Source organism: Canis lupus, chromosome 18, assembly GCF_011100685.1.
Source record: "Canis lupus familiaris isolate Mischka breed German Shepherd chromosome 18, alternate assembly UU_Cfam_GSD_1.0, whole genome shotgun sequence".
Classification (NCBI taxonomy): Eukaryota; Metazoa; Chordata; class Mammalia; order Carnivora; family Canidae; genus Canis; species Canis lupus.
The window spans coordinates 23,120,081-23,192,169 of record NC_049239.1 but is presented as its reverse complement, the minus strand read 5'-3'; the positions used below and the strand labels follow the sequence as shown (position 1 = coordinate 23,192,169).

The window sequence follows — 72,089 nt, the reverse complement described above, 5'->3', positions numbered from 1 at the left end:
GAAACAGAATCAATGGAAGAAGTAATTCTAGAAGAACTCCAGATATTCAAGGTATTTTTATAAGAAAAAAAAAGAAGTAGACAACATTTATGCATTACAGACAATTGCAAATGAATTATAAATGGGAAAGATGTAAGGTCAATTTTTTTTTCTAACAGGTATGTTGTGAATTCACAGTGAATTTGAAGTGAGGAATGTTTTAAAACCTATTTGATTATTGTAGACTATTCAAATGAGAAGGCCAGTATTTGCCCAGCTAGCAGGAAAAGAATTTCAGCATATTAACTGTGACTTTAAGAAATAACACATACCATATATGAATTCCAGAATCATTATTGCAAAGTCTCATTTTACAAATGTACTTTCAACACAGACAATTAAAACAAAGCAGGTTTCATGTTGTTGACTTTGTGATAAGTGTATTGCTTTTTATCATAACATATCAATTACCACAAAGAATTTACTAAAAAAGAAAACTGAAAAATGATAATGTAAAGATTAGACATGACAGTTATATATATGCATACACACAAACACATAGATTCGAGTATCGATATTTGTGGCAGTTATGGTCTTTAAATATCAGACCATATGTCTGATAAATATGTAGTTTAATGTGAACACTACATTAGTGAATACTGACTGACCAATGTTCCCAAGGGGCACACAGGGGTAGATTCCTGTGAGTCTCTAGTCACAGCATTTTTGTCAACTGATCAGTATATAATGTTGTTCTTTGTTTTTAGTTAAAGACATCTTATTTAGTGTATACTGTTGATTAACTAATATTGAACTCATGGCCTACAGCACTGTAATGCATGTATGAACAAAGCTTATTTGTATTTTCCCATGATACACATCACAGCCTTTTGAAGCTTTGAAACACTAGACAGCACTTTAGCACTTTGCTTAGAGGCCATTTTAAACATCAAAATTGCCAGGGAAAAGCACAAAAATGTGAAAACATGGCGTTAAATAGACCATGGAAAAGACACTTGTTTACAATGCGAGAGCTGAAACAAATGGCAGAGTGTCACATTGCTTGATCTCAGGTGGGGATATACTTGCTGGGCAACCAAAATGTACTGCCCCTGTGTGGCTGCATGTGTCCATGAATGGCCACTGAACATGGTAAGTATTAATACTGGAATTACAAATAAATTTTGACAAGTAAGAAAATTTGGGGGAAAAAGTCTGCAAATTATACAGATTGACTATGTGCGTAATGATTACAGATGAAAATATTTTTATTGATGAAAAACAGTTCATTTTACTTTGGCTGTCCTGAAGATTAGATTCCATATAGCCACATCCAAAGTTAACCATGTTCCCCTCTCAACCAGAGCAGCTATGTTTTTGTTTATCTTGCATCCTGGATTTCTGTGTTAGATTTCATTTCATATTAGGGACCATAGCTCCCTTATTAGGAGCATCTGCCACAGCATCTTGCTCATATCAACCCTAAGAAACATTGTCACCTAAATGAGTAAATGAGTGCACGCATGCCAGTGGTAAAGGGTTCTGTAGTTTAAAATATTGAAAAAAATACTGACACAGAGGATCACATTTTCTCTTTCAAAAAATAATTCTTTGAAGGATAATCATCCACAGAGGGGATCCCACCTGCCTGTTGCTTGTCTACTGGTAGGATTCATCTGAGTTTGTGATACTCCTTGGAGACACTCTAGTCTTAATCATCACCCCTACAGTAACACACAGGCTCTCAAAGCTATGTTATAGATCATCTTTCCTCTGGTGTAATTCTAAGACAATGACGTTATTCATCTTGCTCAAAGCACCTTGGGTTCATATTGATTGACCATGATAACTCCAACAAAAACGTATTTTGTTGTAGGCTTAGATTTAAACAATTAAAGGTCTCTTGGTTTGTTAACAGTAACACCTATTCAGAGACATAATTGTTTCACTTCTCATGGTTCAAGTACTTTATAAGAACACTGTGACTTTTTACTCTTTATTTAAAGATACTTGAATTTCCAAAGCATGAGTAATATTCAAATGCAAATACAAAAATTACTTTTCAGAAACAAATGGTAAACTGCTTAGATTATCCACTACTTTTTTTTACCTTGACATATCTGTCCTATTTTATTAAAGAGTTTTTAAAAGAAAGCTGTATTTTAATGTAATTATATGTTCCTATTGATTTGCTAAAATGAAAGCTAGTAGACTAGCATAGAGCCAATCGCATACCTGAGTTCAGATGATTAGTAACTATATTAAGGTATGTTCCTATATTTCTTAAGAAACTTTAAAAAAATTTTTTTCAGGACCCAGCTCCTATTATTTCTATGGAGATTTCTTCAAAGAGAGTAAGTTTGTGTGTATGTGTGTGTGTATGTCTGTATATATGTGAGTTAAAGTCAAGGGTAAAGAGCATAAGTACATGTGCTTATACATGAAAAAGTTACAGTTTTATTCTGATAAAAACATGGTGATTTACATGAGATAGATTGATTTTCTGTTATTAAAGAAAGGTATATAAGGGTAGACTTACTTCTATAATCATGATAGGTTGTTATTCTGTAATTTTTTTTGTTAAGTTTGTGCAAAAATAACAGTAAATGATGGTAACACAAAAGGGTGTGCAGTGAAACACAAACCTCCTCTGCATTTTTCTAGAACCAGTTTCTGGTGCAAATTTCTCCAGAAATGGTTGTTGCATATATTACCTCAAATTTATTTATAAATTACCATTTATGTTTAGGTAAACAGAAACAGAATGTTCACTGTTCTGCTACTTATTGTTTTTACTTAACATATCTTATAAGTTTATTGCACATCATTCCATGAATATATCTGTATCACCCTTTTAAATGTTATATGTTAGTGTGTGCTATTGTTAGGACTGTAAATTGGTGCAGCCAATATGGGAAACAGTAAAGAGTTTCCTCAGTGTATTAAAAATAGAACCTATAATTAAGCAATTTCATTTCTGGGTATCTATCCAAAGGAAACAAAACCCTAACCCTAAAAGAGATCTGCACCCATGTTTATTGCAACATTATTTACAATGGCCAAGACATGGAAACAACCTAAGTGCCCACCACAGGATGAATGGCTAGAGAAAACATGGTACATGTGTACAATGGAATAGTATTCAGCCACAAAAAGAAGGAGGTCCTTCCATTTGTGACAACATGGGTAGACCTTGAGAGCATTATACTAAGTGAAATAATTTTTAAAAAAAGACAAATACCATATAAACTCATCTGTGAAATTAAAACAAACAGAAAAACGAGTTTATAGATACAGAGAACAGTTTGGCAGTAGCCAGAGGCAAGGGGTGGGAGGTGCGCAGAATGGGTGGATGTGATCAGAAGATACAAACTTCCAGTTATAAAGGAAGACCTGGGAGTGTAACGTAGAGCATGGTGATTATAGTTAATGATACCGTGATGTGTATATGACAGTTGCTAAGAGAGCATTATGTACAAGTTCTCGTCTCATAAAAACAATTCTACCTATATGTGTCAAGGAATGCTCACCAGGCTTATTGTGATCATTTCACAGTACATACAAGTCTTGAATCCTTATGTTATAATAAGCCTGATACTGATATGGTGTTGTTTGTCATTACATCTCAGTTTAAAACATCCAAACAATAACAACAATGAGAAAAGACCACTTACTAATCCAGTCTGTTATTGGTCATCCCTACTGGTCTTTTTAAAAGACCTACAGTGTTAAATGATGAAAGAGGCTCTCTATTTAAATAACCAATAAAAGAACAGTCAACCTCTTGAGATTTTGTCGAGCTCACTTTGGCAGTTTTGATCCTCGGGCACCCAGGTCTATAAGAGTTTCAATTCTTAGAGAAATGAAAGGATCAGTGTTCCATTACCCATCCCGAGTAACTGCAGTAAGTTAAATGAATATTCACAGAAGGGATTGTGTATAAATGTGAAATTCAGTGAGAGTTCTGTCCATTTCTGCTAGTGGCCTCTCTGTTCTTTGATGTCTCTAGCAACAGCTGTATATTGGATCTCCTTCTGCCGTGGCCCAAGTCAGATTCCATCAGTGTGACATGTATGGAAGTGCTTGTGCTGATTGCTGCCTGGCTCGAGACCCTTACTGTGCCTGGGACGGCATATCCTGTTCCCGGTATTACCCAACGGGCACCCATGCAAAGAGGTGAGAGGAGTCCTCAATGGGATATTTCCCTTGTTTAGAAAAACTATAAGACTTTTTAAAATATTTTTCTTTCTGCACACATTCCATGAAAATAACCATGTTATTTTTGTTAAATAAGCCATCATAGTCATACTTTGTTCATAATACAAGCCTTCAAAGTTGAATTTTCCCTGAAAATAATTCCTATCAATTATTGCGTAAAGATTGGTGTGGAGCACTGCTGGGTTTGTTTTTTTGTTTTGTTTTGTTTTGTTTTTTGCCCATGTTTGAATCCACTCTTACCCATCTTGACACTTTTGCTGCAAGACATGAATCCAGTTTAGATAAACTTAAAATGTGGAAATGGCAAGCCCCACCACACATGAGGGATTCAAAGACTTAAAAGAAAAATAAATAAATAAATTCTTAAATACATCCTGCATTTGCCCCGTGTCCTCTCAACCAGCTGGTCTTCATTTATTTCATTTTGAAAGTGAATATTTTAACTCCTAGGCAAATACATGACCTGTATAATTAATGAAACGTGTGATTTAATTGAACACAAATGAAAGGTACTTAAAGACCTCCAAACTCTAATGTCTACAATTCAGCAAGGTCATTGCCACTTGTAAGAGAAGGTAAATCTTGGGATTCTTTGAACAGGAGATCTTGAGGTCCAGAAAGTATTTTGAAGGATGGAGATATTTCTTCACTGAAGCCATATGAAATTGTGTATTCTTTACAAGGAAACATAAAGGAAAATATTTTTATTTATTATAGAATTAGCAACTAAGTTTTTCTCCTAGTAAAGTGACCAAAGACAATATAAAGCAAAAACATAGAACTATACACAGTTTCCTTACTGAAAATTAATTTTTTATTAATTTCAGTTATTTTTACTCCTCCACTCTAGATTACTTCACACTTTTTAAAAAATCCAATTTAACCCACCTTAATATCATTACTATTTTGTAAGTTCACATATATTGTAGAATCTAATTTTTTTAAAGATTTTATTGATTTATTCATGAAAGACACACAGAGAGAAAGGCAGAGGAGACGTAGGCAGAGGGAGAAGCAGGCTCCAGGCAGGGAGCCCGATGTGGGACTTGATCCCAAGACCGCGGATCATGCCCTGAGCCAAGGGGCAGGTGCTCAGCCGCTGAGCCACCCAGGCATCCCTAGAATCTAATTTTTAAAAAACATAATCACTCATTCAAATCTTTTGTGAATTTGACATCAGCTAGGTCAACATTCATTCCAAGAGTACTTAGAGTACATAAGCAGATAGTGAAAAGATCTTTTGAGAGGACATTTGTTAACTAACTAACTTACCAACTGTTTTAGAGAATCAAGCAAATTAATTGATTTTGTTACAAATGCTTATTGATATTTAAAAACACATCTTGAATTCTTCAAGATAGCCGTTAGTATATAAAAGTATTGCTCAGGGGATCCCTGGGTGGCACAGCGGTTTGGCACCTGCCTTTGGCCCAGGGCACGATCCTGGAGACCCGGGATCGAATCCCATGTCGGGCTCCCGGTGCATGGAGCCTGCTTCTCCCTCTGCCTGTGTCTCTGCCTCTCTCTCTCTCTCTCTCTCTCTGTGCCTATCATAAATAAATAAAAACTTAAGAAAAAGAAAAGAAACTTTAAAAAAAATAAAATAAAATAAAAAAATAAAAGTATTGTTCAATGATTTACTCACCCATTCTGCCCCCCTACTGTACTGTGTACAAGGAGGATGAAGAAGCAGTCAATCAATACTCTTGGCTAAATGAAATCGGAACCTAAAGTGGAAAATGGAATTGTAAGTAAGAATGATAGTAGGTCACTCTTGAGCACTTCCTGCATATAAGGTACTGGACTAAGCGCAGTACACATACATTATTTAATTCTCACAATAACCCAACCTTTGAGCTCAGTCTTGTAGTGGGAATGTAAAAAGATTCCAGTTAAAGAGAATTGTACAGAAGGCATAGAATGTTCAGGGAAAACCATGTAGTTCTATAGGTTAGGAGTAAAGTAGCTGGTTCTAAGGGTGGAAAGATAATTTCACCGAAAGTAATAAAATTAATTATTTTATTGTTATTAGCAACAATAACAATGTTTGCACACTATGCATCCAATACTTATGAATAACATGGTTTTGAATTAGGTGTGCAATAGCGGTGATGCTTAACTGAATTAAGCAGTTTCTGTAACTAAATACTTTGTGATACGTGGTGCATCTTATTAGAGTATACATCTACAAGCTTGATAATATATTTACAGAGGGTGGACGAAAAGCCATTTATTTTATTTTTTTAAAGATTTTATTATTTATTCATGAGAATACACAGAGAGGAGACAGAGAGAGAGGCAGAGGCACAGGCAGAGGGAGAAGTAGGCTCCATGCAGGGAGCCCGACATGGGACTCGATCCAGGATCTCCAGGATCACCGCCTGGGATGAAGGCAGGCGCTAAACCGCTGAGCCACCCGGGCTGCCTTTTTTTTTTTTTTTTTTTTTTTTTTTCAAAAAGTCATTTAGCAAAAGCTAAACGAATGGGCAAAGTCTTAGGAAGGAGCACAGTGCTTAAGTCAGGAGCTGTGCTCATAAATGAATTAGTTTAGTTCAGTGACGCGTAATAGAGATCTTTCAGTCGTGTCAGATTCTTTTAAACCATCACCCACCCCTGGAGGAGAACTCTTTGGATAGGTTCCAGCACATGAAGGGAAATAGTTTGCTTTTATAGCAGATCGTTTTTTCTTCAGACCTGACTAGCAGCAGAAATTGAAAACTGGTCATTAAAATAAATACTTTTCTGTTCACAGAGTGAAAATGAGTCAACAGAGGAAAAACATTAATTCACAATCCAAACCACTTGTTTAAAATAGTCTTCCAAAATACACTATCATTTATAGAGCTAAGTCTTTTACTTCCCCCTGACTCTTGTATTTTGTCTATTTCCGGTGTTCTCTTAAAAAGTTTCTAAGTGGCAAGAGATATAAGAAAAATATGCAACTTTGAGAATGAAAGGCAACTTTGATGAACCTTTCTCAAACTCCTGAACAGTTTACAGACTTTTTAAAATGCTGAAGTAAAGGACATTTATATGAAGATAGTATTAAAGGAACTGAAACCTTGCTGGAGGATGTGATAGCATTCCTTTTAAATACATGTTTTCAATGATTTTAAACAAAAATTTTGCATGCTCAATTATTCACCTCATGTACCTAGAATTATCTGATTGACTTCCCCTTATTCTCACATCACTCATGTGATAAACCTGATAGAACATTTCAGCAAAGTAGAAAGTATTGAACTGTTAACTAAGATCTGAACTCACATGTGAGAAAGCACGCCATCTCTTAAAATGAGGTTCCATTATCATTACTCAGAGGCAATGAGAAGAGCCTAGAATGAAAAAAAAAAATTGAGACTGGAATAGATTTTAGATGTCAATTAGACCAACTCCATTTTACAAAGGAGGATAGAGAGAACCAGGCAAGAGAAAAGATATATATGTATGAGATCAGACGGCACATGAGTGATGGCATTGGGATTTGAATCTGGTTCCCTTTTCCAGACTTTATCATTGCATATGGTTAAAGCATTTCATTGTCACTTTGGAAGCCTCACCATCTCCCTTAGGGGTGAAACTTCTGCTTTGCCTTCTGTTTTTTCCTCAATCTTGAAGAAATGCCATCATTGAGAAAAGCAAATAGTATTTTCTGCTCTTATGTAATTCTTCTATTTTTATATCTAATCTGAATTAATATGCTGAAGATCTTGATCTTAGAATTTCAGTGCTAATAATGATGATTTCCATTTTCTAATCCCTCCCAGAAAGATGTTTACAAATTTAAACTATAGAATTTTTCCTCCATGGATAAAAATATTATTATTTTTAATTACATATTTAAACAATCTATCAAATATAGAAATACAATGGGGGCAGCCGAGTGGCTCAATGGTTTAGCACCGCCTTTGGCCCAGGGTGTGATCCTAGGGTCCTGGGATCGAGTCCCGCATCAGGCTCCCTTCACGGAGCCTATTTCTCCCTCTACCTGTGTCTCTGCCTCTCTCTCTCTCTCTCTCTCTCTCTCTGTATCTCTCATGAATAAATAAATAAAATCTTTTAAAAAATACAATGGAAGCGATCCCAAATGTAGTAGGCAGTCTTGCCAGACAGCCTGTTAAGTATGTATAACGCACAATCACATTGAATAGAGGCATATAATTTCTATGTATGATATCTGAAGAAAGGAGTAAGTTGAATATACATTATTAGTTTATCCCTTTTTATTGCCAGTGCTATTTGTGCTCCATGACTATGACAGCTCTAGAACAAAATATTTGGATTCGAATACCTTTCCTTTTTGCATGCATCTTATTATATATAGGAGTTTTAGAATTTTTATTCAAATAAATAGTCTGCCTCGAATCCCACTGTCTTTTCTGCACACGTCCCTTACCACCCAAAACATTCATTTGAAACGGATCTTCTTGCACAGATTTTTAAACAAAATATAGAGAGAGCTTTCTTAAATTATTATTCTGGGATCCAGAATTCAGACTTATGTGAACACTTAAAGAAAAATTTGATACAGATCTTATCCATTGAATAACATTCAGTGGAAATATGGGAAACTATGAAACTAGAATTTTATCCTTGTTTTGTATGACTGATCAGTTTTTTTCAGTAGGAGAATACTCCTTGAATTTTTAATGCAGTTGGCTGTATTTTAAAGTCTGGAAAATTAAAATCTTAACGTCTCCTAAACGCATCTACTTTCTTTCAGACGGTTCCGCAGACAAGACGTTCGGCATGGAAATGCAGCTCAGCAGTGTTTTGGACAGCAGTTCGTCGGTAATCCATAGAAAATCAATTGCTGTGGGTTACTCAGGGTGTATGGTGAAGATATGCTGCAGACTTCTTAAAAGGGTCCCTGTTTTCTTTGTGATTGATATATACTAGACCAGTGTTACTGAAAGTATTTTTTTTCTTCCACAAAGCTAAAATTTTAATTATATGTGGACAAATAATTTTTAATTAATTAGGGAAATAAGTTCTGTGTACCACCACGAAGACCTTGTATTAGACCTCAAAGTGGGGACCCTAGAACAAGATGCCACAGTGATTTGTAGGACTTCTCTCTCCATCTCAGCCCTGGGAGTATCTTCATCATGTTACATATGGTAATCTTACCAAGAGGGTGTCAAACTGGTGTCAAGTCACCTACTAAGCTTTGGGATAGGATAAAGTGAAAAACTTGAAGTCTTCCACTAGCATGGGGAAGGCTAGAGCTCAGGTACAGAAGTGAATTTCTGAGGAAAGGTAGTAAGCAGTCTGTTGGGTAAAGGATGGGAGGAAATTTCAGCTTCAGGAAATGTAAGGAAGTCAAACACAGAAACCAATGGTCCTGACTCTGCACCACGTTGGTGGTTGGAACTGGCTGCAATTGGTGTCACCCATCTCGTGAGGAGGTCACAGGGAGATGAAGCACCGTGCCTGGGAGACCAGCAGTGTTTATATACAATCCAGAGTTGCACAATGTCAGTTCACTAGACCCAAAGCTGACTGAGCATTTGGTGTAGGACAGAAGTCTCCGAGAACATTGGCTAAAGGAAGGCAGGATCTTAATCTCAGAAAACTTACGTGTCAGCTTTGAAAGTGAGGAGGATTCAGGCACAAGGAAAAAAATCCTGGGTTCCAGTTACTGAATTTGATATTCTTGTTGTTTTAACCAACAATGGATACATCCACTTGCTTTTATTCCCCACTGCATTCGAGTGTCCTAGCCTGCATGCAAATTTGAGTTCAAGTCCAGTGAGAGCCTCTCTGGGCCAAGATAAAGATTATAATCAAGCAGCTCTGGATCCGAAGTGTTTTTTCTTACTGTAGGAGCCCAATATTTGGCTAAGTGCAATCCCTTGACAAGATCTCACTCACACTTGTGTTTATGTAGCACCATATCACCTCAATTTCTGCTTTCTGCTTTTGTTTGTAACCCTGAATTTTTGTCTTATGTCTTACTTGAATGGTTGGTGCTCTCACCTTCCCTTGCCTGCTTTATCAGTGGATATCATCACCAATGCATGGAAAATGTATTTAACACCAATCCACCTTCTTACTGTCCTGAGTGTCCTGGCCTTCGGACCCACACTCCCATTTACTTCCTTCTGGTCCTCTCCATAGGCTGTAGTACTTTTTAAAGCCTAGACTTTGGTATGCCTCTGTCTCTAAATAGCTCCTTTAAATGACCTTGCGTAGAAGTTAGCAGTAAGTAATGAAAGATACTCACTTTGCTGCAGGAATCTAAATAAAGAATCGTTTAAAAATATTATTGACTGATAAAATCAAAGTCCTAAAGTTAATTTTAATCTTTATATTGTAGGGGATGCTTTGGATAAGACTGAAGAGCGACTGGCCTACGGCATAGAGAATAACAGTACTTTGCTGGAATGTACCCCGCGATCTTTGCAAGCAAAAGTTATCTGGTTTGTACAGAAAGGACGTGACACAAGAAAAGAGGAGGTAATTCACACTTGCTGCATGCTCATGCCATGCTGTCTTGTGTATGGTGTTTTATTAGTAGACAGATGATTTATTTGGTGTTTAAAAATGAATCAGTCTATTGTGCTGTACATGCATTATGTAAAAAGTGAATTTATTATGTGTGATTTATATACATATACAAAATTTTAAGAACACACATAAATTTATATGTATATATAATTTATATATGCTTTTAAAACCTGTGTACATATATGAATCTTTATGCATATAAATATACATATAAAAACATAAATATATATATAATACATATATACATGTATTACATAGAAAAATATATACACATATAAGTAAGTTGTATATGCATGCATGTTTGTATGTATGTATATATATATAATTTAGATTCTGAAAATTGGACTTTTATTCTATAGATACTCATATCTTCATGATATTAGTATCATGTCAAAGTGATAGTCTTATACTGTATCACCCAAGGTAATGTTCTAGAAAAATAACAAATTTAAACACCATTAACATGTATGTCTTAGACATATGGATAATAGAATTAAAACAACAGCAGCAACATTAAACTAAGTGTTTGATAAAGCAATTGAATCATACATGAAACGTTGACAGAGGGATTCCATTACTGCCCACTGGGAACAAAAGAAAGGCATCAGTTTGTCCTTTTAAGTAGGTTTAGTGGTGGAGATTATATTTCTGTTATCATCTAAATGACATGTGCTGCTTTTATAGATGGAAGAATAGGAAGCCTTTAAAGCACACATAAGGGATAGCCTGGAGGCAGTTAGAGGATAATCTTTTTATGCACGTCTAGGGATCTGGGTGTATATTGGCCAAGGTCAAGGGCATGAAGCAGTTAGTAAAGGCAGGTAAAACATTATTGATGCTAATGTGGGCTTTGAACTCAATTTTCACAGAAGTGGAATTATAAAAACAGAAAGAATGAAAATTGGTTCATTAAAGGGAGATGGATCTTGGTAACTGCTAGCAAAATGTTTCTTGGCAAAAAGAAGGTTGCAAATTGAACAAGGGAAAGAAATGTCAGATACCTGCCTTCGGACCCACGAAGAGCAGATAGATACACAGTGGTGGGAGAGGGAAAAATGAAGTCCTCAACTATAGATTCCAAATGTAGACCACATTGACTTTATATGCCTTTTTTTCTAGCCCATTGTTGAACAAAAATGCAACATGTCTTTGGTCCAAAACTCATATAATACATCCTGGGAGATGATTAAATTTGTAAATTCCAGGTTCCTGGTATAGTTATTAAGAGAGGAAGGCACTCAGCAAAGGCTGTTAGAGATAATATAGAAAGGCAATCAAGGACAGGAAAATTCTCCTAAATTTGCATGACGTCATAAGAATAAACATGTGTCCAAAAATGTTACAGCATATTGCACTAAAATATTGTCGATTTAGTACTAAAGTATTCTCCATCCCACAAATCTGATGTGAAACTGATTTTTAAATTCTGTCATAACTCACTTGGCAGGAGAGGACCTGGGAATGTTCTCTAGCTCCTCTAGTTGAATGGCTTCAGAAGACAGAGAAGTAATTCTTTCATCAGTGGTTTTCTTCCCTTCGTATGTTCTGTTTCTAATTTGGAAGTCACCATAATCTGCCTCATTTGGAAATCTTTACCAAATCATTTTGACATGCTGCATCCATCAATGTTCAATTATAAGCTTCTTTCTCCTGTTGTTGATATAATCTGCTTCTCCTTTGCCCAGATTTTAGTCCCTGCTTTTCAAAATTCTATGGCTGATATATTTACTGATACTTGAAATTGTGAGTTTACTCTGTGCATTAGATGTCAGAATCATATAATACTTGATTTCTATACATAGCAATATATATTGATTTTTTCACAATCTAGAACAAAACACAAAATTGCTGACATCACAAAAAAGTGCATGTGTATGCTGAATGCACAGAGCAGAATTTTTGATTGTGTGTCCTTTTAGAGCTTTTTTTTTTTTTTAAAGTTCTTTTAGAGTCCCTTTTTGGAGCTTTTAGAGTTTGTTTGTTTTTTTTTTAACAACCATTTTATTATAGTTACTCTGGACAGAGAATTATATTATTATTATCAAATCTTGACGATTGCATAAGATCTTGAAATTTATCCACTCCATTTCTTTCCTCATATGGAAATGCTTTTAGAGTACAGCTGACAGTAGCCATCCAGGTTTATCACAGACACTTTAATCCATAAGTCATTAGTTTGTAGCCAGACCATAGCCTTTGTGAAAATCTTTGATTGTGACATATATATCTTCTTATGGAACTGAAATTTTTGAGTCTGGAACTTTTGCCTGCAAATCCAAACTCAGCCCTCTGGAGTTATCTGGAAACCACAATTCAATGGATAAAATTTTGCTCAGATAAAGCTTTTGAAATGCTACATAGAGGAATTGCTAGAAAACATCTAGATTTCTAAACTGGATTACTGCTGATCTCTTGAATATGCACTTTATGATCTCCTGCTTTCTTAAAAACCACATATGAAACACAATCTCTGTACATGTTATTAATTCCATAAATGTTTCTTGAAAGCCTGTTTTGTAGGTAATTCTTAAGGGAGTAATTTCCCTTGGTCCAGTGACCTTAGTTATGGCGTGCATCAGTTGTTGATACCCTGAGGGAAAAGATTTTAATAGAAGGGACTCTATAGGTGAGGCTGTGCTTCACTGTGCGTCTACCACACACAGAAACTGAGGTAGTAGGAAGGTGCCTTAGCTTATTGTTCTTACATCTCACAGATGCACACCGGAGGTAATGGGCCTCTTCCTACAAGCATGGAAACTAACGCTGAGAGAATAGAGTTCATAAAGCAAGTCTATAACAGGTTTAAACTCAGATATTCCTGACTCCAAAGCTGAGCTGCTTCACATTTATTCCTTGTCTAACCACCTAGGAATTTGCTGTGTGCATTTCATAGAATACACCATTTTAGTCTAAAACATGATTTACAGGTGACATCATTGAGACACAGACGGTTTAATAACATCCCTTGTTACTGACAGCTAGTAAAATTGACTCAAATCCAGGTGTCTATGTTCACTCTACTAAAGCACACAACCTTCTGAAATTGGAACCCTAAATACAGTTTCAGATGCTTTGGGACCTGTAGCAAAATGGAAAACCATTTACAGCCAAAGTTTTGGAATTTGATTTCAGGAAATTGGTCCTGATATCTGCTCGATCCTTATCTATATTTTTTCATCAAACCTTAGTGAAGCATGTTGCTAGAGCCTTGGGGGTAAAAACACTAGTCCTCATGTTTAGATGTTGAGAACCTGCCGGTAATTTGAACAGTTCCCACTCTAAGCACTGATACCATGAATCCTTATTAGACAATGTATGCATCAGTGTGTTTCCATTCTCAATTGTCCTTTCAGGCCTATGCCTCTTCGTTAAAGAAGGATTCTATATCAAATTAGATGTTCTCTCTCATTTTAGCTTATAAGGACAAAAAACCAAGAGCACTGTACTTCATTTTCTTGGGTTTTTAACCAAAATGGTGCTTTGTTAATTCTTTTGTAGCTTATCTATTGAGCACCCAATATGCCTTGTTTTCATAGAACCTGTATTCTAGAGAACAGAGGAAGATGATAGTGTTGATGAAAATAATCATACCACTAAGTAAGAACCATATTTAATGTAACAGATGATGACAAGAAGAAAAGTGTACAAGAGAAATTACCTACAGGGAGGAATTGCAGTTTTTAAAGGAGTGTTCATGGAAAGTCTTACTAAGAGGGTCACCAATTCAGTGACAGTTAAAAAGGACTTGAAAGAACTGATAGAGAAGGCTGTATGACGGTCTTGGAGAACTTTCTGGACAGTAGGAACAGCAGATGTAAAGGCCCTCGAGGTGAGAGTGCTCCTGATATGTTCAAGGAACACTAGAGTGAAGCTCTGTGTGGCTGGAAAGGAATGAGCAGTAAAGAGGCTAATAAACTATGAGTCAGAGAGTGAGGTAAAGGGCCAGCTTATGCAGGGCTTTGTAGGCCCTTATAAAGGGCTGGGGTATTTTCTCTGAATTAAATGGATAACTATTGGGTGGTTTTCAGCAGAGCCAAGATGGGATCAAAATTTGGTCTTAAAAGGATCACTTTGGTTATTGTATTAAAAATACACTATGTGGAGTTGGAGGAGGGGCAGAAGCAAGTGATCATTGAGGTGGGGACATAAATCTTCATGTTCCCTGAAACAACATCAACCCTGTATGTACCCTTTACCTTCAAGGTCAAATGATGTGCACATGACTGCCCCTTACACAAACAGCAATGTAATTTGCACATGCTCTCTGTTTATTACTGAGAATTGTGAAGGCTGTTTAACTTCTCAGGTGGAATAGTTTTTCAGCCTTCCAGTCTCATCTCTGTTTAAGTGTCAGCAATTAGTGTTTTAAACTCATTAAATACTCAGTACATTGATAGGTGATGACTAGCTCATAGCCTTAGCCCTTTAGAGGCCTACAGTCTTAAAAAATGTAAACATATAATTATAATATATTGTATTCACTAAAGTTATGTTGAAACTTCAAGAAAATAAAAGTGTCCACCAACAGGTTGGGTATGGAGGACAGGAAAAGGTTCAAGGGAGAGTGACATGTAAGCCAGGTCTTAATGGATGAGTGGAAGTTAACTTACAGAGAGACTGGCATAAGCATGTGTGATGGAGATGAGAAACAATACGGTGTGTGTAGATCTGTGACTGGAAATGAGGATGCAAAAATGAGTAGATAGATCAAAGGACCACTTCACTTTATTTATAAGCCAATGAGAACACCGTAGACACCTGTTTAGACATACTACTCTAAAAACTTGAATATAGGCTTTGAGGATAAGCAAGTGTCAAGAAGACAATTTTAGAAGGTCTTTCAATAGTCAAGTGGAAGATTTTTTACCAGAACTGACAGTTTTCATTTTTATGAAATAACATGGAGTGCATTTGGTTTTCGAGATAAAAGAGAAGCAATTAAAAATGAGTCACATGTTCTTGGTTTGAGTATTTGTGTAGTTGATGGGGCAGTAACATGATCTACAAGACACAGGGAGAAATACAAAGCTTAGGAGAAAAATGTTGAGTTCGTTTTGGGCAATGTTAAACTAGGGTCTCCTGTGGAATTTTCCTGTGGAAAATGTCAGTTCAGGAATATCAAATTCAAAAGAAAGATTTGGAATGGCAAGAGATATGTGAGAGACACCAGCAAAGAGGTAGTAATGAGGAATGCCTGGGTGGCTCAGCAGCGTCTGCCTTCGGCCCAGGGTGCGATCCTGGAGACATGGGATCGAGTCCCACGTCGGGCTCCCTGCATGGAGCCTGCTTCTCCCTCTGCCTCTCTCTCTCTCTCTCTCTCTGTCTCTCATGAATAAATAAATAAAATCTTAAAAAAAAAAAGAGGTAGTAATGAAATTCATGAAAGTAATACAAGTAAGAATAATATAGCAGCAATCAATACTTCCCTATCACTTACTGTGTGCCAGGCAGTGTCCTAAGAATTTTAAGTATATTAATACTTTTAATCCTCGCAACAGCCTCATGAAGTAGATACTGTTATTGCTTCTACTTGATAGGTAAAGAAATTGAAGCTCAAAGGGATCGAGTTACTTGCACAGTATCACACAGCCAATGAGAGCAAGCTGAATTTGAGACCAGATATTCTAGTTTCAATTCTAGGCTCTTAGTTACAGTGTTATGGTGCCTCCAATTGCCATAGCCTACCTTGGACGATGAGTGAGTAAGAAGCAGTGCGAACCAGGCCGAGAAGCAAAGGAAGGAAACACATCTAAGGAAAACTCAGAAGACAAATTCTAAAGTGAAAGCAGAAAAAGAATTAATTACAGCTAGCATTCATTTAGTGCCTACTGCTTGCCCTGTGCTGTTCTGAGTGCTTGGTGTGTAGTAACGTATTTGACAACAGTTCTCTGAGGGAGGTATTGGTACTCTGTGCGTGGTGGAGATGAGACTGAGTAATTGATGCAAAGAAGGAAACTGCTAAGTACCTCCAGAGTAGTTTAGCTGTGGTAGAGACAGTGGAGTCAGGGGATCATGAAATAATTTATCAAAGGGAAGAGGAACTGTATAAGGATAAAGTCATAAACCCTTTGAAATTTTCAGAAAAGAAGTACCTAGTGTCCGCTGAGAATGTGCTCAGTGGAATGGCTAAGCTCGGAGCCATCTAGCCATAGGTTAAGTGATGAAAGAGGCTGTAAGGAATTAGAAACAGCTAGTGCAGTGCATTTCACCTAAAGGTCTGAACGAGAGAGAGAGGCCAGCGGTAGGAGACAAAAGAAGAGAAAACTTTTGGGGTTTTTTTGACTTAAAAAAAAGATGACTTGGTCATGTTTAAAGGTCGAAGGGAAGAAGCCATCAGGAGGCAAATGTGCAGCTAAAGGATGAAACAAGCTAATTGATGAAACAAGCTGAAGAGCTTATGAGAGAGAACATAATTATAGACAAAAGCTAAGGGGTGAGTTTCAAGAAGGAAGAGAAAAAAACCTTCATTCTCTGAATTGGAAGAAAAGAAAATAAAGATTTTATGAATGTGGATAAAGAAAATAATTTCATCTGCAAAATCCAAGTTTAGCTCTTCCAAATTCCTTATCTATAATTATTTAAATATGTAATACCAGTTCAAATCTCCCTTATGTTATAAGGATATATAAATTATATTTTTGTGATTTCAGAAGACAAAACTGTTAAACATAACTAAATTACCTAAAGTGATACACCCTAGTTTATGAAGTCTCAGTTCCGTACACTTGAATTTATAAGCTTCCAAAATAACTGCAAAAGTTCAATCTTGAGTAACATTCCAAAGAAAAGGAATTCATACTTGTTAGAGCGCTTGGTTGGACAACTGAAGTACTTGTGCATTTCTTTTTCTCCAAAATGCACAAGGACTACATTTTAAAACTAAGTAAATGAGGGAAAATTTGCATAAGTATTTATTGCTTAGATTTAAATGTTTATTAGTTCTCAGTAGTTATCATGTGCTGGTGTCCCCAGAGAATGTACTCGGTGGAATGGTTAAGCTAGGAGTCATCTAGCAATAGGTTAAGTGATGAACGAGGTGTGGGGAATTCTCGGTTATCATGGTCAAGAAAACCATAATCTCTTCAAGCTATCATGATAAAGAAAACCGGGGATCCCTAGGTGGCTCAGCGGTTTAGCACCTGCCTTCAGCCCAGGGCGTGATCCTGGGGTCCCAGGATCGAGTCCCGCATTGGGTTCCCTGCATGGAGCCTGCTCCTCCCTCTGCCTGTGTCTCTGCCTCTCTGTCTCTCTGTGTCTCTCATGAATAAATAAATTTAAAAAAAAAAGATAAAGAAAACCGTAGTTTCTTTAAGCTACTCAGAAGATTATTAAATAACTTTTTACCTTAATACAATATTATTTTGAATGTTGTGAGCTTGGAGTATATGATTTTAACCTACAAATAGTATATTTCTCTGAACCCAACAATGATTTAAAGCAGAAGTTGGCAAACTACAGTGTGAAAGCCAAATCTGGCCCTCCACCTCTTTTGTAAATAAAATTATATTAGAAAAAGCACCACGCCCATTTGTTTACCTAGCCTCTATGGATGTTTCCATCCTATAACCACAAAGTTGAGTAGTTATAGCAGAGACCATATGACCTGCAAAGCCCAAAAACCTTTACTGCATGACTCCCTCCAGGAATTTTGTTGGCCTCTGATTTAAGGTAGAGTGAAATTTCATTAAATGAGTATTGTGAAAAATATCTCTATATTTTGGAGGAAAAAATTTTTTCATGAATAACTAAGCCCTGACTTTGTGCTGAGCACTATAATTTCATTTGAATGAATTTTCAATAAAACTAAGCAGTATGAATAGTTTCTTGGAGTATGTTCTTTTGGACTTTATTCTTTAGTCCTTTACTGACAAAACCAATGTATATCCCAAAGATACTGTAAACAACGTTGAGTTCCAGGAAGGAGCTGACTTAACATACACAAATCCCCAGTGTGGAAATTGGCAGGGGCAGCAGTGGGGACAATCCCAAAACACATAAAATATTCTCCTAAGTGATCTATGGCTGGCAAGTAAGTTGCTGGTCCATGAGACCAGCATCACACTTTATCCTTTGGTAAGCATGGAAGTTTCATTTTTCCCTTTGATCCTCATTGATCTTTCCATTGTGGATTCTTTATTTAAAGGAAAATATTTTTGTGTGTGCTCATGTGTCTTAAAAATAAAAGTATCTCACTTTAAAATAGCTAATTGTATGCATTGTACAGTCTGCTTAAATAATGCACAAATGTGCATGTTTATTATAGAAAATCCAAGAGAGAATGTAAGTTGACATCGAAACTCCACGACTTCAATTTCACCCCACTCTCTGAATTCTCTTTTTTAACTGGATGCCAAACGTTGTCACTTTCAACTCTGCTCGCAGACCACCTACTGAGTAGGATAAATTCATCAAAGTCGTTTAAATACTGTTGAGAAATCTAAGAAGCATGGTTAACTTATCAATCAGCAGTTCCTTTCAGATAACTCAGTTTATTGCATCCATGCGGAATTTGTACAGCTTTAGGTAATACATGATTTTATTGATGATACAATGCCTTGTGGAGAAGCTTCTCTGGTAAAAACAGAAGAAAAATGGAGTATATAAGTTACATCTTTTAATGTTGCAGACTTACTATATAATCAGAACTAGGAGAATTGCAAAGTTCAATCTCATTCTACCACCTTGTTTACCCTACGATGACCCGTTTTTTCTTGACCTTCCCAATGCTAACCCATGACAGGAAGCCTAAGGGACCAATGACAGCCTTAAGTTTACGATACTGTCTCTATACACATGTACTGAAAGCATGAGGTTTGTTCCACATGAATATTATTTGTTTTTCTTGTTGTCATAACATAAAGTACATGAACTCTGCCTCATTTGAAACATCTGCTTAGTAGTTTTGATATTTCTATTTCAATCTTTAAAAAAACTCCGCTCATCTTTTCTAAACGAATTCTTTATAAGTAGATATTCATAATTTACATTTTAAGCCTTAACAAGCATATTTTTATAATGTCATTCACTTCACATTTTAGTTCTGGAATAATCAGCAATATAGCCCATTAATTTCATTTTTTTCCTTTATAATTCCTGTAAGTGGAAAATATAGAGCAACGTTTTGGTCAAAAGGATAGAAATACATCTAGTGGTTTAGATAGAACTCTCTTTGGTTAATTTTCCAAAAAATACTGGAAAGCTTTTAAAATTAAATGTACATTCCCAGATCTATGGAATCAGATACAGACTTGTGTTGTGTCCCACGGAGATCACTGTGACTCTGGGCATCAGACTAAACAAAGTAACACAGTAACGCCACAAGCCCGGTGTCGGGCATAACAGGATAGATGTTCAACAATGTAAAAAATATGAAATCTCTTCACTCTTTAATTCCCCTTGTTCCAGTATAAATTATAGCTCTGACGGTCTTCTACATAATAAAAAATACACATCTACATGAAGATATATCCACATAGAACTGGATATCCGTACTACATTGTGTTAGTTCTATAGAGTTGCTTATATTGAACTGTACGTGGGCATCTTGTCTTGACCCTGAGATATTACCTTAAGAAAATGTATTTAGTGTAGTGCTGTTGTTTGGATGCCTGTATCTCATTTTGTGAAAACACAGAAGAGATTTTTTTCCCTCAGGCCTCAATGGCAGGGAAAGATGTACTTGTCATAAGGAGTAACTTTATTTTTTTTATAATGGTTTTTTTATTTGAGTATAGTCGACATACAATTTTACATTATTTTCAGGTGTACAGCATAGCGATTCAACTTCCGTGCTCACTATGCTGTGCCCACCACAAGTACAGCTACCATCTCTCATCATACAAGGCTAATACATTATCATTGACTGTATTTCCTATAATAAGGAAGAATGTTAAAAATATAGTTTGATGACATTGGGGGCTTAGAATTTATACTTTCTTCTTTCCTTTGGTCACTAGGTAATTCAGTGTTGACTTTGAACTCCAAATATAGTAGTGATTCAGTGCCTTATGGTATGCACTTTTGTGTTCAAACATTCTCTTTCTTTTACCCCTCCTCTTATTTTCCCTTCATCCTGATTATTCTGGTATTCTTACCTATGGAAATGTTTAATAAAACATTACCCTTACACTGCTGTTAGTGTATTTTTCAACATTATTTCTAAAATCATATGGTTCTAGTATAGCATAGCTTGAACAGATCTTACTGACTTAGTTTATTGGTTGCCAAACCTAGATAATCATTATAAGCATATTACTTAGTTCACAGCACGTTGTCATAATGGGTTCATACAAATCTCCTTTCTCGTTTGACTTCATTTTTCCTGGACCACCTTTCTCCACTTTCATCTTTGCTTCCCCATATGCATGCATTGTAATGATTGGAGTAATTCCAGTACTACATCACTTGTACTACATTGAACAAGTATATAACATTGTGAGTACACATGAGCTGTAAAAATAAATCTATTGAGTTAGAGATCTTACTCTGCTCCTCTCTAGAACTCAAAATGGTGGTGTATCACCATGGCCGTGCATGTCTCTATGTCATTGTTCCTGATTGCAACTTAACATCCCATAGCATGCATTCATTGCTCTTAATTGATCCATGCCCCTAAGAGTGGACCAACAATGTCATTAATTCCCATTCCCACATCTTTAATGATCATTTCTTCAAATAACTTCTTACAGACCTGAGTGCAAATCTCAGCATTCTTATCTTGTGACATCCTTTATTTCTACAATTTTGTCAGCTCACTTTGCAGAATTTTGGCATCATCTGCACTCTCAAAGTGTTTTATGTAGGTTCCCATTTTCCTGTATTCTCACCAATTTTTTGTATTTTCTAATTTTTGCCTGTTTTGCTAGTAGAAAATAGTGTTTTGTTTGTGTTTGTATTTCTAAAATTGCTAATTAACTTGCATACTTATTAAACATTTGGGCTTCTCCTCTGACATACCTAGTTATATGTTTTTTCTCTATTTTTCTCTTTTTCTTGACTTTCAAGAGTACTTTGTATCTTCTGTATATTAGTTCTTGAATGTAAATGTTCCAAATTTCTTCTTTGATATAATTGATGTTTCTCAAAATAACACTTTTTCACAATATGATTTTGAGTTCTTATTTATGATAACTTCCTTCTCAGCATCTTCTTGTATTAGAAAAAGGTTTTCCACCTTTGGATCTTTAATCTGAAGTATATATACAACTTTATTTCTTTTAGATATCTGTAATATGTTTCCCTAAATGAGCTATTAAGTTCTTATTGGGCAGTCATCTCGATCATAAAGCACATTCACATTGAAAACTGTTTTTATAAAAGATTTTCAAAAAAAAAAAAAAAGAAAAAAAAAAAAGATTTTCATTTTTATGCTGTTATGTGTATTTTCTGTAAGTTAACTGACTTTTTTGTATTGAAAATAGGCCAGATAAACCAACAAATATATAAATTGTTGGCCTTTATCTCTTGACTAAAACTAATTTCAGTGTTAAATATATTCTGAAAGAAACCAATTCAAGGACTCTGTCTTTCCTTTCCCTCTGAAAAGTATGGAACCATATGGTTGATACACATGGAAATCACTTCTTCTTCCTGACCAGCTACCAGATGTGCAGGGTTCTTTGTTCAATTGCTTTTTTTTTTTTATTTGACATTACAAAACATACTGAATCAATCTTTTTAACTCAGAATATTAAAACCATTTTCAGTAAGAAATGCTGTATTTTTGTAGATTGCCTATAAGAATATTTGATAAAGTGATGTATTATGTATCATCTTCTTGACCAAGGAAATCAGGTCTGCAGACATAGAGAAAGCACAGCTGACGAAAACAATTGTGTAATCAAGATTTGCTGTTGAAGGGGCCCATGTGGACTAAAGTGGAAAGATTAAATCATGGAAGGACTTCAAATACAAATTTCTAAGTCATTTTTATTTTTGGGTTTTCACAGGCTATGGAAGGTACATTTAACTTTCAAGGTGATTTAATGTACATAGTGTACAGCCATCTAGATTTCGGAGTTAAAATGTCTTTCATGACTGAATTTCAGACTCACTGTAATCAGGAAGGCAAACCTACATTCTGAGACAGACACTATCTCTAACATGCAAATAAATGATGTAGGACAGTTCCCACTCTAATTGTCACACTTCACATCTTCGGACTCTACTGGACTTTATATACACACAATGCAGTGTTTCTCAAATCAGGTTTCTGATTTTCGAAAGAAATATCTGCGTGGGGAAAAAAAAAAAAAAAGCACTCCTGACCCAGTGGCCAAGGATTTGTGTTCATGTTTGGTTTTATTTTAAAACACTTTCAAACACTTCATGTGCCAGAAGCTAAGCTAGCTGACTTTCATATTTTCATATTTGCACTCTCATGGGAAGTACAGTAGGGAGAAAACAAAGGATCATATTCAGTGAGAGTGTTTGTATGCAGATTCCTTCCAGGTGAAGACAGTCTCCTAGGAGTTCTTTTCCTATGTGTCTGTGAAGCATAGCCCTGTCAGTAGTCACTAACTGCTCCTGAAATCATGCTTGCTTCCTTCCTTGTCCAAATCATTCCTGGATTTACATAGAAGAAGTGAATAACTTCTGGACATATCTTCCTTGGGATACCCATTGCTTGCATTCTTGTACACTCTGAACAAGTGAATATGTTCTCATTTTCACTATGTTCTGAGCACCCTACTCATCGTGGAATATTTAGAATAACTAAGAGAGGCCTTTGGTTTTAATGTGTGGTTAAAGAGCTGAAACTCGCATGACAAAATTATTTGAAGAATGATATGAATACCAGCTGTGTGCTACAAATGTGAATGCTATTGAGTTACAAAAAGAAAGAAGAGATCTTTATGGCTGAAAAGAAAGTATTCATTGAGCAGTGAAAGTGTCAAGCTAGGAAAGAAATTTTAAAAAATGGATCAGTGATCTGTAGAAAGGAGCTCTCTAAGAGAAAGAAAGAGTAAGACCAGAATAAGACATGGAAGTGAGAAAGAAGGTGGCAAGACAAGGGACCGAGGATTGAAGGTGTTATGAAAAGGGAGATTGGACTCTGGTATTTGTTTAGGTTGTCCCCACCATCTGCCCTTGAATGTGGAACATTGTCTTGGGCTAATACAAGCATGAGTTGTATTAAAATGTTTATTAAATATTCATAAGAATGAAACAAGGAATGCATTCCTTATGCTTGTCACTTTTGTTCAAATATAGAAACAAAATTAATTTACAAATAAGATGTAAACAAATCTATGCATCATTTAAATCTTTATTTAATGTGATCATTTTTTTCACTGAAATAAGGCATCTCCATAAACATAACATAGGACCCAGACTACCACATACATGTGTGGACATGTGTGTATGAAACATCTGCCTGTAGCACTTTGTGCCATGTGCTGACTCAATCCCCCTAACACTTTATACAAGTGACTTCAAAACTTTTTATGTATTACTGCATAGGGACGTTGTTTGGTTTTCATTTGGCTGGAACATATCATTAACATATTACATTCATCTTTGTTCTCAGCAGCTGGAAACCGTTAGAGCTTTGAAAACAGTCCAGAGTCTATGATAAACACCAATACTAACAATGAAGTTGATCTTCCCCACCGTCCCAAATATAGTTTGTTAATCTACACTATTATGAAAATTAAACACAATGATCTAAGAAGTCTTTATAGAATACTCATTGATCTGCAGAAATGTCCACATTCTCCCAACCCTGGGAGAAGCACTACAGTAAGCTACTTGGGGATATGGATTTAGAAAGGCGGGAGCGGGCCGGTTGAACAATTCTTACCTGCTTGGGCAGCAATAGAATCTGAATAAGGAGCAGGACTAAAGGAAATGAAATTTGAAGCAGAGTTAAATAGCGCCCATTTGTTGAAATAAAGAGGAAAGGTATCAGGGAAAAGAAAATTATTTGAAGGACCGGTTACTTTTTGCAGGTAATGTTGTATGCCCAGTTGACAAAGGTTAACAGGTGACATGATGGTAGTAAGGGAAGGGGGACACTCTTACTAAGATAAGAGGGAGGCCCGCTTGAAGAGATGACATGTTAATTCGGCCTTTCCCAGTAGGAAAGCAGCAGTAGGGAAGTCCCTCCAGGTCGGGCCAACAGTGGAGGTGGCGAAACAGAATCAAGTGGAGCCTAGTAGCAGACGCAGAAAGGAGGAGGATGTGAGAGGAGCCTGCCACGAGGGGAGGTTGGGGAATCGGTCGCACAGTATGAGAATCTAACATTGTGGCAAGACAGTGGAATGGAATGACTGTTCCCACCATCACCCAGGAAGAAACGTTGATGGGAATTTGTGACATAGTGGATATGAAGGCATAGTAATGAGTAAGAAGTATAACAACACATGAGGAGAGAGGGACTAGAAGGAGAAGAAGACTGTCATTGTCAGAAATGAGGAAGTCAGTAAGTGGCGGGGGGGAGGGGCGCGGTGTGCGTGGACACGCTTTGGATTGTAAACAATGAAGGATCACGTAAATTTCAGTCCGTGTTTTGTAATTAACAGGAAACACAAAACAAGGAGGATGGGGTGTAAGATGAGACACCAGCTTAGGAAGCTCATTGAAATAGAATCCTCAAACGAATGCAAATAAAAATGAGATCAGGGAGGGTTGGAGGGTTGTGCCTTAGAGGGAAGGAGAAATCTATGGAAGACACCAACGGGGAACGAAGAAGAGAAGCAGGACAATAAAATGGCACGTACCACACAAGGGACAAAACGGTGTAAGAAGGCAGGTTCCTTTATGTCACCTGCAGCCATAAGTTTCAAAACGGTGGAGACTGTGCTTTAGAGTCAGAATCACCTAAGGCCTGTGACAGATTTACGGAGAAGAGAGCAGTGACTCCAAGTCATTTACGTGAGCAGTGACAGTGACTCCAAGTCATTTAAGAATTATTGGCTGGGGCAGGTGTCAGGGACACCTCCTCAGCGAGACCTGTCAACAGACAAGCAATGGCTTTATGTAGCGACGATGGTTTTGGCCTGACAGCTCTTCCTGATTCCTCACGAGAACTTCTGGAGCTGATGGCTCTAGCATTCTGCGTACTAGGACGTGGTCCTGCCAAGCCCAGGGAAGCCCCTATCAAGGATTCAGGGAGCCCCTTCATCCAACTATGTCACTCCGAAGCTGCTGAATAATTAGCTTACCTTACATGGCTGGGGAAAACCCTCAGAGAGCTTCACAGTTTATCTTAACGTGTCTATTGGAGAGACAGTCTCTTCCTACACTGCTGATGCCCTTTTGCCCCATGATTCACAAATAATATAAATGACGGCACGTGAGTGTAGCACACATTGCAACCTTAGAACATCCTGGATCTAATTAAAGCTCGGGAGAGCGCAACCCAGCAGCAGGCCTTACCAGGACCTACCACTGGGACCAAGCCATGCTTGTCTCAATGGCACTTACTGCCAAAGTGGTTGTGGTTGTCAGCATGCCCCCTTTTGCTTTTGGTTTGTGTTCTCAAGGGCGACGTTAGCCAGTATAGTGTGAATCACCTTTATCCCATTGTGGTGTGATCTTTGGTCATCTGAAAACATGTATCAGGTTTTGGGGGGTTTTTTAGCTGGAGGAATATATACAGGAGAGGGAGAGGTAAGTACTGGTAGCACCATACGAAGTGTTCTCACTTAGGTTATTTTATTTAAACTTCACAGCAGTCATTCAAGTGACACTTAGATCATCTCCAACTGTATGAAGAAAACTAAAAGAATACACATAAATGCCCTACGTCACACAAGAAGTAGACAGTGGTGCCAGTGTTTGGAATCTCACTTTGTTCTAATGTCAAATCATATACTCACTGTTTATCATTAGCTCTTTATCAAAAGCTCTGTTGTGCTTTTACCTTGAATTGTAGTTATTTATTTATAGAATTAAGGTGCATAATTTATTATATCACAAACAAAAAGATATTTGAGCACTGAAGTTATATGTAAACTTAATACTTACTGGAGTGTGAAGTTCTTCAGATTGTGAATTTTTCTTGTTTATTTTTAAGCCTCTGTTAAATAGAAAGCCTTGTAGAAATATAAGGAATGCTCAGTTAATTAATGAAAGGGAAATGGGGCTTTTTTTCTCCTTTTTTCTTTTTTGTAAGGAAAGGGAGTGAAGGTATCCCAGCTCTTTTAACAGAGGTCCTTAGAGAGACCCTGGTCTTTATGATCTGGAAGGAATAAGAACCCCTGAGCTAGTAATGTGAGAAATGGCATTTGTGCTGCCTACTAAGAAAGAGTTAAATAAAATTGACAGATCTTCATTTCACTCTAAGTTTGAGTGCTCTGCTGAACTAGGTGGCTTTTTCTAATGATTAATTGAAATCATTAGGGAGAAAGCTCTCCCGCTCTGCTCTCAACAGTATTGATGTGAGATGACCTCAAAATCATTACTATGACGTGATCTCACATGTAAATACATTCAACACACACACACACACGATTTAATTAGTCCTTCTTGCTCACTCACTGTCTCCCTCATGCAGTTATATGACTCTTAGGATTTCATCATGTGATAACAAAAATTGAAAAAAAAAAAAAAAAAAAGAAAAAGAAAGAAACTCAGGGCGGATGGTGGAGGGGTTTACAGGCGGGTGTGCTCTCCCGGGTAAGACTCCAGCGCCACCGATTTTCTTGTTCTTGCAGGTGAAGACGGATGACAGAGTGGTCAAGATGGACCTCGGCCTACTCTTCCTCAGGGTTCGCACAGTGGACGCTGGGACCTACTTTTGCCAGACGGTGGAGCACGGTTTTGTCCACACCGTCCGGAGGATTACCCTGGAGGTAGTGGAAGAGGAGAGAGTAGAGCAGATGTTTCACAAAGACCCCGAGGAGGACGGGCCCCCCAGGATGCCCTGCCCCGCGCCCGGCGGCCCGCAGGGGGCAAGACCTTGGTACAAGGAATTCTTGCAGCTGATCGGCTACAGCAACTTCCAGCGAGTGGAGGAATACTGTGAGAAGGTGTGGTGCTCGGAGAGGAGGAGGAAGAAGCTCAAGATGTCCCCTTCCAAGTGGAAGTATGCCCACGGCCAGGACAGGCGGCTCCGGGCCAGGCCCGAGCACTACCGCGTGCCCCGGCACACGAGGGGCTCCCGCCGGGCCCCCGCCCCCGGCTCCTGAAGGCCCCGCGGACCCGCGGCCGGCAGGGGGGACCGCGACCCCGGTACCCGGAGCGCCCGCCCCGCTCGGCCGCGAGCACCGAGAGGCCCCCGCGGCCCCGGGAGCCCGACCCAGACTGACCGCGGCTGCACGTGGGGCCGCGGGCCCAGCGCGGCCGGGACCACCCCCCTCTCCCCCCCGGGCGGCGGGGCCCTGAACACCGGTGCGAAAGCGCGGGCCTTAGGAGCGCGGACGGGGGACTCGGATGTGGTCTCATCGTCCTGGACAACCCCCCCCCCGCCACAGTGTCCGGGTGCGGAGCATCAGAGCTGTCTCGGCGCCTGCGAACCCCTGTCCCCCGGGGGCCGGCGTGAGGGGCAGCCCCGTGTACCTGGCGCTGGGCGCGGAGACCCCTGCAACCGTCAAAGGAAACCTGTGGCCCCCGGGCCCTGTGCCCTTCCCTCTACAACCCTGGCCCCCCGGTCCCCCGGCCCTCCGGCCCCCTGGCTCCCTCTGGCCCCCTGGCCCCCTCTGGCACCCTGGCACCCTCTGGCCCCCCAGCCCCCTGGCCCCCCGAGCCTCTGGACCCCCCTGGACCCCCAGCTCCCTGGACCCCTCTGACCCCCCCCAGCCCCCTGGACCCCTCTGACCTCCCGGCCCCCTGGACCCCCCTGGACCCCTCTGACCCCCCTGGACCCCTCTGGCCCCCCAACCCCCTGGACCCCCCTGGACCCCTGGACCCTTCTGACCCCCTGGCCCCTTCTGACCCCCCCTGGCCCCCTGGCCCTCTGGCCCCCTCTGCCCCCCCCAACCACTCTGGCCCCCCAGCCCCGGGCACCCCCTGGCCCCCAGGTCCCCCGGCTCCCCAGCCCCCCAGGCCCCCTGGCCCCCTAGCCCCCTCTGGCCTCCTGGCTCCTCGGCCCCCGGCCCCTCGCCCCCTCCAGCCCCCGCCCCGTTGCCCAGCAGGTGCACGTGGTGATGAGAACTGCCCTGGCCCTGCCTCGGCCCCGCCCGCCAGGGACCGGGGCTCTGCCGCCCTCTGCCGGCGCGCAGGGTGCACGGCCTGTCCTCCGCCCGCCCGACTGTCCCGCCAGGATTCCAAGGCAGTTTCTGCTGATGCGTCTGGCCGGTTTTCGTGAAAGGCCTTACAGAGGAGGGTCTGGATGCGTAGGTCATGCTTTCGATGGAGACGACGTGTCTATGAATAGTCCATTGCCTCACAAACCAAAATGAAGATATCACAGCATTGAAGCTCTGCTGAATCTTGAATTTTATGCCTTCCCAATAACCTTCCCCGAGATACAGAAGATGCCCCAGAATCATACGTCTATCGTTTTGAAAATATTAAAGCAGTTTGCTCTCAGATTCAAGTTTTCCTCTCTTATGTTAACAAATAAGAAAATTATTTCATAAGCTCAGTTAATTACCGAGATGCCCAGAGCACTTTTATAAATAGTATCAAGAATCCTCATTTTTGAGAATGCTTCTTTCTTGAAGTCTCTCCTTCTGCTGTTTATTTAATGGTTACCTTTCTAAAGTATGAAGTTTTGTTCAGATTTTTCACTTAAATAAAAACGACAAGCAAGTGAAACACCTGAAAACAATTAGGAATATCTATTTGAATGTTGACTTTATTCATTTCCGTTTTCAAAGCTAGAGTACAGGGTATGTAATTAAGAAAGGTAAAATGTTGGTACCTTGCAATGGCTTGCAATTTCATTGAAAAATCAAAAACTACGCAAATGTTTCAAGGAAGTTTAAAAAGTTCATTTGTTAGGCTGCCAAGCTCCAAAAGGCCTAAAGAGTAGAAACACTTTGAAAATTACCATTCCTGAACGACCCAGGGGCTCTTTGCCCACGGATCCCCCGGGGGGTCACGCTGCCCCGCAGTGGTCACTGAGACGACACACCTGGGTCAGGAAGATGCTGCGCAAAGTGGGGAAACAACCATGACCACGGATCGGACGTGAGAGGACTTGCCCCACGATCTGGGGACAGCACTGCACGATCCTCCACATGAACGCTGTCCCCCACGTGCTCGGCCTCTCCCCCCTTTCTCGCCAGCGTGAGCGTGGGGCAGCAGGTGCAGCGGGCGCAGCGGGTGCAGCAGGCGCAGCAAGTGCAGCGGGTGCAGCGGGTGCAGCGGGCGCAGCAGGTGCAGCGGGCGCAGCAGGTGCAGCAGGTGCAGCGGGCGCAGCGGATGCCTCGCCATGTACTCCAAGTGAGCACACAGACCTCCAGGGACAGACCGACAGCCTGCAGCTCTGTCCTTGTCGGGAACCCGGACCCCGCGGAACGTGTCCGCCCGCCGTCTGCTGTGTCTGCGGCCAGAATCCAAATCGGGATTTCCAGGCTTAGGAACTCGCAGATGGATTGACCAGGAACTCAGGAAGGACTCGTGCCCTTGGCGTCCCGCCCTACCGGGAATTAGGGCCTCTTCCCAGCCGTGGGCAGACCCGGGCGGGGAGCCGCGCCCTCTGGAACGCCCCCCCCCCAATCCTGGGTTCCAGGGGCCCCCCAGGCCCGGTGTCGCCGGCCAGGAGGGGACGGCGCCTCGGGACAAGGCCGGGGACGGCGGCTCCAGAGCACCTGCTCCAGGCCCCGGGCCCGTCCGCAGGAGCATGGCTGGGCGAGGCTTCACCCCGGATTGGGGCCCCCCCGTCTGGCGGTCCTCCCTGCTGTCTGTCCTCCCTCGTGTTTATTGCTGAATATTTCAGTGCAAAGCTATTAACTTGGAGAAACAGGGATTGAAAGTGACACAAACACTAGTAAGAGCTCTAGATAAAAGGGGGGACAGGGGCCTTTGCCTGTGTAGTAAGTGGCATTTCTGTACATACTTCGGAGTTTCTTCTTTCCCCAGAGTACTTAAATACCTAGGGTGTTTTCATCGAGTGTTTTAACGTTTGCCATAGGGCGTAGGGCTCCGTCAATCTTCGCAGCGACTCTGACCATTTGTAAAATTTGCAAACCGCAATCAAAGGGGCGCGTGTGGGTGTCGAGCGCGAACGACCGGGTCGCGGCCCTTGGCTTGGCTGAGGGGGGGGGGGGCAGCTGCTGGGCCCGGGGAGCCCGCCGCGAGGAGCAACCGCTGCATTGGGATCGGTCGCAAGTCATAGATTGTCCACGAGCACGGTTCTGACTGTAATGTGCTATTTCAGCTGGGACGTCTATTTTCCCCGGGAGTAGCGTTCTGTTTTGCCCCCGTTACCACTGAGTGTGCCGTGCGTGAGCGGCTCAGTCGGAGCGGAGTGCAGAGCGGGACGCCCGACCCTGCGGCTCCCTGCACCTGCCGGCCCGAGCCGCCTGCGCCTCCTTATCTCCTCCCGGCGGGAGCCCGAGGCCCCGTCACCCACTGCTCAGCTCCCAGGCCACGGCCCCGCGTGGCTGCCCGGCGGGACGTGCCGCTTCTGTTGAGGTCCACCTGATGCTAAAGAAATAAATATGTGCTGAACCCTTATGTGCTGTCCGAGGAGTGGTTTCTAAATTTATGCCGATTAAACTCGTTTCGCAAGGTGTCAAGCCTAAGCGTAAACCGACAGCGCTAGACCGGCGCTGGTTTTCTTTGAGAAGTTCGGGAAGAACTCGATTCTCCTTTGTTGGAGATTCGCGAGTCAGCTCCCCTCGGGTTGATTTATGCCACGTCATGTTTCTAAGACCAGCAGCCAGAAACTCCTTTTAAAGCTGCATCGTCCAGATAAGAGACGTCATGAATGCTTTTGAAATGGTAACTAATAGGATGTTTACAATGTGTGCAGGCCTCAACAGCACCTTAATACCCACAGACTGTGGTTTTTGCTGATATTTTTATTAGACCTTGGAGAGGTCATTTAAATGGGATTCGATGATAAATGAACCTCTCTTTGGGAGTTTTGTTCCCAGGGCATTTTGTTGTTTTGGTCAGTAATTAGCTGCAGTAGTGTGTGAGTGTGTGTGTGTGTGTGTTTTAAAGATTTTATTTATTCATGAGAGACAGAGACACAGACAGAGGGAGAAGTAGGCCTGCTGTGGGGAGGCCGATGCGGGACTCGATCCCAGGACCCAGGGTCACACCCTGAGCCAAAGGCAGATGCTCAACCGCTGAACCCCCAGGCGTCCCCTAGTTACAAGGTTTTATTTTATTTTATTTTATTTTAATTTTTTATTTATTTATGACAGTCACACAGAGAGAGAGAGAGAGAGGCAGAGACACAGGCAGAGGGAGAAGCAGGCTCCATGCACCGGGAGCCTGATGTGGGATTCGATCCCGGGACTCCAGGATCGCGCCCTGGGCCTAAGGCAGGCGCCAAACCGCTGCGCCACCCAGAGATCCCCTAGTTACAAGGTTTTAAAGCAAGAATTTGGCAGCCGCTTCAGGATCCTGTTTCTGGCAGGTTTAGAACATGATATTGCCATTACTGATAACTGCACTGCATTCCTTACAAACCAGGCCTACTTTTAGTGTATCAGGTGATGAACCCATTGAAACTGCTCTTCCCGTATACGCCCAGTCATTAGTCCAGGGAAAAGTAGAGAAACAGCCATGGCCACTAGGACTCTTACCTGTTGCCCAAGGGAACAAAAGCATACGCCCACTTTTTTTTTTAATTCAAAAGCTAGGGATCCCTGGGTGGCGCAGCAGTTTAGCGCCTGCCTTTGGCCCAGGGCGCGATCCTGGAGACCTGGGATCGAATCCCACGTCGGGCTCCCGGTGCATGGAGCCTGCTTCTCCCTCTGCCTGTGTCTCTGCCTCTCTCTCTCTCTCTCTGTGTGACTATCATAAATAAATAAAAATTAAAAAAAAAAAAGCTATATGCCAGGCACTGAGTTAGGTGTTTCCTAAAATGTAGAAATGTTAAGAATGCCATGAAATTATACAAATAAACTAAAGTTGAGTTGTCTTTGTTCTGAAAACGTGTTCCCAAGTTTTACTGGGAAAATTGCAAATCCTATTTCTCACTTGCCGCAACTTGAAACACAGTAAGAGTGCAGCTTTTAAAATGTATTTCCTGTGTTTGGAATGTTGTGGAAAATACTTCCAAATATGAATCTTGAGACTTCTGGTCAGGATGGCTTTGGAAAGCACACTTGAATTTGGAGAAGCTGCAGGGAGGTACCGATGATAGATGGTACTTGGAGAGAGACAATCATTTAACAGAGACTGGAAGAGGCAGCAGAAAGGTGGCTGTCTGCAAGCCAGGAAAAGAGCTCTCCCGGGCACCAAACCCACCGGCACCTTGGCTTGATCTGGGATTTCTCAGCCTCCAGAATGGGGAGAAGTAAACGTGTGTGGTCCCAGCCACCCAGTCTACGGGGTCTTCTTACAGCAGCCTGACCAGACCGATACCTGGGGGAAAGCAGAGAAATGAGTCTCTGGTCACATATTCAGAAATTTGGAAACATCTAAAGTCGAGTAGACGGAGTCGAGTAGACGGTGCTGTGTGGGCAGGAGGCCTCCCAGCTGTGACCACCGCTGGCTCATATTACTTTCCCAACTGGAGGTGAGTTCTTCTCTGTGGACCAGATGGGTTTCTGGGGAAGGAGAAAGGAAAACCATCAACTCAACATTCAACCAATAAAAGCCAGAGACTTGGTAATTAGTCCATGGATTCCATCTAACTGAAAGAATAGGTCAAGAGTTTCTTCTTTTACCTGTTGGTTGGTTGGTTGGTTGGTTGGTTGGTTGGTTGGTTTGAAGCAGCACAAAACGACTCAGACTTGTTACCACCTGGGGATTGGTGTCCCAGGAAGTCCAGGCCCGGTCCCAGCTGGATCCCCGCTCGGGCTGGATCCGGTCGGGTGCCCCTGGGTCCGCAGGGCATTGGTGGACCCCTGGGTCCTTCTTGGCTCAGCCGCACTCCTCCGCCTCCCATTGGAGAAATGTCTCTGCTTGTCAGGTCCGGCGATTAGACTGCATCCAGCCAGATAATCCAAGTTAATCTCTCTCTTAAGATGCGTTACCTTGATCACGTCTGCAGAGTCCCCCCTGTCCCGTAGCCCAGCAGGTTTTCAGGTCCTGGGGTTGGGATGTGGCCATACTCGGCATCCACAGCCCCTCCCCGCACCTCCAAACTTACGTTCTTCCCAAATGCAAATGACGTTATCCCATCTCCAGGTCCTCAGAGTTCTCTTTCTTTTACAGCATCAGCTGAAAAATCCCAAATCTTACCACATGTCTTCTAAATCAGATGCAGATAAGACCTTCAGTATAACCCATCAAATACCCACCCCCAGGGCACAATTTCTTCCATCTGTGGTTCTGTGAAACGAAAGCAACCAGTTATCTACCGCCTACTACCATGATAGACAGAGGCTAATAGCTTACTGGTATTCTGGTTTGAACAAGGCAAAAAATGACAGGTCAAATGGAGTCACCCTCCAAAGCAGTTTCCTAATTCAGCAGGGTATCCGCTGTTAGGTTTTAAGGACTGGGAATATTCTGTGACTCTCTGAGTTTACATTCAGCCCTGTGAACCTCCGCCCCACCCTCTGGATCCCTAAATGGCTCAGGTGATCTCCATCTTTCCCCCTTTGCCATCCTGGGCATTGACTTGGTCCTCCAGCAGACGGTCTAGGCATCTAGTTTTTTTCACAAAAGGTGCCAAAGGCGGTACTCAAGGGGCAGATTATCTGTCCATCCCCCACCCAATGGCACCAAAGCCTCCAGAAGACGTCCAGCCAGGACTGCACCCGCTCCCACATCAGGGAATCCTGGAAGGTAGTTGCTGATCCTGTGCTGGGAGATGAGCATACCTATATAAGAAAAAGAGACATTGGGAGGCATAGTTGTTGAGTAGAAAAAAAGACCTCATCTGTTGAGGCAAGAGAACAAGTAGACTCAAAATTTTAAATTAAAATTAGTAACACTGTGTGGGATAGACAAAGAACTCCTCCATCCTCGTAAACTGGTAATTTAGAGATTTAACACTCTACTTAAAAATCCGAATTTTGGCAAAACATCATACTCAGGCAATGTAAAAAAAAAATCTATTACTTTGTTGGTAAATTCTACATGTTTGAAATTTTGCTACAATAGTTTATGGAAAAGTAGTATTTGGGCAAGCTTTCTGAAAATATGTTAACTGTGGTTAAAGATTCATTTTACATAATTGAAGCAAGAAGGGTAAAATATTGACACCAAAAAGAGTATTCAGAATTTACATTTTATAAGACATAAGAGGACAGCACATTTTTTCTTATCACGCAATTCTTAAAGAACAGATGGCAGAGGCAGAGACACTTTTGGAGCGTTCTTGGAATGTCTGTTCCTTGTCACTTTTGTCACTGTTCATATTAGGAAATTTGGTCTTATGGACAGTACAGCAAAAACCTCCAGAAATGTGTGAGAGGTATCCTAGCCTCAGCCAGCAGAACGGAACTCTGGTTCTCATGTTGACAGATAACTTAGAAAAACCATTTCGTTTCTCTGCTTCCAAATATGTAAAATATATTTTGGCTACCAAATACGTAAAATGAAATGATTGGACCAGATGATTTTGGAATACTTACCATTTATAACATTGTTTGATCCTACAAAGTGGGATGTCTTTTCCAAAGACTGTGTTCAAGTACTTACAGAGAAAAATCACACTCGTTAGTATGGAGGCCAAACTATTTTATCTTTAAACTGTTATTTTTAAAGCTTTATTGACACAGTTGACGTAAAATGAATTGTACATATTTAGAGTGTGCAGCTTGGTGAGTTTTCATATATATACATATATGCATCTGCATGACTACCACCATCAAGATGATGAATGCATCTATTACCCCCCCAAAACGTTCTCACAACCCTTTTGAATTTATTTCTCTGTCTTCGCCCCTCCTCCCACCCCTGCCCAGGCAAGCGCTCATCTGTTTTATGACACTATAGAGTGTTTATGTTTTCTAGAACTATATAGAAGTGGAAACAATCCAGTGTATCCTCTATTTGTCTAGCTTCTTTCACGAAGCGTAATTATTTTCAGATTCTACCCACCTGTTGAATGTCTCAATAATCTGTTCCTTTTTATTACCGAGCAGTAGTCCACTGTGGTGAATATACAAATATGTGATGGACGATTCTGTTGTTCCAGTTTTCAGCTGTTACCAATAAAACTGCCTTGAACACTCACACACAAGAGTTTGATGAATTTAGCCATTTATTTCTCTTGAGTGGAAACCTGGGAATGGAATTCCTCGATCGTGTAGTGGGCGTATATTTACTGTGTGAAGAAGTGTCTTCCAAAGTGGTCGTCCAAATTCCATTGCCACAGGTAGTGAAGGAGATCTCCTTTCCTCCGGATCTTTACTAACACCTGCTGTGTTCAGTCTTCTTAGTTTTGCTCGGCCTGCTAGGAACGCTCCAGGATCTCATCATGGTTTTTCCTTTGCTTGGCCAGTGACAGACGATGTTCAGCATCTTTTCGTGTGCTTATTTGTTACCCAAATGTCTTTTTTTGCCCATTTGTATTTGGTTATTTCTCTTCTCATTAAGTTGCAAGAGTTCATATATATTTTAGATACTCAGCCTTTGTTAGAGATTTTGTAAATATTTCTCAGTCTTCTGCATATTTTCATTCATCATAGTAACGCTGTCTTAGTAGCAAACGTGTTTACTAAATCCAATTTTTCATATTTCAATTTTTTTGTATTGAATTTAATAAATTTTTGCCAGACACAAGGTCACTGAAATTTTCTCCAGTACTTTCTTCTAGAAGTTTTATAGCTTTAGCTCTAATATTTAGATATCTATCCATTTGAAATTAGTTATGTGTGTAGTTGAAGTATGTGCCAGGATTTCTTTCTTTGCTTATGACTACTCCAGTATTCCCAACCATTTCAACCATTTGTTGAAAATATGATTCCCTCGGTGAATTGCCTTGGCACCTTTTGTTTCCCTTTTTTCTTTCTAGCAACAGAGTGCAAGCGGAAAAGGGCAGAGGAAGAAGGAGAGAGAATCTTTTTTTCTTTTTAAGATTTTTATTGTATTTGAGAGAGAGAGAGAGAGAGCATGAGCTGAAGGAGAGACAGAGAGGGAGAAGCAGTCTCCCCTGCCGAGGGGGAGCCTGACGTAGGACTCGATCCCAGGACCCAGAGGTCCTGACCTGAGCTGAAACCAAGAGTTGGACACTCAACCGACTGAGCCACCCACCCAGGCGCCCCCGCCTTGGCACCTTTTGATGAAAAGAATCAGCTGTAGACACTTTAGGTTGCCTGAGTCACGATGACCTACCAGACTGAATGACACACCCATGTTGCACGCGCAGCATTTTGTACCTATGGAAGTCTTTTGGTCTCTTAAAAAAGCGGTCAGATAAAGACATCTTTGATTTATCCAGCAGCCTCTTCAAAATGCTAATAACTCTTGTAGAATCGAGAGGGCTGGAATCCACACTGGCAGCGTCAGTCAACCAGCTAAAAGCCATTTGGGGTCACCTGAACAGTGAAAGTGACATTTTTGATGGGGTGGGGATGGGGAAGGAAACCAGGGGAGGAAAGAAGCTCCCTGGCTTTTCAGGGCGAAGCACATTAAGAGGAAGTTTGGGCCCTGGTTGAGGGACTTAGCATAACAGAGAACATTGTGCCCCTGGGCAGAAGAAAATGGGAAATAAAAAGACGCTTTATACCATTTTTTCCCTATAGTTTCTTGTCCTTTATTAGGGAAAGGGGAGAGTTTAGAAGTGCTATCTCTGGTGCCCTTCAGGTCAGCTGTCCGCCTCTGTCTGTTGTCCGCTTCGAGGTCCCAGGGGCCGGGCCCTCCTGGGCCTGCGAGGCCCCTTCCCTCCGCAGACCTCGGCCTCGCTGCCACAGGCCAAGCTGTTCAGGGACTTCCCGCTGCAGGTCCCTACAGTCTCAAAATAATCCAGGAGCAGTGTACCCCACAATTTCCGTAGCTATGGTACATTTTTGAGTTGCCACGTGAGTTTGCAAAGGAGTGCAACCTGTCCCTTGTCTGTTACATCCTCATAAAATGTCATCTAAATCTCAAAGATTTAATTACATGCAAAATAATCCTAGTGCTAATGTCTTTTTGGTTATTTTTAGAACGTCGTCTTCCTAAATATGAAATGCCTATGGGAGTATCATGTTTTTTTTTTTTAATTAACTGGACTACTAAAATCAATAGAATGTCAAGTATGAACTAGTTCCTAAAATGTGTGCACAAGTGGATGTTCGCTGTATCACCTTTACTCTATCAAGAGTGATATTGCACATGTATTCTCGGTAACAAGGTGAAAATTAGCTCAGGGTTTATTTTTAAATGTGAGACTGTCTCATTTCTTCAACTAATTAATTCTGTTTAAAGAGGACACACGTTGGAACTCTGCGAATTTATTTATTCCGGTTTGTCACATCCATCCGTAGACTAATAGTCAAAGCCTTTCTGAACAGGAGGCTTAAGCCTCATTCACTTTACCACATTGTATGATACAGTTGCACGTAGCAGAAGAAACAATACTACAGAATGTTTTCCGAGAACCCCTGGGTGATGCCGATGCACTGTGCAGGGGGATCACTGTTCCTTCTGCTGCACGCCCGCTTCGCCAGCTGCACTTGAGGGATGCGGCCACGGCCACGGCTGCTCCCTGGGGATTAAGCAAAAATCACTCCTGCATTGGGCCCCCAGGTGGCTCAGTCTCTTAATCAGCCAATTCTTGATTTCAGCTCAGGTCACAACCTCAGATGGGGAGATGGAGCCCCTGCCAGCACCCCCGCTGCCCCCCAGGGAGTCAGCTTGAGAGTCTCTTTCTCTGCCCCTCCCCCTTTTGCTTTCTCTCCTCTCTTTCAAATAAGTAAACAGATCTTAAGAGAAAATGATCTCTGCACCCAGGGTCTGCCCCAGGTCAGGCTTTCAATACCGCCTCCTGCCTCATGTGGTTCTCCTTCCGATTGTTCATGCTTCTGTGTATGGATGCATATTTTTTCACTGAAGGAACTTCTCCAAATTATGTCACTAATTCTCGTATTACCCTCCTCAAAATCCCATCCAAAGATTCTATTCTGTGTACAGAATAGAGCCAAACTCTTTACCATGACGTTCTAGGCAACCGCATCATCTTTCATACATTCTACGCCGTACACCAACTGAGAGAACTTACCAGATATATCTATCCCTTTAAATTTTTTACCTTCTCCCCTTATCCGCTGGCAGGTTACAAAATGGAGCCACAAATCCACTCCCTTTACAGCTGTGGTTTCTCTACTGTCTTTATCAATGCCTGGCTCTCTTCCGCAAGCTCTCAGAATCCAAGGATCCGGAGAAATACCGTAGCACTTTTGATCTCAATGCCGTATGATGAAATGAGTTTGGCAGTCCTTTCAGGTCATCCGGCGTCCTCCTTGGACACCACTGCTCAGTGCTTCAGGTCACCAAGTACTGTCTCCCCTAAGTTCTCTCAAGGGCACTCAGGGACATGTGGGAAGGGAGGCCAACGTGACCTTGTTAATGACCGCGTCTTCATACCCAAGCCATGCCTTACAGTGTCCTTGGGATCCTGGAGTCTTAGGTTGAATTACGATGCCATAAAAACTGGGTTTTTCCCTCAAGGCCTTGCTATTGCAACCTCACCTCCAACGTCTCTGGAGTTAAGTTGCTCTGGGGTCTGGCTACCTGTAGTTCCACTCCACCTCTTCCCGTAAGTTAACTGGCCAGCACACTTGACTGTCTTTCACTTCTTTTCACAGAGACCACAAGAATGTCTATTATTTGGTCTAACTCAGGGAGGTGCATGTGTACTTTTTGAGTTAATGTCCCCAGGCTTCTGTCAACCTAACCTCCCACTGTGCCACCAGCTTTCTTTGATGAAACCTAGTTCCAAGTTGGTACATGGATCATTTATAAAGCAGCCTTCTCTGACTCTTCTAGTTGGGATATGGTTTCTTCTACCCACAGGGACCTCTCCTTATTACCTGTTTTTCCATACTTTGAAGCTTCAAAGTAACAGAGAGAGAGAAGGTGTCAAGGCCTGAGATTTTACCCTACCCTCAAGTTAACAAGACAGCCAGTTATCGTTTTACAGATGCTAGCAGAAGACACAAGGCCCCAAGTCAGAGACAAAGGACTTTACTATAACACAGCAAATAGCATGAGTATGTTGGGACTGGTAACCTTTGTTCCCTGTTTCCATGGAGGTGACAGAAAATGGCCCATATGTTTACTGAACTTACAATGAGTTTGATTCACAGCTAAAGAACATTGGTTTGTTCTGGAAGGATACGTTATATCATCCTTTAAAGCTGTTTGCCCCCAATACAATCCTGAGAAATGGCCCAGGTAAGTGCAGTCAAGGCTTTGCACTCTTGCCATACCTAGCAAGAAAATGCGAGAACACTTATGTCCTATGGCAGAGTGCTTTTCCCAACAGAATGCTCATATACATTCTTCCAGTCAGTCTTCCCTACATCTCACTCCTGTCCACAGGTCAGAAGAGGTGAAGTTTCCTTCTTCTTACCCAACATAACACCCTCCTTCTTTATCCTCCTTACTTATGCTAAGTAAGACATTGTCACAGATAGAAATATTTTCCCTATGCTAGGGAAGAAGTTTTTCAGATATCCTTCCATATCTAGCTTTGAAGAACTTAGCTGGAGAAGAGTTGGTTCAAGTCTTTCGGGAAGCAGACATCAAGTTGGGTGAGTTCAGCCTTGGGAAGAAACGATGGGACGTAAGTATCCTGCCACACTCAATCATCAAGTTGCCCCCCTGGGAGAGAGCATTGGCCAACGGCCATCAGCTGACTGCACTTGAGGCCGAGTTCTTTAGGGGAGTCCTGAGTAGCATACTTTCTTGGCTGCTGTAGGAGCCAAAGGAATTACATGTCCTCTCTTTTCATTATGGCTTGTTTTAAAACTTGCCATTAAACCAAAGAACTCAAAATACCTGCTTGGCCTCCCTTGCAGCCATAATTGAGTGAGTCTAGCTAAAGGTCTCTCATTATCTTTAATCTTTTCCAAGAAATGACTTAGTTTCATTGATCTTTCTGATTTCTTTTTAAGTCTCTATTTCATTTTTGCTCTAATCTCTGCTGTTTCTTTCTTCTACTAAATTTGAGCTTCATTTCTTCTTCTTCCTTTAGTTCCATGGTGGGTAAAGTTAGGTGCTTTATTTCAAACTTTTGTTTCTTGAGGTGGGCATTTATGACTATGAACTTCCCTCTTAGAACTGCATTGGCTGCATCCTACCAATTTTGTATCTGATATCTCCATTTTAATTTGTCTCAAGGTATTTTTTTAATTTTTTTATTTCTTATTCGACCCACAAGGAGCACAAGGTTGTTGGTTGTTCAGTGAATATTGTTTAATCTCCACGTATTTATGAGTTGTTCAATTTTCTTCATGTAATTCTTTTTTAATTACATACCACTGTGGTATGTTTCCTATCATTGCAGTCAGAAACAATGTTTACTGTGACTTCAGTCTTCTTAAATTTATCAATACCTGTTTTGTGCCCTAATACATATTAGAAAATGTTCCACATACTTAAGGGTTGTGTATTCTGTTGCTTTTGGATGGAATATTCTATATGTATTTATTACATCCATTTTTTTCTAATATGTCATTTCAATCCTGTGTTTCCTTACTGATATTCTGGTTGGGTGAGCTATCCTTTACTGTAAGTGGGGTTTTTATTACCCCACTACTATTATTGTACTGCTGTCTATTTCTCCCTTTCAGTCTGTTAATATATATTTGCTTTATATATTTAGGTGTTCCTGTGTTGGAACCCCTTACAAATGTCTTATCTTCTTGTTTATTTCACCTCTTTTCATTATGTAACACTCATCTTTGTCTCTTATTACATTCTTTGTTTTAAAGTGTATTTTGTTTGATACAAATATAGGCTACCCTGGCGATCTTTTGGCTTCCATTTGCATGGGGTATCTTTTTATATTCGTTCACTTTCAGTCTGTGTTCTTATATCTAAAGTGAGTCTCTTGTAGGCAGCATATAGATGGGTCTCATTTTGCTTTGTTTTTTTTTTTTTTTTCCCCATTCAATTACTCTGTGTCTTTTGACTGGAACATTTAATCTATTTATATGTAATGTAATTATTGATTCATATACACTTATTGTCATTTTGTTCATTGTTTGCTGGCTGTTTTTGTAGTTCCTCTCTGTTTATTTCTTTTCTTATTCTTTCCTATGGGGATTGATACCTCTCTTTAGTGGGGTACTTATATGCTTTTCCCCTTATTTTTTGTGTATTTAATATAGAGGGTTTTTTTGTGTGTTGTTGCCATGAAGCTTACACATAACAACTTATAACAGTCTATTTTAAGTTGATAACAATTTAAGTTTAACCCTATTCTAAAGCTCAACATCTTACCCTCCCCATGTGCACATTTTTGATGTCAAATTTTACTTACATATCAAATATTATAATCATAATTACTTTTACTACTTTTGCCTTTTAACCTTCATACTAGATTTGTAAATGATTAATTTACTACCTTTACTATATATTCACCTCTCCAAAGAGATCCATATACTTCCTTGTTACCAGTTAGTGTCCTTTCTTTTCAGCTTTAACAAAGTGGCTTTCACATGTCTTGTAAGGCCTTTTTTTTTTTTTTTCTTGTAATCCCATTTTAGTTGTCATAAATTCTTTAGCTTTTGCTTATCTGTAAACCTCATTATCTCCACTTTAATTCTGAATGATAACTTTGCTGGGTAGAGTGTTCTGGTTAGGTTTTTTTCCTTCTTCTTTCAGCACTTTCAATATATCATACTAGTCCCTTTTTGCTTGCAAGATTTCTGCTGAAAAATTTACTAATAATCTTATGGAGACACTCCTATATGTAACAAGCTGTTTATCTGTCTGTCTCTGGTTCTCTCTCTTTAAAACCATGTTCCTCTTTCAATCTCTTCTTGTAATTATACCAAAAGTTCTCTGAGATACAGTTAAGTCCTACTAATCTATATAACCAATGTAGAAGAGTCATTCAGAACACCATGGCATAAGTTTTTTTATTTGAAAGTTCTAAGTATAAAAAGGCTCAGAAGGAGTGTTCTGTCTCAGAAAAAGAGTAGAAGTGCATAGTGCTTTAGCAGAGGGTATCAGCTGAAACCAACTACTAGCAGGAATAGGCAAAAATGGTTCTCAGAAGAAGAAGGAATTACTCTTGTGGATTAGTAACCATTGGGTTGGAGAGAAAGATGTAGGGGGATGAGATCACAGGCAAGGGAGATGAGAGGAACAGCTCTGGAGGCAAAGACATAACAAGGATGCAGTGCAAAATTCTCAGCCCTTCTGATGCCTTACACCCTAAAGTTTCTCTCTTTCCTTTCTAGTTTCCTATGTATCTAGCCCAAATCTCTTCACTTCTCATCCACTTCCCATATCCTAATTTCTGATCACTTCTCATGCCTCATACTTCGGCCAGTTGCGCAACTGCCTAGTACATGTAGATACTAATATCCACTTTTATCCCAGTGTTACGCCCTTTACCCTTTGCTCTTAATAATCTATCAGGGTTTATCATTGAAGAACAAATCTTATGATGTTACCAAACAGACTGCCTTATTTCTTAATTGGCCAACAGCCACAATGTTGGACTCTCCCAAGCTATGTCCTTCTAGTACAGATGACCCTGAGCTTTGTGTAACTGGTTGGATTATATTCCTACCCTCACTGTGTTAGATAAAACCTTTGCCTTAGTAAGCAGGTCTCCATTGGGCTTGCTTCTCTTTCCTTCTGATTCCATTATGCCAAGGTCATGGATTATTTCATACCCAGACATATGTAATTCTTCTCAAGTCTCAAAAGAAAGATAAATAGGATTTTGAGAGGGACGCCTGGGTGGCTCAGCGGTTGAGCATCTGCCTTCGGCTCAGGGTGTGATCCAGGAGTTCTGGGATCAGATCCCACATCAGGCTCCCTGCATGGAGCCTGTTTCTCCCTCTGCCTAATTCTCTGCCTTCTCTGTGTGTCTCTCATGAATAAATAAATAAAATCTTTTAAAAAATAGGATTTTGAGAGATAAATAAGATATGAAAAAGAAAAGCCAATAGCAAAAGTGCAAAAATGAATTCAAGAAACTGCAAGTTGCCCATCGTGACCACTGTAGCCAGAACGGTTCATGGAGAATTTATTTAGCAAAGCAGACATGGATACAATAGGAACTAAAGTGCTAGCTTTGATTAGGGAAGGAACCTCTGCTACCGATTGCTCATCACCCCCAATTGACATTCTCTTTCTTCTTGCAGCTATAGAATCTCTTCAGTTACAACTGGGCATGTAGCCACCAACCTAGACTCCCTTACAGCTCGTGACTACATTCAGGCCAAACATATTATATCTGTAATTGGTGGGGAAAATCCCTTACAAAGAAAGTTGTTTGTCCTTTATCTTTCCTTTTTGTGCTGACAGAAAGTGGTGAACATTGGATCTGTTCCTTGGACCTCAAGGTGGAATTCATGTTGAGAATAGCAAGGTTACACCATCAGTCCTGGATCTTTGAGCTTTTGTGTAAGAAAGCAATAAACTAAAACAAAACAAAATAAAAAAAGGCAGTAAACTTTCATCACATGCACACCTCTCTTTGGGGGGGTTCTATTTTTATACAAAGTTATGTCCTTATTAATAAAGGGTGTTTGAAGTCTTTAAAGTAAATTTTGAAGGAAAAGTTAAGATTGGTACATCAAAAATAATAACACCAATCAAGTAGCAGCTATCATGAGCATTTTCAAGCCCAAACTAACACTAATGCCAAGAGGAGTCTCATAGCTTCTCTGCTTCAATGCTTTTCCTGGCCAATATCAAATTAACATAAATACATTCATCAGAGACACCTCCTCCTCTTTCTCACTGAGCTTGATTGGTGGTATCTTTTAGAAAATTGGCCTCAGAACATAATATTGCCTTTCAGTATCAGCATTCAGCAGCAGGGCAAGCAGACACCCATTTTTTGATGTGATGTTCAGCCTGACACAAAATACCTCTTTTATGTTCCCAACAGAGTAGCTCTTAGCCCTCCCCCTAGGCATTTAAATTAAAACATTGCTAATGTTCATAGGATCCCTAAAAGAGAGAGAAGAACAGAGTCTTCTAATATAATTAACTGCCTGGGCAAATTGTTTCATTAGAAGTTGTCGCTTCAAAAATGTCAGAAAAGTGGATACCAAGCAATTTGATTTTCCTAGGAGTTTTAGTAAATGAGGCCTTCTTCCCAGCAAAGGAGGTTGTATGAAGAGTGCTCTTGGAAGCTGTTTGCCAAAGACTAACACTTAAAATGGATAAGGTCCCATGCAAGCATCATCTCCTCTAATGTTTCCAGGACCCAAAGAGGAAGGACTCTTCACCACTCATTACATAAATGAGAATCCTGGTCTAGCAAGGTTCAGGGACTTGCCCAAGGTCACAGCAAGCGGTAGAGCTGATGTTCCAACCTCAGCAAGACTGTTCCACAGCCCTAGGTCTAGCATACTCACTACACTGCTCAACATTTTATGGCTCAGATGAGGAGCTATATACCACCTACCCTCGCCTCTCAGGATGGCATAGCATTGGGCATTAATTTCCCATCTGCGAACAGGCGACTTTAGATAATACAGAGCACTATGCAATCTAGTTGGAGTGCTACTATTCCTAACCCTGGAAAGGCAATGATCAGAAGGCAATACATGCGTAGTATAACCAAAGTCTGATAGAGGTTTCTGAGATAAAAATTATATGCCGTTTCTAAAAATATCTAAGCCTAACCTATCATTTCATTTGTTATAAACCAGGTCAATGTTTCTTAATACAAATCACGCCGAATCCAGTTTTAGGATCATTTCCCTTCCCTTTGAAAATGTGCTCTTTTGAAGTTTTTAAATAGATATTTCCTACACCTCTTCTAAATATATTATATCACTTTTTTTTTCCATTTAGAGATCATTTGAATTTGAAGTATAAAGAAAACCTGGAATGACCTGAACATAGGAACAAGTGCAGCCTCCTTTGGCTGTGATTTAATCAGTGGTTTTGGCTGTGAATTTTTCGAGTGAATAGCCTCTGCAATGAGCTGCTTATTTTCCCAGTTATCATAATAGAAAGGGCATGAACCAGAAACTGGTTCCAGAGGGAGGGCCGCGTGACTGTCAGATAAGAGGAGGAGTTGCTCTGCAGAGCGTGCCTGTGACTCAGCTCTGTGAAATTCACCAACAGCCGTCCCCTAGATAAAGACAAGTGGCAAAACGAGAAATCTGTTAGTCTCTTAATGGGGAAGGTGGAGTCTCAGTACCTAACCTTCTCTTTATACTGAAGGGATGCTGGCTGCCGATCTAGATAAGAATGGGTTGAAGTCTTTGTTTTTTTAGGATGCCGAGATTAGTACAATTTATGGTCCTGTAGATTTCTGTGAGATAACAAGATTCCTTGGATTCACTTGTGGCTCCTGGCTCCGTGTGGTTTCTCTCTCCTCTGAGTTGTAGATATGTGGTTGCACTTTCTTCATGAAACTAACCATATTATGCCATACTGAGCCTCAAAATATGGCTGTTTATGTCAATAATTTTTATGTTCTCTATTGAATTCAGTTTCTCAAAGCTTTCTGTGTCATATTTATATTTGTATATCCCTGAAATTAGTGTTTTGCTTATAGATATACATATACGTATTGAATAATGAGGCGGAAGGAGTACTCTCTTTCTTTTAGGTATTCTGAAACATTTTCTCTTTAGTTGTCAATGTGATTTTGCTCCCTGACTATAGACGGCTTAGTGAAATTGGTTATATTTGATCCTTTATGATCTGCAAAACCAACAAGACCTGTGGTTCACCTTAAAGTTTCCATATATCAGGACACTCATAAACTATTAAATGAAAGTTAGATTTGTAAACGTAACTTCATGAGAACTGTATATTATATTTAAAACCATTTGAATTTCTGTGATATGAGCTTCAGAGCATACATCTTTGAGTCTACCTCTCTAAACACATAAACTCTCAGTTTCTGTAAGGAATATATTTATGTCCTGGTTTATACCCCAGTATAAGAAGATACTAGTTACCATTTTGATTTATTTTTATGTTACCCTGGGAAATTTATAAAAGCAGATCTAGCTTGAATGCAAGGTGTATTTCTAAGAATTATTTTACTTTTGCTAAGTAGATTGCATAAATATTAAAATCATAACTCTTACTGAAGTGTAAAATGTAAAATATCTACCCATCCATTTAGCAAGCATTTCCTACATGCTCAACATGGTGGGGGGGGGGGGGTAGTGCAGAAGTGTGGAGATCAAAAAAAAAAAAAAAAAAGAAGTGTGGAGATCATGGACTGTGGGTACAGAGACAAGAATGAGGTGCTCTATATCATCTTAAGGAATTTACAAAAAGATGAACAATATCCACTGCACATATATTTCCGTCACTTAAATCCTTAAGTTATGTAAGTAGCCATTCTCTAATGATTTAAGCTCTAATTTACTGGTAAAAGAAAGTTTATTCATCTATTATTATAACTTACCTTCTAAGTAATGTCAACCTAAACCTGTGTTCATTACTCTCCAAGGCTTAAGTTCATTTATTATGTCCAAATCTTTCATTTCTAAGCCTGTATCTATGTGGGGAAAAAGCTTTAGGAACCAAATGCTGCTTTTACTTAAAGGAGCCTTTAAGAGATCAAAAATATAAGGCAAAATAGTTTACAGAGAAGTATTAATTAGTGATAAGTCACTCTTACTGCCTTCTCTTCAAAGCTATTTAAAAGAGCTATGAAGTAAATCTGTGAGCATCCCCACTTATAATGGAGGTGGAGGGCTCTCTGGGCTCCCAAAAGCTGTGACAGACCTGGTATATTTGCAGGGGGAGCAAGTGAGCCTTTTCCTGAGCAGGGGAAGCACGTTACAGCTCTGCAGGAGTTTCATAGGCTGCTTCTAAAATGGTTTCCAGTCTCCTAGAATTGACAACCTTGGGAAATCTCCTTCTTCAGTGGCTGCTTCTAAAAAAGAGAACACAGTGAAAGTCATGTCAGTTCTAAGATTGGGTTATAAAAAATGGTGGTGGTACTCCCTCTCTTGATCTCTCACTTGCATACTCTGCTGAACCCACTCCCAGATGCAAGTTACCCTTTGAAAAGGCCCAAGGAGTAAGGAAGTGAGGGCAACCTCAAGCCATCAGTGTACCATCCCGTAGGGAACTGAGTCCTACCGACAACCAGGTGTGTGAGCCTGGGAACAGATCCTGTCCCAGCTGAAACTTGAGACGACTGCCACTTTGGACAACATCATGGCCACCGCCTGTCAGAGAGAGGACCAAGCCCAGCGGCGCCAGATCCCCCACCCAGAGGCCCTGTGAGCCAGTAAATGTAAGTTATTTTAAACTACTGATCCCATGGTAATCTATTACACAGTGAGAGATGACCAATACACATTCCTATTTCCTAAGGTTGAAAGTAAAGATTTTAGCTGCAAAATACAATGCTGGAGGGAAGCGGAAAGGCAAAGAAACAGGATGGCTGAATCAAAGGAGGGCAGATTAGATTCAGGGCCACAGGCATCTTTTTTCTCAATCAAGATTTTAAGAGTCAGGTGAAATAAATGAGTACAATAAAACTAAGAGCTTTGTAACCGTTCAATCAGAACAACTCCCCACACACAGTGAAGCATAGTGGGAATTCTTTTTTATGTATCCTTAAATATTGTGCATCAACACAATATTTTTGAACATGGTCAGTTCCAGTGGCAATTATAGTTAACTTTTAAGATACTCAAATGACGGGATCCCTGGGTGGCTCAGCGGTTTAGCACCTGCCTTCAGCCCAGGGCGTGATCCCGGAAACCTGGGATCGAGTCCCACATCGGGCTCCCTGCGTGGAGCCTACTTCTCCCTCTGCCTGTGTCTCTACCTCTCTCTCTCCATGTCTCTCATGAATAAATAAATAAAATCTTAAAAAAAAAAAAGATACTCAAGTATCAAAAGATACTTCAAATTGGGATTCATCCAATTTGAAACACACAGATGCACACATACTATCCTGGTGACTCACTAGGTCAGTAAACTATTGAAAATTATTTTACCCCACCCTAGCTTTTGTTTCTGTAAGTCTAAAAGGAAGACTGTACCGCTCACCACATAGGACTGTGGAAACGGGAAAGTGTATGCAAACCACCCAATGCAGTACCTGGCACATGGAAATTGGCTCCTATCTGTCTGGGTCAGTTTCCCTCTTACATCATATACAGTATAAGAGCTTCATTCAGTGATTATGGCCGCTCAGCATGGAGCTTGAATAATGAATGTCCAAGTGTTCACAGGAGTTTTGAGAAAGGCTGTGAGGAGGCTGGTGTGTCTGAGCATTAAGGCTTTACCATTTCTATTTTGTTGAGACGGATTTTCTAATCACAGACAGAAGGTTCCTTATTTGCTTCCAACTGTGGAATTTGGAGTTCACATTTCAGAAAAGAAATCCATTTTAACACCCACTCTTCCTCACATATATAGAACTAAGTCTGTGACATGCTATCTTAGCTGAGCTCTGGATTTCCTGTTTGGGGCTGCCTGGAACAGGATCGTTACTTGCAAATAACCATGAAGTGAGTCTCTTTCATTCTCTCTCTTCTATTCTTCTCTTCTTTCCTTTTTCTCTCTTCCTCCCTCCTTCCTCCTCTTCTTCCTTCTCCTTCTCGCCTTACTCCTCTCGTTGCCCTCCTTTCTCCTTCTCTTCTCTCCCTCCTGCTTTCCTTCTCTCCCTTGCTTCCTCCTCTTCCCATGTCTGAGATAATAGCTGATAAAACACTGTGTGCTTTTTTCCACATGGATTTTTTTTCTCATCTGGCATCATATTTTCACCTAAATTAATCTTTTAAAATAATCACACTGTTTTTGAAGAAGCCAATGCCAACAATTCACGTAAGGGAGGACAAAGTTATTAGCTAATGACAAATACTTCTTCCTGAAAAATGACTGTCCTAGGATTACTAATTACTCAGTACCTCTAATCTATAACCGCTGAAAAGCAATGGAAACTAACACTGTAATTTAAGTAGAAAAGGACTTTCTTGGAAGGATGTGAAGACTCCTCAAGACTGAGGAGGGAAAACCAGACTTGGAAAACCAGACTTGGAAGAACTTCTCACCTAGAGGGACAGAGTCTCCATAGCAAGGACCCCCAGACTGTCTTCTTCAGGCACCACTGCTGGAATGAATAAGTAAATGAATGCAGTTTTAGTTTTTCTCTCCATTTGTGACATTCAAATTTCTTAAATTTCAAAGTTCTGAGAGTTTGATTAGGGGAGCATAGGTCAGCTGGGCATACCTCTGAGCTTTTCAATGAAGCAAAAAAATAAATGGTTGTGAAAGAGACTCCTCCTAGCACCTCGTAAGCTTCTGAGTAGTTGGGCTGAGCATTCCGCCTTAATTGACTTGCCTTCCAGGGTTGCACATGCTCTGGAAGACTTAATTTCTCAAGAAAATCTCAGGGCACTAGCAGGAGCTAGAAGTGGATGCTGGCTAGCTTCAAACAGCAAATACCAACCACATGTAATTTTTATACATCGATTTGACAGAAAGAAACTCACTCGAGCTACATGTGAGATCCAGGCTCTGAGATCCTGGCTCTCGTCCTCAGGTCAGGTGAGAAGCAGTGCTTCGTGGTCTCTGAGAACACAGCCTCTGCAGTTGGACGGAATAGACTCAAATCCCAGCTCTGGGCTCAGTAATGATAGTTAATAATGACAACACTGGGACGGCTCGTCTCCATCCCTGTACTTCTACTTCCTCATCTGTAAAAGCAAGGAGTGAGCGTCCCTACCTCGAGAGGCTGCTGTGAGGGTTACTTGTGCTGCTGTATGCAAAGCGGCTGGTGTAGCCTCGGTTATGTTTGCTGTAAAGTGACAGAATGTAGGGCTAGACGAGTGAAGGGGTGAGACTCAGAGGGACGCTCACTGGGCTGGCTGGTGGTCTACACCGGGTGTAACTCAGTGAGCCAAACACGCAAGCGATCAAACTGCAGATTAGGGCAGTTACCACAGCTCAGGTGCCCTCGGTCAGGAGGCCGGCTGTGAGGGTGACACCATGTGAGCAGGCACAGGGGAATCAGGATGCATTAAGTGGAGGACAAGGCAAACCACTGGGCCACAGGCATGGCAGGTGGGGACCAGAAGGTTTACAGAAGCACTGAGGAAGGCAACACAGATAAAGTGGATGCATGGAACCAACATCAAGGAAACTTATTTGGAGTAGTCTCCTGTCTCTGTCAAAAGCTTCCCATAATTTCACTCTCAATGCTAACTGAACCTGGGTTTTAGGGGAGAGATTGTGGGCTGAGCCACCTGCACAAAGGGGGACCTGATTACACCTAGAAATAGAGATTGCAAGAGTTAGAAGAGAGGCAGTGACTGAGCACTAGTGCTGTGGAATCCATGCCTGCTGATTAAATAATGGTTTGAGTAATGAACAGCAGAGCCAGTAATCATGGCAGATAGCATTTACTTAGCATGGGCTATGTGCTTAGCACGCCACAAAGTGCTTTATATCCATTATATCATGTAAATCTCCAACAAAAATGAGATAATTGTTAGAAAATAAAAGCCTGTTGTGCATAGAATGTGTTGTCTTCACCACTCTGTCCACAATACTTAGAATAGGACCCGGTACTTGAGAGGTATTTCTGAAGTGTATGATCCCCTCACACAATGTCAGATTGTAGAGATGGGATTCAAGGTTGGGGAGCTTGACTCCAGAGTCCAAGATGAAACTCTACAGTTTTTACCCAACACTACCCTGTCTCCAAAGCATCATCCACAGCCTGTTTCCTACTGACTGCCTCCTCCTTGCTGTACTTCCTTAGTCATTTAGAGTGAAATAGAGTGTTAGGAAAAGAACAAAAGAACTAGTCGATGATAAGCTTGTTTAAAAACAGGATAATGAAGACACAGTACTTGCAGCCTTGAATCAAAGTGTTTGGTATTATGCAAACGTGGGCACCTTGAACCAATTATATACAAGGCATTGAAGTGGATAATAAAAATATGATCAAGTCTCCAAACTTGAAAGATCCACATTCTAGTGAGAAAGATGGGGGCATAAACAAACAAATGAATAAATAATCTAGTAAGTGCAGAAATTGAGGTGTTAGATTTTTATTTATTTATTTTTTTTAACCCTGGCAGATTCTAGCAGCAGAGAAATCATTGAGGCTTAGCAGGCATGCACAGGAGTGATGGGAGGGAGACAAGAAAGGTAGTTTATAAGATGCAAGAACTTGGAAGGGTCTTAAACATGACACCTAGGACATTCTACACCATTTTGTCAAAAGTTGGAAGACGGCGGGACTAATGTGTTAAGTAATAACTGGTTTGATCAGAGCAAAGGAAGATGGGCCATTGGGGGCCAAGCAGTAAGGAAGGACAAATATGATTAGGGCCTGACATGAGATTGTAGCAGTGGATCCAATGCAGAACCACAGGATTTATTGGCTGATTGAGTTGCATCACGAAGGACAGTGAAAAATCAAACATGACTCTCGAGTTTCTCACTGAAGTAAGTGGGAGGATGGTAACACTATTAAACCCAAGAACAGAAATAGGAAAAACAGATCTGTCTAAGGTAGAGAGACAAACCTATTGTGGATACATACACCATCTGAGGGATTTGTAAAAAATGAAGCAGGAACTAAACTACATCAAATGATGCATAATTCTGTCTTTGTGTTGCATGGTTTTACATGTGGGAATTAATTCTGTTACTTCAGCTCTTGTTTTGTTTTTTGTTTTTAGTTGCTATTTTCTAAAACTTAGCTCCAGGGCTATAATTGAATTTAATATAGTTTACTTGGTTGTGCTTTAATACAAAATCTTTCTTCCTCTGGCTGCTGTTTTTATGTTCCAGGACTAATTGGAGCTCTGTTCATAATCTACCAGACACAGTTTGAGTTTGCAGTACTTAATTTTGAAGTTAGTGGCCAAGATGATCTCATTTTGAAAAGTCTCTGAGAAGATCATTTTTGCATTTGGAATATCATTAGCAAAGTCTCTTCCATGATTTTTTTTTCTTCCATAAATTTTTAACTTGAAAGAGAGTAGCCCTAGAAGAGAGGAAAACTTACCCCAGTTCAGGATCAATGAGGAAAAGAACAAGAAATCTAGATGTTCCAAGGCTCCGACAGTCAGGTGGGTCTTGGATTGGTTAGAATGAAGAGAATTTGCTAGAATGTTGAGAACTATTGGTAGTCAACTGACTCTTCACACCTCATGAGTTCACTGGCCTAATTAGAATTTTTTATACTTTAGGAAGTCTCCTTGTTGACTTCATTGCTTAGCCAATGAGAGATTTTTTTCTTTCAGCTTTTTTGAGGTATAATTGGCATACAAAAAATTGCATACAATTAATGTATACAATTTTGTGAGTTGGTACATGTGTACACGCATGTTACTGTACCACAATAAACGTACCCATCACTTCCCAAAGTTTCCTCTATCCCTTTGTCTGTAGTAAGAACATTCATGAGATCCACCCTCTTAATAAAATTTTAAGGACACAATACCTTAATGTTACCTGTGGGCACTACAGTTAATTGTACAGCAGGTCTTTGGAATCTACCTCTTTTAACTCTAACTTTACACCATTGAACAACTCCCCATATCACCTTCTCCTCATCCTCTGGTGACCAGCAGTCCATTGTCCACTTCTATACTTTTGTTCATTTTGTATTCTTTAAAGTTGAAGATTCTTTAAACCAAACATTAGATACTCCAAATCTGAGAGACTAAGTTGACAGTATTTCCTAACAAAAGACAAAAGGGATACTACATACACACACACACACACACACACACACATACGAGACAGAACTACTAGGTTGCAAAGATGGCATGAATGAGTGAATACATTTATGATTAATTGCTTTTTTCTCTGTATATCTGAGAAATGAATAGATATTGATTTTTATGTTTAAAAGTATATGTTTTGAGATTTAGCGAGTACTGACCTCGATAAACCTACCATAGAATTTTTGCTGTTGTTTTTGTTATTGATACTTAAAACTTTTAATGTTGTTGTTGTTTATGGCTACTGAGGAGACCTATTACAGACTTTTATATCCTTGAAGGGTATAATTAAGAGAGATATATGGCAAAAGTTATATACATTAAATTTTTTTATTTCTTTATAATAGAGTTATTTCCAATATGAGCAGCCTGTAAACTCTCATTTTTATGTCAAATATAACAATTAAATATGGAAGGAATAACAACACAATTATGGGGTATTAAATAAACTATCAGATTTTCTTCTGTCATCCAAGTATCATCTTAATATTTAATGAAGAGAAAATCAATGTACAAATGTACATTGTACAATGTTTAAATTTTAAAAGCAGCATTAAATCTAAATATCTAGTCTAAGTGACTACTATGTAGTCAAAAGTAGATCATGACCTACCAGTAAATATTAAGGTCTAAAAGCTTATTTGTCTATGACAGTGACTACCCTTTGCTGCTTGCTCTATTCTTGGTTTTCTAGTACCCCTAACTGGAATGGGATGCACACGTGATCATAGTATGTATTTGTCTTGTAGGTCATAATTTATTTATTTATTTATATTTTTTTGGAGAGAGAGAGAGCAAGCGAGAGTGAGAGTACATGCTTGTAGGGGCAGGAAGTAGAGGAACAGAGAGAGCGGGAGAGAGAGAATCTTAAGCAGAGTCCATGGCCAGCTGGAGCCTGATACAGGGCTCAGTCTCATGACCTGACCTGAAATCAGGAGTTGGATGCTTAACCAACTGAGCCACCCAGGTGCCCCTTTTGATCATGATTTTTGTGTTGAACCCACACTTTCTCAAAAAGAAATTAGTTGATCTTTAATTTAGTTGAATTTCTTTTTATAGGTGATCAGTTGGGGCCGATTAGCTAAGAAAAAAGTAAGGATGAAGGGTATCATTAATAAGTTACTCTCTGCCTCTTGGAATCCTTTGAATGCTTGATTAATCAGCCCCCTGATTTTTTTCTTTTGCACACACACAAAAAAAGACTAGAGTTTCTGGATATGAAAATATAGTCTATTAGTGGATATCTCAAAATCTCTCCTCTCCCAAACTCTGTTCCCATTTCAAATCTGGTTGATCACTACTTTCTTAACACATTTTATAAGGGTTTTAGCATAATCTTAATCATTATTGCTATCTTTCACAAGCATTAAACACCCTCAATTAGAAAGGCTGGTTAGGAAAATGAATGTGTAGAGAGTCAGAGGTCTGTGTCTGAAAAGCTCATGATTTACAAAGCAACAATTTTTCTATGGCAAATGTTACAAGTACCAAACAAAAATTAATCATTTATGTCTGATTCCTGATTAAAATTCACCACAGCCATTCCTAAATTTAGATTGAGTTCCTTAATTGTCATTTGAACATGTAAATTGATAATAACAGACTTAAATTGTATGTTTGGGTACTTCAATGGCAATACAGAATAACTACAATTTGGATACCTAATAGAACACCATCTTACAAATATAAAATTTTATTGGAAATAAAATTCTTAAGGACGAATTGCCTAAAGAACCTGCAACCCCTATGTTTCTCTTGATCATTTAAAATATACTCCTCTATGAATCGAAAGCAGTGCGAGTTACCTACTGGTTACAAAGTTTATACACTGACCACTCTATGGAACCACAGTTACTGAGGTAGGTTGGAATTCACTCCTTTGACTTGTGTTGAGGTCTTCCTGGATGAGGATTTATATTATGAAACACCTCTCTAAAACTGTACTGACACATTTTGTTACACAGAATCCTCCTTGTGAGGATTCTCAGAATAAGTTAATTTTTATTATCAGTGTTAGGAATTACTGAGCTTTTTCTGAATAATTGATTTATCTCACAGTTTCTATGAATTGTATAAGTCAGCAAATCCCAAATTAAGATAAGAATCACTGAGGAAAACTTTCAAAATACTGAATCTGGTCTTTCCCCAGATAGACGAACTCACAGTATGGAGGTATAGCTCTCAGAATTCATGTTTTTTTACGAAGCTCCCCAGGTGGTTGTCTATGAAAAGACATTGGAGTAACTGATCAACTTGCCCATTTCTCACTGCCAGCTAGAAAAATTAAGAGGTAAAATTGTAGTCTACCCTATACGAGGAGTCCATATGAGTTCATGTTCAGATCATCTTCTTAAAATATACCTACTTGAAAATAAGTTCCTTACTTTGATTTCTGTCTTAATTTTCACATTAATTTCTACTTTATACTCTGTGTCATGTTTGACAAATCATTGCTTACCACTTTTTTCTTTTTAATTAGCTAAAATTGTATCCCACAGTACACGCAGATTTTAAGTGTCTTATTTAAGAAATACTGATAAATTACACATGGTTCATAATCCAAATCAAGATAGAGTAATTCCCCAAACTTGCCTAATGCCCCTTTCTAGTCATTTCTATTCCATCTTCCCTCTAATGATAGCAATGAATCATCTAAGTCACTAAAATTGATTTAACCTGTTCTGGAACTTCTACTATGTGGAATAATAGAGTATGTACTCTATTGTATTTGGTCTCTTTCACTAAAGAAATATTTTTAAGTATCATCCATGTTGCCATATTTATCAGTGTTCACTGCTTTTTATAGTCAAATAGTAGTCTATTTTCCAGGATGCCCTAAATTTTATTTATTCTTTTATCTGTTGATGGACATTTAGGTTCTTTCCAGTTTGGGCGGTTATGAGTAAACATTCCTGTACAAGTCTTTTCGGGACATGGGTTTTGTTTTATCGTGGGGAAAATCCTAGGCATGGGATTGTTGGGTCACAGAATTGTCACATTTTAGAAACTGCTTTTCCAAAGTGGTAATATTATTTTATACTCTCACGAATGAAGTATGAAAATTCCATCTGCTTATTAGCCTGCCAACATTTGAAATTTGTAATTTTTAAAAATTTAATTATTATTATTATTTGTAAGTAGGCTCCACACCTAGAGTGGATCCCAACATGGGGCTTGACCTCCCAACTCTGAGATCAAGACCTGAACTAAGATCAAGAATCAGACACTTGGGATCCCTGGGTGGCGCAGCGGTTTGGCGCCTGCCTTTGGCCCAGGGCGCGATCCTGGAGACCCGGGATTGAGTCCCACGTTGGGCTCCCGGTGCATGGAGCCTGCTTCTCCCTCTGCCTGTGTCTCTGCCTCTCTCTCTCTCTGTATGACTATCATAAATAAATTTTTAAAAATTAAAAAAAAAAAAGAATCAGACACTTAATCAACCGAGCAACCCAGGTGCCCTGAAATTTGTCTTTTAAAAATTATATGTAACAGTATCTCATGGTTTACATTTGCATTTTCCTTATATTTAAGGATGTTGAGAACATTTTAGTGCACTTGATCGTTTGTATATATTTCTCAGTAAAGTGTCTTTTCAAATACTTGTTTATATTTATTGTTTGACTTTATATTACTGAATTACAGGAGTGTATTTCCTGTAAAATATTCTGAATGCAAATCTTTTTTTTCAGGTTTGTATCTCACAAATAATTTCTTCTAGTCTTTTGGCTTGATTTTTCCTTTTTCAATAATGTCATTCAAAGGGCCAAAGTTATTAATTTTAATAAAGTCAATTTATCATTTTTTCCTTTTATTCTTTGCCTTTTGTTTTTTTTTTTTTTTTTTTTTTTTTTTTTTTTTTTTTATTGGTGTTCAATTTACTAACATACAGAATAACACCCAGTGCCCGTCACCCATTCACTCCCACCCCCCGCCCTCCTCCCCTTCCACCACCCCTAGTTCGTTTCCCAGAGTTAGCAGTCTTTATGTTCTGTCTCCCTTTCTGATATTTCCCACACATTTCTTCTCCCTTCCCTTATTTTCCCTTTCACTATTATTTATATTCCCCAAATGAATGAGAACATATAATGTTTGTCCTTCTCCGACTGACTTACTTCACTCAGCATAATACCCTCCAGTTCCATCCACGTTGAAGCAAATGGTGGGTATTTGTCATTTCTAATAGCTGAGTAATATTCCATTGTATACATAAACCACATCTTCTTTATCCATTCATCTTTCGTTGGACACCGAGGCTCCTTCCACAGTTTGGCTATCGTGGCCATTGCTGCTAGAAACATCGGGGTGCAGGTGTCCCAGCGTTTCATTGCATTTGTATCTTTGGGGTAAATCCCCAACAGTGCAATTGCTGGGTCGTAGGGCAGGTATATTTTTAACTGTTTGAGGAACCTCCACACAGTTTTCCACAGTGGCTGCACCAGTTCACATTCCCACCAACAGTGTAAGAGGGTTCCCTTTTCTCCACATCCTCTCCAACATTTGTTGTTTCCTGCCTTGTTAATTTTTCCCATTCTCACTGGTGTGAGGTGGTATCTCATTGTGGTTTTGATTTGTATTTCCCTGATGGCAAGTGATGCAGAGCATTTTCTCATGTGCATGTTGGCCATGTCTATGTCTTCTTCTGTGAGATTTCTGTTCATGTCTTTTGCCCATTTCATGATTGGATTGTTTGTTTCTTTGGTGTTGAGTTTAATAAGTTCTTTATAGATCTTGGAAACTAGCCCTTTATCTGATATGTCATTTGCAAATATCTTCTCCCATTCTGTAGGTTGTCTTTGAGTTTTGTTGACTGTATCCTTTGCTGTGCAAAAGCTTCTTATCTTGATGAAGTCCCAATAGTTCATTTTTGCTTTTGTTTCTTTTGCCTTCGTGGATGTATCTTGCAAGAAGTTACTATGGCCGAGTTCAAAAAGGGTGTTGCCTGTGTTCTTCTCTAGGATTTTGATGGAATCTTGTCTCACATTTAGATCTTTCATCCATTTTGAGTTTATCTTTGTGTATGGTGAAAGAGAGTGGTCTAGTTTCATTCTTCTGCATGTGGATGTCCAATTTTCCCAGCACCATTTATTGAAGAGACTGTCTTTCTTCCAATGGATAGTCTTTCCTCCTTTATCGAATATTAGTTGCCCATAAAGTTCAGGGTCCACTTCTGGATTCTCTATTCTGTTCCACTGATCTATGTGTCTGTTTTTGTGCCAGTACCACACTGTCTTGATGACCACAGCTTTGTAGTACAACCTGAAATCTGGCATTGTGATGCCCCCAGATATGGTTTTCTTTTTTAAAATTCCCCTGGCTATTCGGGGTCTTTTCTGATTCCACACAAATCTTAAAATAATTTGTTCTAACTCTCTGAAGAAAGTCCATGGTATTTTGATAGGGATTGCATTAAATGTGTATATTGCCCTGGGTAACATTGACATTTTCACAATATTAATTCTGCCAATCCATGAGCATGGAATATTTTTCCATCTCTTTGTGTCTTCCTCAATTTCTTTCAGAAGTGTTCTATAGTTTTGAGGGTATAGATCCTTTACATCTTTGGTGAGGTTTATTCCTAGGTATCTTATGCTTTTGGGTGCAATTGTAAATGGGATTGACTCCTTAATTTCTCTTTCTTCAGTCTCATTGTTAGTGTATAGAAATGCCACTGACTTCTGGGCATTGATTTTGTATCCTGCCACGCTACCGAATTGCTGTATGAGTTCTAGCAATCTTGGGGTGGAGACTTTTGGGTTTTCTATGTAGAGTATCATGTCATCGGCGAAGAGGGAGAGTTTGACTTCTTCTTTGCCAATTTGAATGCCTTTAATGTCTTTTTGTTGTCTGATTGCTGAGGCTAGGACTTCCAGTACTATGTTGAATAGCAGTGGTGAGAGTGGACATCCCTGTCTTGTTCCTGATCTTAGGGGAAAGGCTCCCAGTGCTTCCCCATTGAGAATGATATTTGCTGTGGGCTTTTCATAGATGGCTTTTAAGATGTCGAGGAATGTTCCCTCTATCCCTACACTCTGAAGAGTTTTGATCAGGAATGGATGCTGTATTTTGTCAAATGCTTTCTCTGCATCCAATGAGAGGATCATATGGTTCTTGGTTTTTCTCTTGCTGATATGATGAATCACATTGATTGTTTTACGGGTGTTGAACCAGCCTTGTGTCCCAGGGATAAATCCTACTTGGTCATGGTGAATAATTTTCTTAATGTACTGTTGGATCCTATTGGCCAGTATCTTGTTGAGAATTTTTGCATCCATGTTCATCAGGGATATTGGTCTGTAATTCTCCTTTTTGGCGGGGTCTTTGTCTGGCTTTGGAATTAAGGTGATGCTGGCTTCATAGAACGAATTTGGAAGTACTCCATCTCTTTCTATCTTTCCAAACAGCTTTAGGAGAATAGGTATGATTTCTTCTTTAAACGTTTGATAAAATTCTCCTGGGAAGCCATCTGGCCCTGGACTCTTGTGTCTTGGGAGGTTTTTGATGACTGCTTCAATTTCCTCCCTGGTTATTGGCCTGTTCAGGTTTTCTATTTCTTCCTGTTCCAGTTTTGGTAGTTTGTGGCTTTCCAGGAATGCGTCCATTTCTTCTAGATTGCCTAATTTATTGGCGTATAGCTGTTCATAATAGGTTTTTAAAATCGTTTGTATTTCCTTGGTGTTGGTAGTGATCTCTCCTTTCTCATTCATGATTTTATTAATTTGAGTCTTCTCTCTCTTCTTTTTAATAAGGCTGGCTAATGGTTTATCTATCTTATTAATTCTTTCAAAGAACCAACTCCTGGTTCTGTTGATCTGTTCCACAGTTCTTCTGGTCTCGATTTCGTTGAGTTCTGCTCGAATCTTTATTAGCTCCCTTCTTCTCTTGGGTGTAGGATCTATTTGCTGTTTTTTCTCTAGCTCCTTTATGTGTAAGGTTAGCTTTTGTATTTGAGTTCTTTCCAGTTTTTGAATGGATGCTTGTATTGCGATGTATTTCCCCCTTAGGACTGCTTTTGCTGCATCCCAAAGATTTTGAACGGTTGTATCTTCATTCTCATTAGTTTCCATGAATCTTTTTAATTCTTCCTTAATTTCCTGGTTGACCCTTTTATCTTTTAGCAGGATGGTCCTTAACCTCCACGTGTTTGAGGTCCTTCCAAACTTCTTGTTGTGATTTAGTTCTAATTTCAAGGCATTATGGTCCGAGAATATGCAGGGGACAATCCCAATCTTTTGGTATCGGTTCAGACCCGATTTGTGACCCAATATGTGGTCTATTCTGGAGAAAGTTCCATGTGCGCTTGAGAAGAATGTGTATTCAGTTGAGTTTGGATGTAAAGTTCTGTAGATATCTGTGAAATCCATCTGGTCCAGTGTATCATTTAAAGCTCTCGTTTCTTTGGAGATGTTTTGCTTAGAAGACCTATCGAGTATAGAAAGAGCTAGATTGAAGTCACCAAGTATAAGTGTATTATTATCTAAGTATTTCTTCACTTTGGTTAATAATTGATTTATATATTTGGCAGCTCCCACATTTGGAGCATATATATTGAGGATTGTTAAGTCCTCTTGTTGAATAGATCCTTTAAGTATGATATAGTGTCCCTCTTCATCTCTCACTACAGTCTTTGGGGTAAATTTTAGTTTATCTGATATAAGGATGGCTACCCCTGCTTTCTTTTGAGGACCATTCGAATGGTAAATGGTTCTCCAACCTTTTATTTTCAGGCTGTAGGTGTCCTTCTGTCTAAAATGAGTCTCTTGTAGACAGCAAATAGATGGGTCCTGCTTTTTTATCCAGTCTGAAACCCTGCGCCTTTTGATGGGGTCATTAAGCCCGTTCACATTCAGAGTTACTATTGAGAGATATGAGTTTAGTGTCATCATGATATCTATTCAGTCTTTGTTTTTGTGGACTGTTCCACTGAACTTCTTCTTAAAGGGGAATTTTAAGAGGCCCCCTTAAAATTTCTTGCAGAGCTGGTTTGGAGGTCACATATTCTTTTAGTTGCTGCCTGTCTTGGAAGCTCTTTATCTCTCCTTCCATTTTGAATGAGAGCCTTGCTGGATAAAGTATTCTTGGTTGCATGTTCTTTTCATTTAGGACCCTGAATATATCCTGCCAGCCCTTTCTGGCCTGCCAGGTCTCTGTGGAGAGGTCTGCTGTTACCCTAATACTCCTCCCCATAAAAGTCAGGGATTTCTTGTCTCTTGCTGCTTTAAGGATCTTCTCCTTATCTTTGGAATTTGCAAGCTTCACAATTAAATGTCGAGGTGTTGAACGGTTTTTATTGATTTTAGGGGGGGATCTCTCTATTTCCTGGATCTGAATGCCTGTTTCCCTTCCCAGATTAGGAAAGTTTTCAGCTAGAATTTGTTCAAATACATATTCTGGCCCTCTGTCCCTTTCGGCGCCCTCGGGAACCCCAATTAAACGTAGGTTTTTCTTCCTCAGGCTGTCGTTTATTTCCCTTAATCTATCTTCATGGTCTTTTAATTGTTTGTCTCTTTTTTCCTCAGTTTCCCTCTTTGCTGTCAACTTGTCTTCTAGGTCACTCACTCGTTCTTCCACCTCGTTAACCCTCGTCGTTAGGACTTCTAGTTTGGATTGCATCTCATTCAATTGGTTTTTAATTTCTGCCTGATTAGCTCTAAATTCTGCAGTCATGAAGTCTCTTGAGTCCTTTATACTTTTTTCTAGAGCCACCAGTAGCTGTATAATAGTGCTTCTGAATTGGCTTTCTGACATTGAATTGTAATCCAGATTTTGTAACTCTGTGGGAGAGAGGACTGTTTCTGATTCTTTCTTTTGAGGTGAGGTTTTCCTTCTAGTCATTTTGCTCAGTGCAGAGTGGCCAAAAGCAAGTTGTATTGGGAAAAAGAGAAAAAGAGAGGAGAGAAAGAAGGAAAGAAAAGAGAAAGAGAAAAAAAAGGGAAGAAAAAGAAAAAAAAACGAAAAAAAGAAAAAAAAAAAAAAAAGAAGAAGAAAAAGAGAAAGAAAAAGAAAGGAGAAAAAAAGGGGGTGGGGGAAGGAAACAGATCAAAAAGCAAAACAAAACAAAAACAAAAACAAAAACAAACAAACAAAAAAAGAACCACCGGGGAGTATCTTCTGATTCTGTGTTCTTTAAGTCCCTTGGCTTCTCCTGGAAGTTGTCAGTCTAGCTGGTGTTCTGGGGGAGGGGCCTGTTGTGCTGATTTTCAGGTGTTAGCAGTTGGGGGAGCTGCTGTGCCCCTGCCTGGTGCAGGGGTCGGTGGGGGTTGTTTACCCCGTGAGGCCGCAGGAGGAACAGCCCCAGTGGCGGGGCAGCTCTGGAAACCTGGATTCAGCTCCGGCAGGAACTCCGGAGCTCTCCGTCTGCAGGGCCTGGAGGCTCCGGGGCGGGGCCGCTGATCTGCTCAGCTCCGGGCAGGAGCGTCCTCGCTGTCCTGGGCCCTCCCGGCCTCTGCCTGTCCCGGGGGAGGCCGGATCCTGGGCTGTGTCCCGGCGCCCTGTGTCCCGGCGCCTGCGCTGGTGGATTCGCGCTCCCGGGCCGCGCAACCCCCTCCGCGGAGCCGCCGCCCGAGCCCCTCCGAGCTGCTCCTGGAACCGCGCAGCCCCCTCCGCACGGAGCCTCTTCTTCTGCCCGAGCCCCTCCGAGCTGCTCCCGGGGCCGCGCAGCCCCCTCCGCGGAGCCGCCGCCCGAGCCCCTTCAGCTGCTCCGGGTCCCGCCGGGTCCCGCCGTGCGCGCTGCAGCCCTTAGGGAGCTCGGCGCACTCTCCCGGGGCGCAGGTGTCTGTTAGTGTCCCCGGGAGGCCGAGGGCATCCCCGCCCTCCTGGTCCTGCTCCAGCTCCCCACGAGCCCCTTTCCCCCGGGAAGGTCGGTGCAGCTCCTGCTCCTCCGGGACGGGGCTCTCCTGTCCTGGGGACACTCGCCCCGGCCTCAGCCCGGCTCCTCGCGGGCCCCTCCCCCTCGGAGGCCTTTGTTCCTTTATTTCTTTTTCCCCGTCTTCCTACCTGGATAGAAGCGCGAACTCTTCTCACTGTAGCATTCCAGCTGGTCTCTCTTTAAATCTCAGGCCGAATTCATAGATTTTCAGGATAATTTGAAGGTTTTCTAGGTAGTTTGGTGGAGACAGGTGATTTGGAGACCCTACTCCTCCGCCATCTTGCTCCTCCCCCTATTCTTTGCCTTTTGGGTCCTGTAAAAGAAATCTTTGTCTCCTCTCTCTTTACTAAGATATTCCCCTCTATTTTATTCCAGAAGTTTTATGATGTTAATTTTTACATTTAGGTCTGTGATCTGTCTTGAATTAATTTTTGCATGTGTGAGATAAGACTTCATTTTCATTTTGATCTATACAAATATCAAATTGTTCCAACACCATTGTTGAAAAGATGATTTCTTGCTCATTAACTTACCTTGGTGCTTTTGTTGAACAACCACCAAAAACATATATTTGGGTCTAGTTATGGTCTGCCAATTTTCTGTTTCACAGATCTCATTATCCTTATGACATTTACATAACATTTTGGTAACTATCTGTACAGTGAAGATTAAAATCAGAAAGAATAAGTAAAATCAGGCAGTATGAATGTAATGATCATTTCAAAATTATTTTTGCTAAGTCCTTGGCATTTCCATATAAATTTTAGGATTAGATAATCAAATCTTCCATATAAACTCCTAAGATATTAATACTTTGTTGAACCTAAAGGCAAACTGGGAAGAATTGATATGTTAATAATACTGACTCTTTATATCCATGAACATGACCTATTTCTCCCTTTATTTGCATCAGATGTTCTATATCTATTGAGTTGATTATATGGCATCTCTTCTTTAATTTGTTAGTATGATAAATCATCATTATTCATTTTTAAATGTTGAACCAAATATTTTTCTTTTGTATTAAAATAATTGCCATATAACATTATTTTAGTTTTAGGTGCACAACATAATGATTCATTATTTGTATATATTGCAAAATGATGACCACAATAAACTTGAATTCTTGAAGCAAACCCAGTTTCTGATGACTTTTTGTCATTTGGTATTTTCTGGAATCACATTGTTCATCTTCTGTTGAAGATTTTTCAGCATGTTCGTGAGTAATATTTGTAATTTTCCTTTCTTTCTAATATTCTTACTGGGTTTTGCTATGAGGTCTATGCTCTGTTTCCCTTTACTCCCACCTATCTGGTCAGTACTCAGGGGAGATAAAAAGCTGATCATCTTACTCTTCTAACTTGGCAGGGTGTCTCAGTTGCTAGGGTAATGTAAAAAAATCACCACAAACTTGAACTTGGTGGGTTAAAATAACAGAAATTTATTCTGTCACAGTTTTCCAGGCCAGAACTCTAAATCAAGGTGTCAGCAGGCCTGAGCTCGCTCCCGAGGCTGTAGGAAAGACTCCTTCCTTGAGTCTCCCAGGTTCTGGTGGATCCCATGTTCCTTGACCTCTGTCTACATAACTCCATTCTCTGTCTCCATCTTCCCATGTCTCTCACTTCTGTGCCTGCCTGTGTCTTCTAACTCTTAAAAGGAATTGAATTTAGGATCCATCCAGATAATCAAGTATGATCTCATCTCAAGAACCTTAATGTAATTACATGTGAAAAAACTTTTTCCAATACTATCACAGGTTCCAGGGTTAAGATATGGACTTTTTGGGAGAACCACCATGGAATCCACCATACAGGGATTGAATCTTGATTGTGTTAAAAAAAAAAAAAAAAAAAGAACTCTATATGTATGTTTAATTTTAAGCCTAAGAACTAAAGAATTTATATATTTTTCTTTAGTGGAAGAAATGTTGTTAATACAGAGCATCTCAGGTGGGAATAAAGTCCCTTGATGCTTCAATTTGCGTCCTCTGAGAAGAGGAAGCCAAAAGAATTAGATGAATTAGATCTATAAGAGACTGATTGGGAAAATGCCTATAAAATAAAAGGGAAGTCAGAAAAGCTGAGGAGAACTCTGACCCCTGTGAAGAAAAGTGCAAGGAAGCAGGGTTGGATATACAGAGTCTCAGATTCCAAATATTCCCAAGAATGTATCACCCAGATTGATGGAGGTGCTTTGAGCCAAAATTACCCATCAAAGAAATTCTGTATCCTACAGGAATGGGTATCTTTTTGTCACTGGCTGAGACCAGCCCATTGGAAGTGAGATGATAGGAAAACAAAGTGGTAGAAAATTCAGACAGGAGAGGTAGCTTTCTCTTTCTAGCTTTCTAACCCAGCATTAGTAATCTGGATAATGCCAAATCCATCATTAATAACCATTTTAATAATGGATTCAAAAATGTAGATATGTGTGTTTATCTTAACAAACAAGCAGAATTTGAGAAATGGCTATTTATAAATATATTTTTAGAGAGCATTTGATATGTGCCATGCACCTCGGAAAGTGCTTTGTAAAATAAATTTTCAGGGCTGCTACACTCAACATGTGGGAAGTTAAGTTTAACTGGTTTGGGGGCACCAGTGAAGAAAATTATCTTTAAATAATGATTTCTGCCCATCCACTCCCAAGTGCTCTCCCCACGCTCTGATGGTTTTAAGGAATTTTAACTTTGTACACAGAATTTATTTTTTCCAAGGAAAGAAGCTGGCTCTTCTCAAGACTAATTTGGACCATTTATTTATAATCTAATTTAATCTAATTTTAGAATCTATCTATAAACTATTACAACAGTCTTTTTTTTTTAAGATTTTCATTTATTTATTTATTCATGAGAGACACAGAGAGAGAGAGGCAGAGACACAGGCAGAGGGAAAACAGGCTCCATGCAGGGAGCCTGACGCGGGACTCGATCCCAGGTCTCCAGGATCACGCCCTGGGCTGAAGGCGGCGTTAAACCGCTGAGCCACCCGAGCTGCCCTACAACAGTCTTTTTAAAAACAGAATCTGAAAAAATAAAAAAAATAATAATAATAAAAAAAATAAAGACAGAATCTGGTCAATCATTAACTAAACAGATGTTTAACCTCTCCTAGATTTCTTTTTTTTATATTTTCTTTTTTTTATACAGATTTCTTATTTCTTTTTTTTTTTTAATACAGATTTGGGCATTTGGAAATTGAGGGTTAAAATATTAAAACATCCCATCTTACTTCCGTTTGTCCTCATTACAGCCTTTTCCAAACCAAAATAAAGAGGTCTGATTTGCTAGGAAAACTTGTGAAACTATATAATTTCTTGTAGCTGTGCTGCTGCTGCCACCACCATTCCCTGGGGCCCCACCACGCTCCACCTGCTGCATCCACCTCTCCGGGTTGTGCCTCCAGAGGCCAGCGAGAGTAGTGCAATGAGTCAGGATGACCTTTAACCTCAGGGGACCACCATCTACTTTCTTCCTTAAGCCTAGTGGCCACCTGAGGCAGGAGCTAAATGCTGTAGGCCTCACCCCGAGGTTAGAGAGCCCCGGTGAGGGAGTCCCTTTTTCTGCATGCTGTGTAATTTCAGAATCCCTGCTCTGTGTCTCTCTGAGATGGAACAGATGTGGGGAAGGTGGTTTGAGGTTCAAGTGATTGTCACAAAAAGCTTCTTTTTTCCTTTTTCTGCCTGTTTACTGTGAAATATATTCCATATCACTCCTCTTTCTATGTCTAAACCGGGGGAGATTGCCTTGAAATTTGCAAGAATAAAGTCTAGAAGCATCTGGAGGTTTCTGAACCTAAAAGCACTATTTAAGGTTCCTGGGCTTCAGACAGTTGCTCTTCCAGGTGAGAGGTAGCTTTCTCTTTCTAGCTTTCTAACCCAGCATTAGTAATCTGAATAATGCCACATCCATCATTAATAACCATTTTAATAATGGATTCAAAAGTGTAAATATGTGTGTTTATCTTAACAAACTAGCAGAATTTGAGAAATGGCTATTTATAAATATTTTTTTAGAAAGCATTTGATATGTGCCATGCACCTCAGAAAGTGCTTTGTAAAATAAATGAGATAGGGTTCTTGTCCCTGGATGCTACAGCCAGTTCTGGGGGTAGACCAGTAATCACGCTTGCAATACATGCACGTGTCCACAGAACATTATTTAGGATGTGCCGCTAATGTTGATTCTGTCTTGGAAATTGAAGACATGATATCTGAATAATAACTTGATGATTATTGTAAGTGTACTAGGAACATCTGAAGAAAAAAATCTACAGAAGTGAAAGAATAAAAAATGGAAGATTTATATTCTTTAAAAACTTTTTAATAGTTTAGTGTGGCTAGAATGCAACATGCACGTATGTAAAAACTAGAGTTGAGATGGAAAAAGTCAGCAGGGGCCAGGAGGCAAAGGCCTCTATTTCATAGTTAGTAGGTGCTGCTGGAGGTTTCAAAACAAAGGCAGGACCTGATGATAGGAAAGAATCCATTTAAAAAAAAATAACGACAACAAAAAACAAGATTCTAAGAATTTTAAGGACATTTCCTGGGAAAAGTCCTGGGAAAGAGAGAAGATAATACAATTGGCAGCTAGGGCTCTAAGAAAACTCACTATTAGAGAAAGCCCATCCGAGCCAGTTCCCGTGGGCTTTTGTAGGCAGGCTTGTTCCCAGCACGTGTCTAGGTGGAATGAAATGTATTTTGGCTTTTCCAGTAGTGGACAAACAGGATCGCAGGGAATGAGGTATCATCTGTAAAACCCCACATGTCACACAGCCAGAGCCCGAGGGAGGAGGGGGAGAGGGAAAAGATTCATACAGGTTCTGATTCTTCAAAATTCTCTTTTCCATTTAAAAAAGATTCATATGGCTCAATGATCTCTCACCTGTAGTAAACATAGACCCTCATAATGTCCACATTGATAAGAGTCACTTGTTGGAATCTTTTTAAAAGGTCTTCATCTCTCAACAGTGGCTTCCAAGCATTTTCTCAACATCGCCTCTCCCAGCACACCTGCTCAGAAGCATTCACTTGATTTACAAGTCTTACAAGCTGCCTTTGATTGTTATTATTGTCAGTGTAAAGGAAATATGCACCCTCTCTCCAAGGACCCAACACACTTGGCCTTGACAAATTGTGATCACATGTTATATTTATAGCAGATAGCTTTTTCTGACAAGTATTTAAAAATAATTTTGCACTTCACTTAAAACTCACAGTCATGCTGACAAGTTGTTCATCCTGAGAAGGTAAAACATCTCTTTCTCTCTCTCACTCCATTGACTTCTTGATTTAATCTGCACTCATCACATGGGGAAAGCAAATAGCAGGGTGAGCACCTGTTGGGGGAGTTGTTTCTAGCACAGACAGCAGATTTGATACTGATCTGGTCTCCTCACAGCCAGGGAAGCTCTTTGTTCTCTGGATCACCAACCCTCTCGAGGTATTTTATGGAACTTAGATCTCTTTTGTGGATTTTACCTCTGCTGCCTTTTCTCACTCAGAAAGCTTATGATTCCTGACTACAGCAGAGGAGAAAGCAAACATTTGAATAGGACATAGAAATGTTGTTCTAATTTACAATTGTGGTGAGGTGGATGTGGGGAGGATCACCCAGATGGAACACATGTGTGAGCAAACGCTTGAAGAAGCTGCAACGTGCTTCTAAGTGTCGTTGAACTGTCTGGATCACGTGTGACAGGCTGAAGATTAGTGTGGCATGGATTGGAATTTTTGAGTAGTGTGGACTTTAATGTATGTTAAGAACAAAAAATCCAAAATGGTAGAAAGAATGGTATTTGGCTTTCTTTCATTTTCATATTACTTCCAGAAAAAAGGAGACAGGTAATTTTGTCACCCTTAAGACTTTATGTTGTGAAATGTTATTAGTGAAAATGTGTACAATTTTCACCTTTTTACACACTTGCAAAGCATTTGAGAAACCATCTCATCCAACACCATCATTTAGTGTCGCACATTTTTACTGGAAAAAGTGCTAAGCACAATGGAAATAATGTTGGTTTATCTGTCGGTACAAAAGAATGAAGAAATATTTTAATGGACTTTTATAATACTTTTTTTATGATACACTATGAAAGATATTTAAATTCTCTTCTCTATGACCCAAGGCATCATAGTGTGAAATGGACAATTACTGTGTAGTGCCTGAGAATTATTTTTTCCTAAGTAAAAAAAAAAAAAAAGCAAAAAGATCTAAAATACAGTCATGTTGCCTGTAACAATGAAATACTAAATTATTGTTGCTGGGTGATTTATTAAGAATTTAATGAAGAAAGATAATGGAGAGATTGCTGTGAGCTCTGCTTTCACTACTGGAAACCCCTCAGGCAGTAATGCCGTTTCCTCCCTCGGCCCCCACTTTCTACTCCCAAAAGACAGCTTGGGGATTCTTACCTCAGGGAATCGTTTTTTGATGCTTCTCAGGCTTGAGTCTGTCCCTCTGGACCATTCACTTCCACATCTTTCAGAGAGCCAGCAAGCTCTGAGACTGTGAAGAAATTTGGGGAAGAAATTAGAGTGACCTCTGAGTGTTCCTCAAGGACTAAGAAGTATATAGCTTTGTAGGGTCTGGAAGCGGGGACAGAAAAGTGTGGACACCACCACTTAGCATCAGGTTGCTGGAGAAATAAGAGGATCTCACACAAGTGCAGGGCAAAAAACCCCCAAAGACTTCCCAAGCCTAGACTATGGGCCTCAAGCCTGAGGAGAGGAGGGTAGAGTCAGGGTGTTGAGCTGCTTTATTGTCTATCAGTCTCACACAAAATTGTAAAGTTCCAGACAGTGAATTTTGTATCCCCTTGGCCACAGTCAAGGATTATTGGCTGGATAATCCTTGGATTAATTGGTTGGATATTTTCCCCAGCAATCCAGATGACTTTTCAACATAAAACACACAGAATTATGGGGGAGCAAAAAAAAAAAAAAAAAAGGTACTCTTATGTCCACATCAGGAATTTCACATTTCTCATATTGTCTTTGATATTCCAAGATCTTCATAGTAAGTATTTATCAGGATTATTCTGGGTTACACTTGTTCCCAGATAAAGAGTAAAGCAAATGTTTTTAAAACAAACAAACAATTATTTGAGAGAGAGAGAGAGAGAGAGAGAGAGACAGTGCGAGCATGAGCAGTGGGCAGGGGCAGAGGGAGAGGGAGAAGCAGACTCCCCGCCTAGCCGGGAGGGGACTCAGGACAGGATCCCAGGACCCAGAGATCATGACCTGACTTAACTGAGTCACCCAGGCACCCCTGTTTTTAAAACTTCTTGAATTCACAAATAACTCAGTAGCTTTGTAAAGGTCCAAAAAATAAAAACTAAGAAATAACACAGATGTAGTCCGTGCAGAAGGCAATGAACCTCCACCCGCTGGATGCAGAGTCCAGTTTCTGGAGGAGCGGAGCAGGTCATGAGGCTACGTGGCTCACTAGTTGAAGCCCCAAGCAAGACACATCTCCTGTACTTAAAGAGAAATGAGTCGAACCACTTCAATCGCAAGGTAAATGGTAAAAGATAAAAGAATTCACTTTTGCATCATGTGGCCAATGAAACCTGTAGAGCAGTGCTTCTCAGACGTCAACGTGTGTGTGACTCACCTGGGGTTTGTTTTGCTTTTAAAGCAACGATTCTGACTCAGTAGTTCTGGGGTCTAAGGTTCTGCATTTCTAGCAAGTTCCTGGTGCTGGCTTAGGGAGTAGCAGGAGTCTGGATGACAGTACTTGGGTTGTATGTGACCTTGGACCCAGCCGGCCGTGGTCATTTTAACAGATTTCAAACGTAACGAGGCCGGCGAGCGGTGTTTTGCTTCTGAAAACAAATGATCTGGTAAATTCATGATCTGCCTTAAAATTGTTCCCTTAGATGAGGGGGAAAGGGGGGCGCCTGGGTGGCCCAGCGGGTGAGTGTCCGACCCTCGGGGTCCGCGCGGTCGGGGAGCCTGCTTGGAGTCTCTCCTCCGGCCGCACTCGGGCTCCCCCCGCCCTCGGGTCCGCCTCTCCCTCTCAATAAATACGTAGATAAATAAGGAAATAGCTTAAAAACAAGAAAATGGGCAACGGAATACCCGCAGGGAACGCCTGGTCCTGCTCTAGGCCCGGTGCTGCTGTCCCGCTCCGCACGCATCACTCGGCGCCAGCGACCAGCCGGAGGGCGGGGGAGGAGAGGCCGGCGGCCTTGCGCTGCGGGGGTGCGGGGCGGGGCCGCGGGGGGTGCGGGGCGGGGCCGCCTGGAGCTGCTGCGGGGCGCGGCCGCCGGGGGGGTGCGCGGCGGGGCCGCGGGGGGGTGCGGGGCGCGGCCTCCTGGAGCTGCTGCGGGGCGCGGCCGCCGGGGGGTGCGGGGCGGGGCCAAGGGGGGTGCGGGGCGCGCCGCCTGGAGCTGCTGCGGGGCGCGGCCGCCGGGGGGTGGGCGGGGCGCGGGGGAGTCCGCCTGGACGGCTGCGGGGCGGCGGCCGCCGGGGGGTGCGGGGCGCGGCCGCCTGGAGATGCTGCGGGGCGCGGCCGCCGGGGGGTGCGGGGCGGGGCCGCTGGGGGGATGCGGGGCGGGGCCGCTGGGGGGATGCGGGGCGCGGCTGCCTGGAGATGCTGCGGGGCGCGGCCGCCGGGCCCAGGCCACCTCCGCACCGCAAGCCCAGACACAAAGCCCCGACCGGGGAGGACACGGGGCGCTCGGCCTGAGCCCGCAGCA

General features: G+C 40.7%; 1 protein-coding gene and 1 long non-coding RNA gene across 13 annotated transcripts in view; one reads left to right on the top strand and one right to left on the bottom strand.

Annotated features, from left to right (window-relative positions):
- The window catches only part of SEMA3E (semaphorin 3E), a 235,944-nt gene extending 208,078 nt beyond the window's left edge, over positions 1–27,866 (top strand). For both annotated transcript variants that reach the window (XM_038562847.1, XM_038562848.1), the window contains 6 exons: positions 1–51; positions 2,292–2,333; positions 3,989–4,155; positions 8,921–8,988; positions 10,517–10,656; positions 27,366–27,866. The exon at positions 1–51 is cut by the window's left edge and continues 41 nt beyond it. In XM_038562847.1, coding sequence (XP_038418775.1) covers positions 1–51; positions 2,292–2,333; positions 3,989–4,155; positions 8,921–8,988; positions 10,517–10,656; positions 27,366–27,839 — 942 coding nt within the window. In that variant the 3' untranslated portion in view covers positions 27,840–27,866. The remainder of the gene's footprint in view (positions 52–2,291; positions 2,334–3,988; positions 4,156–8,920; positions 8,989–10,516; positions 10,657–27,365) is intronic.
- A 4,747-nt stretch (positions 27,867–32,613) lies between these two features.
- On the bottom strand, positions 32,614–71,600 carry LOC102156017. Of its 11 annotated transcripts, none has more exons than XR_005373244.1 (7): positions 71,470–71,600; positions 71,003–71,213; positions 69,802–69,895; positions 47,551–47,701; positions 33,872–34,547; positions 33,447–33,705; positions 32,614–33,326 (listed from the first exon to the last, which is right to left on the bottom strand). It is a non-coding gene; the product is annotated as an uncharacterized LOC102156017 (long non-coding RNA). The 11 variants fall into 11 exon arrangements; XR_005373236.1 differs by lacking the exons at positions 32,614–33,326; positions 33,447–33,705; positions 33,872–34,547 and adding exons at positions 43,787–45,931; positions 49,839–49,897; positions 50,280–50,483; XR_005373238.1 differs by lacking the exons at positions 32,614–33,326; positions 33,447–33,705; positions 33,872–34,547 and adding exons at positions 43,787–45,931; positions 49,839–49,894; positions 50,280–50,483.
- Positions 71,601–72,089: the final 489 nt, after the last annotated feature.